The sequence below is a fragment of the Neovison vison genome, chromosome 1, assembly GCF_020171115.1.
Source record: "Neovison vison isolate M4711 chromosome 1, ASM_NN_V1, whole genome shotgun sequence".
NCBI classification, from domain to species: Eukaryota; Metazoa; Chordata; class Mammalia; order Carnivora; family Mustelidae; genus Neogale; species Neogale vison.
In genome coordinates, this window is record NC_058091.1 from 202,997,147 (window position 1) to 203,069,235 (window position 72,089).

Sequence of the window (72,089 nt, forward strand, 5' to 3'; positions counted from 1 at the left end):
CCAGAACTCCAGAGACAAATTTTAAAGCAATTAGAGGAGATTACCTTTAAATACAGTGGTTACAAGGAGAGTTTATTTCTCTAGTGCAACATCAGAAACCAAAAGACAAGAGTTATGTTTACAATGTACTAGAAAAAAAAACACAACAGTTTCAAAACTAGAATTTTATACACAATGATACAAACATCCTTGAAAATAAATGCAAAATGATATTTTGTTACTATCCTGATAGTTACTATCAAGATGTACTAAGGAAACTTCTAAAGGATGTATTTTAAGTAGAAGGAACATAATCCCAGATGAGAAGTCAGAAATGGGAGAAAAAAAGATGCTGAATGTGAAGGTAAATGATGCATATTGCGTGGTTAAAACAACAGGAACAACAACGACAACAACAATTTTTATGGGCTTTAATATATTTCTTGCTTTATATCATTAGTAAAAGCAACAGCTTATAAATTTTGAATTGAATAAATGGATTTAAGATATTCCAAAGTCCTTATGTTGTCCTGGAGAAAAGGAAATGTATTGCAAAATACTAAATTTTGTTAACTTATGAGTACATATTTAAATTTAGAGTATAAGCTATTCTGCAAATGCTATTGCTGCCCTGAGCCATAATTCATTTGCCCACTTAAAGATATCTGTTGGTATAGTAGACTCTCCAGCATCCATGCTGACAACTTAATCCCACAAGGACTTAGAACTCTCTTCTTCCCTTCCTGAAGTTCTTCTATAGCTCTCTGAAACTTATTTCACCACAATAGCCACAGTCTACCTTGCACAGAAAAGCTAACTACTCTGAGGACATCTCACAACCACGGGGGATAAAATTCGGTGAAAAAAGTGCCCTAACTACTCAGTCCACTTGTGCGGTGATCCTGTGGTCTGTTTCGTGGGTTCTTAGAGAATTCACAGTAGGATTGACCCTTATTTGTCCATGGCAATACCTCTCATTCATATGCCCTTTATTGGCTTCTCTCCCTTCTGTGTCTCATATTCTACAAAGTCCCAGTTATTCCTGGGATTTTTTCCAACTTCTGACGTATAAGTCCTTATCTTAGGGTCTGATTTTAGGGAAGACTAAGATGATTGCAACAGGCTTGGTTCTAGAAAACAGTTTTTTAGGATACGATTCTGGCATTGGATCCCTCATCCAGCAGATGACAAAGACTCTATTGTTGGTAATAAATAGGCGGTGGAAAATCTTTTGTGTGTTGTGTTGTCACACCTTCCTAGACTATCACTGCAGTGGACTGACATTGTGGTCAGGTTGGCAGGGAGAAAAGTGCTGACTTACAACAGCTCTACCACCTGAACAATAAAGAGGCATGGCAGTCCTAACTAATGTTGAGGTACCTGGTTTTTCAACTGACTTAGAGGACTTGAAAAAGGATACCATTAGTCTTAGATCAGTTTTGAAATCCAGAAGTCTTCCATGGAAGAGTCTAAAGAAATTCTGACCTCCTGCATCTAGAGGCCTTAATGTACTATAAAATCAGGTCCCCCAATTGTTCCAAGAAGGGCAAAGGTACAAAAGAGTCTGAATGCACTTTTACCGAGGATCTTATGTTAAAGTCAAGATTCTGATGGAGAAGCAGGACTTATGATCTGATAGGAAAGGAGAGAGTGATATATTTGAAAACCTTTAACCCCCAGATGTCGCTGAATCCTTCAGGCCAGCAGAAGCAGTCCTCTGCTTTGCTAGAGGAGAACAGCTTCCCCTTCCACTTTACTATCAAAGGCGAGATGGATATAATTAGTCTAATGATCAGTGAGGCTAGAGTAACTTTGATCTGCAGATCAATGGCTAATAGACCATGGAATTCCTAGAGGCTAAATGGGGAGGCAGCTAGCAAAGGTGTTTTTCCTAACTAATCAAAATGATTATGAGTAGATGAGTAAAAGGCTAATGTTAGCCACCCCAGTAGAAGCCCTCTTAACTGGCCCATTACAATAGCAGCTGCTTCCTATGAAAATGGTCTACCTTGTCACTCTGAATTGCCCTTACCTGGTTCTAATATCTACCCTCACACTTAGAACTTATAATGCTCTAGTTTTTCCTATTTGTTAAGTTTCCTTTTCATTATATACTCCCCCCCCATAATGTATATTTCACAAGGACATTTTTGGGTCTATTTTGTGTATTGATACATCCAAGCACCTAGAACAATGAGTGTCACAAAGTAGGGGCTCATTAACTTTGGTTAATGAATAGCCAGTTTTTCTCACTGCAGAATATATACATCTATATATGTATTTGAATAGTACCATGATTCAGTATGATTGGTCAGTATCAAGGGGTGCTTTAGAAAAAAAAATACTATGAAATCTGTGGCATTGTAAAATGGTGTCCATCTCTTTGTATGAAGTATGAGTATTCTCAGGATGCCTTCCTGGCAGGCTGAGTTAACAAAGAATAGTTAAACTTTTTTTGCTAGGTAATTGGTTTATACTGACTTTGTGGACCCAAGACTTGGATTTTCTTTTCTGGAAGGCTTTTTTTTTTTTTTTCCTTCCCTCTTTACTATTATCCTATTGAATGTGATTAATTCTGTTTTATATGTTATTATGATGTCAAAAGTCCTTTGAGGAAAAAATGGGGTTATTTATAAATATTAATTATCTTTCAAAATGGACAATTCTCAATATACCTCGAGTCTGGAAAGGGTTAATGCACTATCCAACTTGCCTAACGTTATCAGAGGCTGGGGTGTGTGTACTTCAAAAACCTATGGAATGATGCCATTAACCTTTCTTAGCCTAGCTCTGTAAGGTACTTCACCATTGGTTCAAGTGACTCTCTTTCTTTTCATTGCAACTAGCTGGAATTTTTATTAAGTGTCATTAATCAAAAGTGAAAAATTCTCAGAGCAGGAAGATTGTCAGTGAAACTGGCTGTTGTATGTGGGAAAAAAAAACACAAATAAAAGGGTTTGATAATTATGTATTAACTCAAGCATTGATAGTCTTTTCAAATCATCATAGGTTATGGCTCCGCTTTGATTTTAGGGGTTTAATTTTGGGGAAGACCTATTAATCTCTTTTCCATTTCTTTGCTTTCTTATTTAGTAATTGAACTGCTCAGGTGTTATTGATTAATGTAGCTTTCTTAAATGACAGGTGTGGTATGACAGTCAAAGCTATTCCCTATGCTGTTCCTCTGGAACAACTCATTTTGGAAAGTGGGGAAAGAATAAGGATGTTAAGTTTTCTCGTAAAAATAGATAGACTTAGGCACCACTTTTGGAGGCAAAATGAGCTTTTCTTTAGAGCACTGGTGTTGGGGTTAATTAGAATGAACTTTAATCTGTACTGTAAAAATTAATATGGGGAAACCTCACTAAAATCAAGTTGGGAGGTTCAGGAGAGGGAGATGCTCATGCCCTACCACTCATCGTTAATTGCAGATCAGAAAATAAGATCATTAAATCAGATCATTAGTTGCAGAAAGAGATGGGTCTTGCAGGGGATACTACTTTGTTGTCCCAGGAGAAGGAAACAGGGCTTTCGCGCTCCCTTGGCAACAGCTCAGCCAATGATAGAGAGTCACAGCTCAGCCAATGAGAAACCACTATACATGGAGCCCTCCCACCCTCGTTTTGGCCAAAGGCCTTTTTGTTTATAAAGCCTTCCCAACTTCCCCCTTTCCTCTATAATGGAGTGTTCCTTTCTTTTGTATTGTAGACTTGGTTTTAGTTTTGCAGGCATTTGTTCGTCCGGAATTGCAATCCTCTTATTCCCGTATTGACCCATTTCTAATGACAAAAACAACCGGCGGTTTTGTTTTTGAAGTTAACAGTATCAAGAGTTAAGAGCTAGCTTCTTATAAACCTCAGATTCGGACCTCAGAAAGGTTTTTATTAACATGCTCCTGTAAGCCTATAACTGAACTGACTGCTGGAAGAAATTCTACTCCTGATGTGACATATTGAGGCTTTTGCTAGCTGCAACAAGTAGGTGAGTGAAACTCTTCATATTTTTAATGGGCTCACATCACAGAGAAGAGAGAAAACACAATCTTGAGAACAAGGGAAAAAAGATCAGTAGAAAATCGATATTTAGAAAGGTAGACCCTGTAGGATTATATCATAGCCTAAAACTGCCAATATCATTTATTTTGTGGATTAAACATCTGTGCTTTGCAATATAATTGGGGGATACAAGTACAATGTAAGTTCTGTTTAGTTTGCAACTCTGGTTGTTTCTTCCTCCACACTGTTTGTGTTAATTGCCCCTTGTGGATGGGCTGCATAGTCTCTAATCCTCATAGTGTGCAAGTGAATTTGTGCTGTGCTTCTCTCAAACACACCTGCAAGAAATTTTAATAGCTTTAAAAACCTAAGATATTTCCCTAACTCCCTGTTGCATAACAGTCCTGACTATCTGAGGTATCATCACAAAGGATAATTTAATAATAGCTATGATGATGTAGGCACCTGAAATTCCATCTGGCAGCTTACACTGTAGTAAGACACACACACACACACACACGCACACACACTTAAGAGATTTTTTTTTTTAAAGAATTTTATTTATTTGACAGATCACAAGTAGGCAGAGAGGCAGGCAGAGAGAGAGGGGGAAGCAGGCTCCCTGGTGAGCCGAGAGCCTAATGTGGGGCTGGATCCCAGGGCCCTGAGACCATAACCTGAGCAGAAGGAAGAGGTTTAACCTGCCGAGCCACCCAGGAGCCCCGAGAGACATTTTTTTTTTTTTTTTTTATAAACTTGACTAATGTATTTCCACTCTGTATACATGCTGCTTGCTCTTGCTTGGACATCCAAAAGAAGAATTCAGCAAGTTGTAACAGTGAATCCATTACAAGTTGGTGAATGCTTTGACAAATTATATCCTGTTTCCAACCATCCCCTGAATTTTTTTCTTAACATTTAAATTTAGGTTACAATAAAATTGTATAAATATAGTATAGGAAAAGTAATATGCTTCACTAGCTGTGGTCTTTTTGAAGCTGTTGATTCCAAAAAGCAAAAATAAATGGTATTTTACCTAAAATGTGCAACAGAGTTTAAAGGTCTCCTATGCTTGCAAAATTACTTATTTCCTGTATCTCAGAAAAATAGATGACAGTTTTAGAGGAGGGAAATAATTCTAAATGGGGCTTAAGGTAGATTTTCTGGAGAGGACAGTAACTATTGAATGAGTAAGTAGATAATTGTATGTATGGACAAATGAATAAACTAAATATGTAAATTTGTTATGACTAAAAACTAGATTGATTCATTTACAGTTATTTTCAACTTCATGTATCTTGGGCATAGATCTGCTTTGTAAGTGGGCATTTTTTCTTGGCTCTTGGCCATTACTGTATGACCACACATTTGTCATTAAACAGATATTTTGAAATCTGAACATGGGATAGTTAGATGAACAAAGTGTAGCCATAGCTGTGAACCATTTGCTTTTTCTCTGCTCTGTGAGCACCTTTTCACTGCCCCTGGAGGTGCAGTCGAAGACACTTTGGAGTTTCCTATCATTAGAAATTATTTCTAGATTTAACTGGATCTCCTTACAGCTGATAGGATTTCTGGTATGTGTGTGGGAGAAGGGTGAGAGGAACAGGGGCTAAGTCTTGATTACAGAAGAGTCTCGGAGGAGAATTTACTATATTTTGTGGTTAGTTTCCTGATTTGGATGCTTTCAGCTTAATGCTAGCTTATTAGGTTTTGTTTCGTTTTCGTATTTGATACATGTTAAAACCATGTTAACTCGGGACATCTGAGTAGCTCAGTCTATTAAGCCACTGCCTTCGGCTCAGGTCATGATCCCAGGGTCCTGGGATCGAGCCCTGCATCAGGGCCCTTGCTCCTCAGGGAGTCTGCTTCTCCCTCTGCCTGGCGCTCCTGCTGCTTGTACTTGCTCCCTCACTCCCTCTCTCTCCCTCTCTCTGACAAATAAGTAAATAAAATATTAAAAAAACAACAAAAAAAAACTATTTTAACCCTTACTACCACAATGTATTTTTTAATAGAGCACAGTTAGCAAAGGTGGAAAACCACCAGCTATTTTCCATTAAGATGGTTTGGAGGCCACTGAAGCTTCACTGACGTGGTTGTCCTGTCTATATTCTTTCTTGAGAACATGTGTGTAACATTGTGAACTTTGGGCCTGAAACTTTGATCTGGTTGAACTAGGCATTAAAACTAAAGACCAGTGTTTCTTAAATGATCCTTCTGAGGCTGCAGATGTCAAAAGCTATCTTGAGATCTTAAAAAATTTTTCTGGAAAGTGAATTTAAAATGCCAAACCATTACTTCAGAAAACATCTTTAATCTTAATTGATTCAAAAGTGTTGACTATAATTTGGTTGGAATTTTAGATTTACTCAGCTTTTTTTGTTTTTTAACCTAAGCTTTTATCCATTTTATTGAAATACTAGCTTTTTATCAAAGAAAGAATCATATAAAATGTCCTTTCTCTCACATGTGTAGTTTTTCAGCAAATAAAAAATAATCTCTAAAATAGAATAGTTTTTTTAATCAAGACAGAAATTATACAATGCATTCTTTGCAGAATAAAAAATTCTGTATCACATAAGAATGCATTCACCTGTAAATAACAGAAAATATCCCTAACAGTGGCCTAAGCAATGATCTTTAATTATTGTAAATAAGAGGAAGTAGGGACAAAGAAACTTGTGCAGCATTTCCACCATGCCAAAATAAAAGACCTGCTTCTGTTGTCCTTTCACTCTATGTGCTTGTCACTCCATTGCAAAATGACCATTGAAGCTCCAATTGTAGTTAGAAGAAGAGGTAGTGCTACTAGAGTGTGTCAGTTGTTTCCCCCAAAAGAGCACTGCCTTCTCAGATAAGCCCTAGGGGACTTCTCATTAGTTCTTATTGGCTGGAATTGTATTGCATGGACATCTGAAGTTGCAAGAGAAGCTGGAACATTAAGCCTTTACCTTTTGCAGAACAAAAGCAAGTGTTTAGTGTGTCCAATCTCTCTGTTTGAAGTCAGCAAGAAAATAAAGGGTGAAGAATTACGTCAGCAGCAGCTATGATTTCCAAGCTCTATTTTAGGTCTAATTGAATTCTAGCAGTCTGACGACAAAACAAATTTATGGGACAACAAAGAAACTGAGACATCTTTTGCACATTTACTGCAAAGGATAGAACTAAGATAAATGCCATTATCGAGTAGAGCCAATATATATTGTAATTTCACACAAAAGAGGTCACTGACTCTTTTAGAAAAATGAACTTCAGCTGTATCAAGTCTGTGTTTAAAAATGAGGATGAAAAGTGGAGTTTTCTCTTTAAACAACCATTTGAAACAACCCCTCTTCAGTAAAGCCTATCCGCAGACCAGTGTGATGATTAGATATGGATTTTTTTGGGTCAGGATTTAGTTAAATGAGCACTAGTATCACTACTGAAATGAGTATTCTTCACCACTACTTGTTTTATTCTAGAGCAGCAACAAAATGGCAGAGACGACAGCTGCCACATCATATACATACACACACTCCTTCCTACACAAACTATGCTTTGTACATCAGATGCAGCATAAATACCATGGCATGTGGCAGTTGCTATGGTGACAAGTTTTTTTTTTTTTAATGAAGAGCAGATGGACTAAGCATGTAAAACTTGCATAAGTTGTTAGTAATCTGTGACTTACTGTAGACTAGTTGATGAAGGAAACTACAATCTAGCTTTTGTAATTTTTCCACATAACATGTTTAACTACCCTTTTTCTCCTTTTCTTCAGTTCATTTTGTTTTCCAAATGGCAGTGGAAAATTGTTAATTGTTTTTCCTATACCACAGGAATTATATATATGTATATATATATTACACACACACACACACATTATATATATGTATAGCTCTTCTTTGCCAAATAAATTTCTATTGTAAGGCTTTAACTCTTAAGTGGAATACATGCATATTTCCAGTTTCTCATATAAGTACATTTCGTTTAAGTCTAAAGTCACAAAATATACATGATAACTTGGGAATGGTTCTACATGTGAAAGGGTTAGAACCAGCGAGCAGGTGGCTTGCTCTGTATAGCTCAAGTGCTGGATAATGTGTAAGGGCTCTAGGACGTATAATGAGTATTTTGGATTAGTTTTTGTTCTGTGGGTCTAATCATCCAATCTAGGCAGGCCTTGTTCTGAAGTGGCCTAATCATGTGTTGTTCCTAGCTGTTCATGGAACTGGGCAGGGGGAGCACCCTCAAGGAATGATGAAATGTGCTTGTACGATCTTAACCAGTGGTTTTTCTATAGGCCATATTTTCTCTCTTTATGTGCAAAATAGTGAAGGAGATTTTAACCTATTTCAGGAACTACTTATTGTGCACCCCACATAAGGCAAAATTAAGGGGAAGGCACAGAACTGCTTTCAGTGTCAAGAGAATCCTGGGAAAAAGAAGATGAACAAGTGTCTCTAATACCAAATAGACCCTAACTGTCATTAAGGAGGAAACTGCTGAGGATCCAAGCAGGAAGAGATTCTCATTGGTAATGGCTTTCTTGGATATTTCCTGATGATTTGGTACTATTGGTTTTAGGCAAATCTTTTTTAGATCTTCTTTCCAAGCATGTGTGATCGTGCACTGTGCTGTTTTGTTCATCTTTGATGGTGAATTCTCTGTCACCTTGACTATGGAACTATTATGGGGAAGTTGGTTCACCTGGATAGAGAATAAAATGACATTAAACTCATTTTAATTATTCCTTCAGCTCTTCCTTGAGAATTTCCTCAAAGATGAGTCATACTTATTGTTAATCTTTATATTTTCTCTTTTGTGTAAGGCTAAAACAGAGTAGAGAGATTGGTGATTAGCAGTTCCTTTATATTCCCCAGCATGCAAAGATAGCCCTTTGGATTGCCCCCCTGGTTGGCATTTTAGATGCCGTGATGGCTTGTGTTGCTGCTGCGCCCAGTAACCAGCTCTGTGATGCGGCAGTATTTAATAGCCACGTTCTGGTGTGTGTTTCATGAGCGATGCATGCTGCCCTTATTGCCCAGGTGTTCTCAGACGTGTCTCCTGGCAGAAATTGATCCTTGTCTTCACAGAGTGTTCATTACAGGCTCAACTGTTGCCACTTGCCTAGATTGACAGCAGGTTGTGAAAGCTGGGGCCATAAACCCTTAATCGTTAATTTACTGGTATATCTATTTAACATTGCTGTATTAAAATGTATTCTACACCGAGCCCATGTGGGGCACTGGAAGTACAGAAGTTAATGTGACAGACTTCTGTTGCTTATATTCTAGAGAGGGCATCAATAATAATTATGTGGATTCTTTTTTTTTTTTGATCCCCTAATGATGATTGCAAATTTTACCAGTGTTTTTTATCAGCTCTAAAGTGATAGCATGGATTGGCGTGACAGAATTTAGGTAGGGTGGCCAAATTCAGCTTCTCCAGAAAGAAACGTTTGCGGTAAGAGTGTCTAGGTTTGTAGATTGAAGATGGAATTAAAATGGTAACTGTTTACATTTTAGGCCTGGGTTGTTGACATTGTGTGTATTCTGTAGCACTTTCTAAGTAATCAGTGTGAAAAATCTGAGATTTAAAAAAAATCCTTTTCTTCTTGTGTTATGAAGAGAGCACCAATTGTGTTATCAGGCTTGGAACTGATGAAGTACCACATGCATTGAAAGAAGCAGAGTAATCATAGTGGGCTTTTAAAAATTATGATTTCATTTAATTGTACTATAGTAAGCCTAAAAATAATGATATAATTACAGAAAGGGGAAAAATGTCCTTCCTCAGGATTGATATTCTGAACCCAAAGTGTATTTATTATTTCTTAGTGATAAACCTGGTATCCTTAATTTTGCAAAAAGTCCATTAGCTAAAGGTAAGTGTACCCGTAGTATTTCAACACATAAGAGATAAAAATGTGCCTTCTGGAGTTTTAAGAGGATCGCATAGATGTTCTTCCATGCTGGATTTAAAACTCATGAAAGTCTCTTATCAAGAATCAATACAAAATAATTACTGTAATCCTACTGCATTCCTATATAAATTAACCCTTCACTCCGCGGGAAGCTAACGAGAATTAAGTATGGTTTGACTTCCAGAGAGTTGCATGTATTTTTATATTTCCAATTCATTACAAAAATAATTGTGGACTCTAATTTTGTTTAACTAGTGTGCTGCTTATAATTGCAAAATAGCTGTTAAACAATTGCTGCAAAGGCTCAACTATGTAAGGCACTAATGACTATTCAACCTCTAGTAAGACACTTAATGTGGAAAGACGTGAGAGATTTATAATTAAAACAATCTTCTCAATGAACTGTTTGCTCAGAAAACAAACAGCTCGCCTTTACCTTGGCACTAGTAATCGACAATTAATTGACAACATTGTTGACAGTACATTTGACTATGCTTCACCACCTATTAGAAATAGGATTTACTTCCATAGTATTACCACGATACTCGTGAGATTATTAACTATAACTCACTAGCAAAATAAAATATACGATGGACTACTCTATGCTTATGAGTACCATTCATGAGTGTTAATCGGTGCAGTGGAGAAGCCTGTATTGTTTCTAATTTTGGTTATTCTCTCTATATATTTCCACAAATGATGTCAGATGAACAGATGTACAAGAATAGAGTTCACATTAAAAAAAAAAGATTTAACTGTTAAAATCATAGCGTAGCTCTGGGAATTTTTTTCAAGACAATTCTTATCAAATGAAAGAAGTTTAATCACAAATGGAAGTGGTCTAATGTGCTCGTTTAGAACTACAGTGGACTCCAAAGCATCAGACCTTATAGCTTTTTCTTTTCACAAGCACAACTGAAGCTTCAGATTTTCTCATATTGAGGCACGTGAGTGTTTTCAGTGTGCTAGTTATGTAACCAGCCACCACAGGGCAGATCCTTTGCGAACCAAGACGTAAGTGGGTGCCCTCTTCACCATTTCTATGACCTCCTTCCCCTTCAGCCCTCCTCCTCCATGCACCTGTCCCTTTTTGGGGAAACCAGTTCTGTATTTGAAGAGAAGGCAGGAGATGGAGACTTAATACTATTACTCAGCATCATGTCTGGCCAGTGGCAAGTGGGGTATAACTCTCAAAGCCTCCGTTCTCTTAAACAGTAGTATAGGTAAACTAATAATACCTACTCTGACTACCTCACAGCATTGTCCTGAAATCACAGGGAGATTTTTTTTGTGAAGGTGATATATGCATAAGTAGTTGATGCTTCCCAAACTGGTTTTTAGTTCACATTAATGTAAAGAAGACTCGTTTTCCACTAGTGTTTGTATTTTAATTTTGATTGAAGTCTTAATGCAAAGTTTTCATAGGCAATGCAGTATAGTAAAACATCAGTGGTTTGGGGTCTGACAGATTGATTTGATTATTGACTTCTTAATAACCTGAGTGTGTTCAAGTAGGTTACTGAATTCCCTAAGCCTCAGTTTTCTAATCTGCCAAATGGGGAAAAAAATCCCTACCTTGTGGAGATGATAAGATTAAATACAAAAGAATGTGCACAGTTATTGGCCTTCTGTAGGTACTCAGTAACTGCTAGTTATTACTAATGACAATGTTTAAGGAATTATAGAGCTTTTGTATATTCTATTTTCTCTATGAAATTACACCTTGTAGGCATTGTTAACCTCTGCAGCTCTTGCTGTACCATTGCTGAAAAGGAGGAAGTAACTTCCTTTTGCTTTGGTGCATAAAAGACTGTAACCTGTTTGAGTACATGCTTGTATTTTATGGTTTTGCTGTACATTGTATCTTCTACTCCTCACATGGTAATAAAAGCCTAAATTTTAACTATGGTGTATCTATAACATAGGTGTAGTTTTCTACTGCTGCTCGTTATGAAAAAATACAGTGTAGGGGCTTAAACAACGCATATGTGCAGTATCTCACAAATCTGTAGGCTGGAAGTCTGAGCATGATGTAGCTGGGTTCTCTGCTCACCAGCATGACAGGAAGGTATTGGCGAGAACTATGAATATATTTAAGACTTAGAGTCTTTGTTCGAGCTCTCTGGTTGTTGGCGGAATTCAGTTCATTATGGCGTAGGATGCAGGTCACTGATTTCTTGCAGGCTGGAAACCCGTGAGTGGGGTAGGGCAGTCTCAGCTTCTGGAGGCTGCCTACCGTCTTCCCTATGTGTCTCTCCCCACAACATGGCAGTATGTTCCTTCAATATCAGAGGGAGAATTTCTCACTTCAGTCCTTAATCACATCACAAGTCAAGTGAAGTAGAGTGTTATAAACTTTTGGGGTGGGGGGTTGCTGCTGTATGCAATTCTGCTTCGTTCAAGCTACCTTACTCATGGGGCGCTGGATGAAAGGAACAGAGACTAAATGCATTCCAGTGACAGGAAAGCAAAGGTAGTTAAAAATAGTCAGATAATGGGATGTTTGCCTTATGGTATAGACACTATAGTAGGTAGACCTGGGGTAAGAGAAACAAGGGACAACAGCAAGCAATACTAAGAACTCGAAATGGCATACCCTTTTCATTGTCTTTGACTTTGGTCTATAAGAGCCTTATCAAACAAAGAGAAAGATGAAACATTACTGAATTATTCATTTACTCTTTTAATATTCATATAAGTAAACTACTAATAATGAACAATTAATTTTATTTTTTATTAATTAGTAAAGTGTTGTTTTGAAGTATCTTTTTTCTGACATTTTTAGTTTCCTGTAGCAATATTATCAGACAGGACAGGGGAAGCAACATGGAGACACATCAGATTATTTATTCTGCAAATAGACAGTCAGCAGGAGATAAAATAGGTCTGCCATGCCTTGAACACATAAGTATAGTTTCAATCTTTTATACCTAATACTTAATAAATAATACAAATTCTTCCATTTGAGTTCTTAGGCCTTATTGCATAAAACCCTCCCAATGTCTTTTGCTCAAGGTGGATGTAGTTAGCCCACTCATTGTTCTATTCCTAATGCACTGACTTTTTTTTCCTTAAAATTCTATAATTTTTACAGTGTGGAAGCTAATTGCCATGGTGACCATGGCCTGTGCACCATTTAGTGTCACTGTTTTGCCAAACTCCAGCGGTACTCTTTGCTCATCCTATTCTGAAGGTGGCAGAAATCTGTCATTCTGAGGTTTCCTCCTTACTGTTTTTTTTTTTTTCCTGCAAGCCCTGTGACCAGTTTCCATCCCCGTGAATCTAATTATTTAATTTTACTAACTGAACGCGGAGAATTTTCTTCCTCCAACACACGAGTTTCTCTTCTGAGAAATACTGTCAACTAAGCACCTTTTTTTATTTATTTATTTTTTTTTTTTTTTAATTTTTTTTTCCCAATTTATTTATTTTCAGAAAAGCAGTATTCATTATTTTTTCACCACACCCAGTGCTCCATGCCCTCTATAATACCCACCACCTGGTACCCCAACCTCCCACCCCCCCGTCACTTCAAACCCCTCAGATTGTTTTTCAGAGTCCATAGTCTCTCATGGTTCACCTCCCCTTCCAATTTACCCAAATTCCCTACTACTCTCTAACACCCCTTGTCCTCCATGCTATTGGTTATGCTCCACAAATGAGTGAAACCATATGATAATTGACTCTCTCTGCTTGACTTATTTCACTCAGCACTAAGCACCTTTAAAACAAATTCCTTTACTTAATCATCTCAAGAAGATTTTGGAGTTGTTACTGTTATCCTGGTTTTGAGAAAAGAAAACCAAGGGCCAAAGAAAGTGAGGGATGCCCCTGAGGACACAAGCTATAAGCAGTAACTTTTTCATGTTTACGTGTTTTGGTTGCAAGTCTAGTGCTTTCACAAATTATGCCATACTTTTCTTTTATTTTGCCTGAAATAAATATTAAGTATTGGTTCTGTTATTTGGAATTTCCTATTATAGTTGCAGTTTTGTGATGAAATGAAAGTTTTCCAGGTTTATTTTACTGTGTAATTTTAGAATAAGTGATTTTATTTTATTTTATTTTAAAGATTTTATTTATTTATGTTTTATTTTATTATTTATATATTTATTTTATTCTATTTTATTTAGTTGAGAGATACAATGAGAGAGAGTGGGGAGTCTGATGCAAGACTGGATCCTGGGACTTCAGGATCATGACCTGAGCCAAAGGCAGTGGCTTAACCAACCAAGCCACCCAGATGCCCCTAGAATAAGTGATTTAAAACTGAGCATAGAATAACATGTAAACATAACTTACATACGTAGGACCAGATGAAACATGGATATATGTTCATTTCATATTTAAAGTTCTGTGTTAGTTGTATTTTCTAGGCAGACATTTAGTGAATTATTCTAATATATTTAAACATCAGTCCAGGTGGTGATGTTTGGCCTTAAGTATACTGGCTTTTGTCAATGGATATGTGTTCTATTTTCTTTATGACTATACTGAAAAAAATTAATTGTAGAAAATTTGGAATATCCAGGATAAGTTGATTTCTATTTGGTTAAAGGAGCTCCGGATATCTTTGGCTGTTCTCAGTAATACTTATTAGGGATCCAGGGGGATTCTTCCTTCACAGAGAAGTTCATGGGATGTAAAGTAAGGTCCAGCCTTTTTCATAGCAAACACATGTCTCATATGGGCACTCTATAATACCATACTTGTTTGACCTTGTCACCTTTTCTTTTGGAGAAAATGAATTTGAGTGATGATTTTATTTGTAATAATCATTAAGAGAAATGACTAAGAAGGAGAAGAAAAACTCCTTTCCTGGGCCATGTCTCAGGCATTTTTGTCTCTTATGTGAAACCATGCGGTCCTTTTCTCCTCACCATAGTAGTTTCTGTATTTTACATATTAGGTGGGGCCAACTATTCATTCAAAAGTAGTTAACAAATGAGTACTAACTTGTAGATATTATTCTAGGCATGGCTTTTAAACTCAATTTTTTAATCAGCCAACTTGGATCCTGGTTTACAGTGAGAGCTAAGTAGTGATTTGAGTGCTCTACCTGAAGTAAAAGTGGGATAATAGAGTGAAAAAATAGGTTCCTCACCTAAGAAAGTCATGTTCTGATGAGGGGCAGAGACCTTTACATCTTTGAGTGGGAACATATTAGAGAATTCTTTGGAGTTGTACCGATGTCCATTATTACCCTGGTACCTATACAGACCATTTCCCCCCATTTTCTGAGGGTAATCCAGTTTGGAGAAACATATAATGGTCATTTTCAAAAGCAAAAATGTATATATCACTACCCTTTTTTACAGTAAGACATTTTTATGCATTCCTGAGCCCAAGATGATACTGATTTTTGCTAAGACAATACCAAATTCCATTGAGATGGACAAAATTACTCCAGCACTAGTGATCATAACACAGCTTAATAAATCATACTCCCTTCAAGTGTTACTTTATAACAAAACTGCTTATCTGCTAACATTCAGTTCTTTTGTCACCAATGCCACTATATGTTTAAGACTATACTTATAAACATAACATACATATGATACTCAATATTTATGTATTTTAACCTTTAACTCATAAACAACAACAAAACCAGAATGGCGAAGATGAAAATAAATGAAAAACAATGCAAATGATGTCACTGGTGGATCTTCAATCTTGGAAGACTCTAACAGTCTCAATTAGATGATTAGATGTTTTCTTTAGTTCTGCTATTCTCAAAAATAGTACTATAAACACTTTATATGTCAGTCATTTGGTGCATTGCTAACTATGTTCATAGGACGTATTTTTAGACGTTGATTTCATAGAACATTTGCATGTTATAAAGGTCTTAGACATACATTCCAATTTCCTCACAGAAATACCTTCTTAGTTCATACTCTGTGGCAGAATGTGACAAGACCCATCTTACCAAATCTTTGTCCTAACTGAATATTATTTTTCAAATAATTACCAGTTTGCTAAATAAAAGTATGTATGTTTATAATTTTCATGGATTTTTCTACCAAAGAGGTTAAACATTTTCCCCCCATGCCTAGTACTCAGGTGGGTGTATGCTTGTGTGCACACGAATGGATGTTACGTGTTTGTGTAAGGGGTAGAGTGCTTGTGTCGTTTGTTTATTGTTATTATTTGTTTACCTTGTTTCCCTTTTTGTTGGTTGGTTGGGTTTTTTGTTTCTGTTTTTGGTTTATACTTCCCCTATGTTTTTGTTCATAGTGATTTCAGACCTAAGAGTATTATGCTGTCATGAAGTCAAGTTTTTGTCATAAAATGTTGTCTTGGGGGGCTTCCCTAGTACAATGTGAGGTTGATGCAAGGTATTTCTCCCAGCTGGATCATCTAGAGCAATAGATGTGTTCTGGAATGATGTCTGAAGTCCCTTTCCTTGGGATCCCAGCTCTGTGTCTTAAGAGCATGCCAGACTATCCAAAAACCAGGGAAACTTAAGCAGTGTTGTGAGAGAGGGCAGAGTGAGTCTTGAGCAGCAATGTTGTGTCAGCAAGAAGCAGTGAAGGTGGTGAACTAATATATGGCTTTTTCTGGTTGGTATGTGGAAAAAGAACAGAGTAGTTGAAATGTTGGGAGAGGCGCTCCATAGAAAGGTGTTAGACTTCAAATAGAATATTTGAATGCTTAAGCATTTAGTTGAACATAAAAATGGCTCTATATACTGAATTTTTTGGAGTATATTATATCATTTAAGTATACAATAATTTTTTTACTTTAGTCCCTAGAAAATAATGTATGTTTATGAATTAAATTTTTTTAGTTCCATTGCATTCCCTGTGATTGAATTTCTAATTTGCCTTAAATATTGCCATTCTGCTCTATCTTTCAAGCTTTTTTCTGATAATTTTTATTTCTATTTTATGTTCCTGAATTTTTTTTTAATTTTACTCATTTCTCCACAAAGCAGAATCCTAACACAAATTTGTAGTCTTGGAATTTAATAAGTTTAAAATTTACATGTTTATCTTCATGGCTACTACTTTTGATCCTACAGCTGTCATTTCTGTTTTGTCTGTTTTGCTTTCTATTTTTCATATTTGCTGTTTCCTTTTTGTATAAATACTACCCTGCTTTTTAAATTTTATAGCAATTTGGAGGGAAAAACAAGTTTTTTTTTTTAAATAAACATATAATATATTTTTATCCCCAGGGGTACAGGTCTGTGAATCACCAGGTTTACACACTTCACAGCTCACCATAGCACATACCCTCCCCAATGTTTATAACCTCACCCCCCTTCTCTCAACCCCCCACCCCCCAGCAACCCTCAATTTGTTTTTTGAGATTAAGAGTTACTTATGGTTTGTCTACCTCCCAATCCCATCTTTCATTTATTCTTCTCCTACCCCCTTAACCCCCCATGTTGCATCTCCACTTCCTCATATCAGGGAGATCATATGATAGTTGTCTTTCTCCGATTGACTTCTTTCGCTAAGCATGATACCCTCTAGTTCCATCCACGTCGTCGCAAATGGCAAGATTTCATTTCTTTTGGTGGCTGCATAGTATTCCATTGTGTATATGTACCACCTCTTCTTTATCCATTCATCTGTTGATGGACATCTAGGTTCTTTCCATAGTTTGGCTATTGTAGACATTGCTGATATAAACATTCGGGTGCACGTGCCCCTTCGGATCACTACGTTTGTATCTTTAAGGTAAATACCCAGTAGTGCAATTCCTGGGTCATAGGGCAGTTCTATTTTCAACATTTTGAGGAACCTCCATGCTGTTTTCCAGAGTGGTTGCACCAGCTGAAAAAATGACCTTTAATCTGTATTTCTCAAATTCTCACATTCAAGGAAAATTGAGTCCTTTGAATCTTCTGTCTTTTGGGCACAGATTGAGCAAGATTTTATTTTTCCCATTATTCTACTACCCAAATATTACCTCTTGTACTTTGCTAATACATACCTGGTGTTTGACCTGTATTTGTTTTCTTAAATTATTAAACTGTTCGTTGTTTACATAGTTCATTTCCTTTCTCATGTCTTTGTATTTATATTTTATTTTAAAACTACTTAAAATAATTATTTATAGAGCTAAAAACTGGTGTATTTTACTTCTAAATGAGGAATCTGTGCTGATATTATCTCCCAGATTTTGAATTCTTATTTTTGTTCCTTCTCTCAGTAGACTAGATTATTACCTGGTATAAATTACTTTTAATAATGGACTGCTTATAGGACAGTTTTAAATTTAGAGAAAATTGAGACGGTACTACAGAGGAATCCCACATACCCTCACAGCTAATTTTCCCTCTTAACAACATGTCAGGTCAATATGGTACATTTGTTACAATTCATGAACCAATACTGATACATCATTGTTAAGGCCTGTACAGTATTTAGATTGCCTTAGTTTTACCTATTGTCATTTTTTTGTTCCATGATCCTACCCAAGATACCTTTAGTTGTCCTATCTTCTAGGATCCTCTTGGCTGTTAGTTTCTTAGACTTTTTTTTTTTTTTGCAACCTTGACTATTTTGAGGAATATTAACCAAGTATTTTGTAGGATGCCCCTCTACTGGAATTTGCTTCTTTTTCTTCTAATAATGCAAATAGAGTTAGGGGTTTTTGAGAGAAAGTCCACAGAGTTAAAGTGCCAGTTTGTATCACATAATGTCAAGGGTACTGTATCAGAGTTCTTCAAAGAAACAGAACCAACAGGATGCATGTAAAGAGAATTATTGTAAGGAATTGGCTCACATAATTGTGAAATTCGTAGGGCAGGTCTACAGGCTAGAATCTCAAGCGTGGATGCTACAATCTTGAAAGAAATCAGGATTTCTTTTTCTAGGGGAGAACTCCTTTTGGTCTTGAGGTATAACGACTGATGGGATGAGGCCCACCCACATTGTGGTGGGTAATCTGCTTTACTTAAAGCCAGTTGGTTGTAGGTGTTAACAACATCTACAGAATCCCTTCACAGCAATGCCTAGATTAGTGCTTGATTAAATAACTGGTTACTTGAGCTGAACCAAATAGACACATGGAAGTAACCATCACAGCTACCTACTGTGAAAATGATTATCACTATTCTTGTTAACTTAGGTCACCTGGCTGAGGTATTATTTGTCAGGCTTATGAAATGTTTGTAAAGTTGCTTTTTTTTTTTTTTTCCATTGTATGTAGCCCACACTTAAGAGATGGGGATTTATGCTTCTCCCCTTGTCAAGGGCAGAATATTTACATAAATTATTTGAAATTTTGAAAAGGAAGTCTGTCTAATCTCTTTCTCATTTGCTTATTTAGTCAGTCATTTATTTTTATCAGTACAGACTTGCTTCATACTTTGGGTTATAATCCAGTGCTACTTATTTGGTCACTTAAATTGTTCTAGCTTTGGTCACTGGGGGCTCCTTTGGTGGACTCATATTACCCTTTCACGTAATATCAAAAATGCAGATTTTGGTGTTTTGTTTCTGTTTTTAGATAAGTCTTACTTTATGGAACTACAGGATGCTTCTTAGGTGTTTCCAATCTGTCCTCAAATCAGCCATTTCTCCAAGGAACCCTTGTTCCTTTCCTTGCAGGGTGCCTTTAGTAACCAAGGTCCAGGTGCTATTTCACTTATTGCTATTGGAGTGTGATTTTTTTTTCTAGGTCTTCTTAACTGACAGAATGAGGAAATGTATACATACAGACATGTATACGTACATACATACATACATACAGAGTATATGTAAAATGTATGCATACATTTATAAATACTTGTGTATATATAACCATCTGTATCTCTATTAAGTTAAACATGAGTTCATACTGATCTTTCCAACCCTAATCCCTTAACACCTGGATCATTCTAGCCTCCTTTTCTTGCTTATCTATAAAGTTTTAGTCCAGTGAGAAATGTCTTATACTACTTACCAGACATTTTATTACCCAGTTTCAGTTCATATGTGTAGCGCTATCAGAATTGTTAACCAGTATCAATGTGGGAAACAACTTTATCAACCAAAGCAGAGTACAAATTCAGTTTCTTTTGTTTTTAAATGAATGGACTGTGTTTATGTTCAAAATTACTTAAGTCGGACCTTTACACTCAACCTCTATATTGAGGTTATTGCATACATTTGTAACACGGCTAGCTTCTCTTGTCTTAGTTTGCATTCCTTCCAGGGATTTCTTGACCTCCTCAATAATGTGATTCCCATCATTTATTCTGTTACATTATGTGGGTTTTGACAAATGGGTAGTGCCATTTTCTCACCATTGTAGTATCATATAAAACAGTTTCATTGCCCTAGAATCTACCCTGTGCTCTATACTTGTGCTCTACTCTAACTTAACCTTAACCATTTGCAATCTCTGGCAAACACTGATATTTTTACTCTTTCTATTCTGTTGCTTTTTCCAGAAGCTCAGATAGTTGGAATCAGACAGTGTACAGCTGTTTCCAAATGGTTTCTTTCAATTAGCAATATGTGTTTTGGGTTCATCATGTCTTTTCACATAAATTGATATTTCTTCTTTTATTGCTGAATGATATCCTATTGTATAGCTGTAGCATGGTATTTCATAAATGATAATCTTCAAGTAAACTTTTTCATAAAAAAACAGTATGTAGTAAGTACGTTTTGAGTGTTTGCTCATCTGCATGAAATTTCCTGATGCCTTTCAAAAAGAATTAAAACTTGAATGGGTAGAAGATCTTTATGAACATAAACTTTGACTCTCAATGTTCTGTGCTACTACACAGTGACAATATTTACTGAGTATATTTCATTAGTTCTAATGTACTTTTTCTTATGTTTTAACATTTCTGAAATTCTGGTGAAACATAAAATAACCTCATATAGTCACTTTGGGGTGGCAGTCTGGGGTTGTGCTTTGAGATGGAAATGTCAGTTTTGTTACCATACACAAATTTGGTCACAATTCTTTATCATTACTTCAGTTAAGTGTATGCATTGGTGTTGCTGCGCACACTGAGTTTAAATGCCATGTCAAATGTCTTCAAAATAATTGCACACTAATTCAGCAGTTAAAGATTATTGAATGTAAGGAAAGTCATAGATCAGAAGAGAGGCATAAATTTGATATTAATGCAGAAGTTTTAATTGATGGAGGAATGACTAGACTATAGTTTCTTTTTTCTCTTTTCTTTTTTCTTCTTCTTTTTTTTTTTTTTTTTGCAAAAACTAATGAAGTGTTTTATGTTATCAAAGAAAGGACAAAACCCTAAAGTAGAGGACTGAAGTGTATTAATTATTTATTTATTACAGATTTTTGTGCACAAATATTGTCTGTCACACTCAAAGGAATGCAAATGAAAGTATGAGAAACTGCCATAAAAATCTCCATGTAGCTGAAGTTAATTTCAAAGCAAATAAGAAGCTGGTGTGATTGATTGTCACTTAGGATTATCATTAAGGCATTATGTCACAGTTTAATTGACAGTCTTTTGCTCCCTTACTTAATATTCAATAAAATAATGGTGTATTTTACAATCCTTGAAATCTTATATTTAATAACATATGTATTTATGATTTACTGTGCTCTGTGGTTTATGTACTCAGTATCATTTCAGCTTTTCTATCACCCTATAAGGGTAGTATTATTGCCCTTGTTCAGCGATAATGTTATTAGGAAAAATATGTAACTTGCCTGGGGTCATGAATCTAAAAATTGGTAGAGCCTGGATTTGAGTCTTTGCTGTTACATTCCACTATAGTGCTCCAGTCCTTTCTTTCTTCCACTGTTACTGAGAACTTTGAAGTCAGCTGGTATTTTGGAGTTTTTTTTTTAAATGTTTCTAACCAATGTGTGGATTATTTCTTAATCCTGTCTGTCCCCTTTTCCACACTTTTTCTCATAAAGTTATCCATTAAAATGATGACCACAGTTTTAAAATGAGGGGAATGGGGAAGAATCCATAATACCACAAGAAATTTAGGGCATTAAAGGAGAATTTGAGGGTTTTTTTTTTTTTCAAGCAGGTGTATGGTAGAGAGGACCATACCAGAGATATCATTGAGAGCCAATTCAAAATTCACTCCTGAGAAGTATATAATAAAATGTACTGTACTCCATTATCCACTGGCAGCAGTATTTTAAAACTGGTAAATTCTTGACTTGTGTGTCAAGTTTTTTAACCTAACAAAGTGATTCAACTAATCTATAGTAGGAACATTAATCCTATATCCTATGTGATTGAACAGTATAATGCTTTAGGATATTGCAGAAAATTTCATCAAAGATATCGGGAATATTTAGAAACTCTCAATATGAAGAGGCAAGGAAGAACATTCTAGAAATAAAAAAGAACTAAGGAGGGGCTCTCAGGTGGGCTCGGTCAGTTAAGCATCTGCCTTTGGCTCAGGACATGATCCCAGGGTCCTAAGATTGAGTCCCACATCTGACTCTCCGCTAAGTGGGGAGTCTGCCTCTCCCCCTCCTCACCGCTTGTGCTCTCTGCTCTCTCACACATTCTTGCTCTCTCTCTCTCTAAAATAAATAAATGAAATCTTAAAAAAAAAAAAACAACTGAGGAGGGTGTGGAAGACAGAGAATATAATGTCCAATATATTTTTATGAAAACAAGTCTTTTCCTTGGAGAATAGGCCGTTGTTATGGAAAACATTGTTGGCTTATTTCAAATTACTCTTCCTCCCCTCCTGCCAGAGCCATGAAGAAACAAATATATATATATATGTGTGTGTGTGTGTGTGTGTGTGTGTGTAAATATACACATATATATATATTTGGAGATTGATAATTATGACCTTTAAAATCAGGAAGGATAGAGTTCAATTATTTGTGATGGGGTGTTTATTTGCACAATAATAGGCTCGAAAGAGATGCACACTTTCCAAAACAAATCAAAATAAATTCCAGGTGGAAACATTAAATGTAGAAAGTAAAATCTTCAAATAGCAATAAATATTAGTATATTTATCTGCTTTCCGAAGCAAGGAATACTATATATATATATATATATATATATATATGAAATCAAAGAGAGAAGTCACAATGAAAAATGATTCATGGCCAATATAAAGGTTTAAAACTTTATTAAATTTATTAGAAAACAAAGGTATTCAATGAACTAAGAAATTTGTGAGACATAATAGATAAATGATTACAACTTTGAAAAAGACAAGCTTCCTCTCATTCTCTCATCAACTTAACACTTCATAAAAAATGAAAAAAGAATATGAATAAATAATTCATACCCCTCAAAAGGAAATAGAAATGTCCAACCAGTATACTAAAATTTTTCAACCTGTCTCAATAATTCTTTTTTTTTTTAAGGCTTATTTTTTTTTTTTTTAATTCATTAGAGAGAGGGAGACAGCATAAGCAGGGGGAGCAGCAGGCGGGGGGAGAAGCAGACTCCTTGCTTAGCAGGGAGCCCAATGCGGGACTGAATCCCAGGACCCTGGGATCGTGATCTGAGCTGAAGGCAGATGCTTAATGGTCTGGACCACCCAGGTACCCCTGTTCCAATAATTCTTAACCTGGGAACTTAGCTCTAAGGAAATAGCAGAATTGTTTATAATGAGACAAGGATTTTTTACCATGGATTCCAGTGGTCCTAACTTTTTCTCAGCCACAAGAAATGAGGTTAATATATTCTTTAAAGATTTTGCTTATTTATTTGACAGAGAGAACACAAGCAAGGGGACAGCATGGAGAGGGAAAGGGAAAAGCAGGGAGCCCAGTGTGGATGATCCCAGAAGCCTGGGATCATGACCTGAGCAGAAGACAGATGCTTAACCAACTGAGCCACCAGGTGTTTTGAGATGAGGTTAATATTAATATATGGAAGAACTCCACAGGATAATGTTTAATGAAGTTGTTGTATGGATAAAATAGCAAGTTTTACATATTTTTTGGGAGAAAAGAATAGCAATGATATTTTTCTTTAAATCATTGCATCATGATAACAGTGGTTGAAAACTGCAAAGTAGCTATCTAGATAGAAACTTGGTTAAAGAAGTCAACCAAACTTGGTAGTCATTTAATTATTTTTAGTAATAGTGCTGATAAACAAAGTGTGTTGGGGTGACACATAACAAAGATAAACAGAATTACCTCAGTTCTAAGAAGCAGAATTCACTCACAAATCTGTTTCCAGTAAGTGAGCCATAAATTTGTACATAATTCTCTCATGGAGGTGCTATGATTATGTATGATTACTCCATGCTTTCTCTCTCCCTCCTTTCCTTCTTTCTTTGTCCTGTTCGTCCCTCACTGCATGTGTATCTTTTTCTTTCTCACACACTCTCTCTCTGTCCCTCTTGTTCTCTCTCTCTTTCCAAAAATTTCCCACTATATATGTATTACTTGAGTTAGAAGAAAATAATTAAATGTTATAAAAATTGCCAGCAGTTGCCCAGGCTCTGCTGGCACCTCAGAAAAGTTTGTTTTGCTACTCAATATATCTTGGTTGTTTCTCTCCAGTTCTGTTTTCTTTCTCAGAGTTCCCATGCTTTTAAGTAGGATCTCTACCTTCTTCTCTTTGATTTTATCTTTTTTGCCCTTCCCTCTGTTTTTAGGAGAGCTTTGCCTTTTCCCTCTGTATTACTGATTTGATTTCAACAATATCTACTTTAAAAACTTTCTGATTCCAGTGTAATGAACATAGTATTATATTAATTTCAGATGTACAGTATAGTGATTCAGCAAGTTTATACACTGCTCAGTGCTCATAATGATCAGTGTACTCTTAATCCTCTTTACCGCACCTGCCTCCCCTCTGATAACCACTTCTTATTACAGTTAAGAATCTGTTCCTTGGTTTCTCTCCCTCTCTTCATTTGCTATTTGTTTTATTTCTTAAATTCCACATATAAATGAAATCATATCTTTCTCTGACTTAACTCACTTAACATTAAACCCTCTAGATTCATTCATGTTGCAAATGGCAAGATGCCATTCTTTTTTGTGGCTGAGTAATATTCCATATCTATCTATCTATCTATGTATCTATATAAAATCATTTTTGTCCATTCATCTGTCAGTGAACACTTGGGTTGCTTCCATATCTTAACTATTGTAAATAGTGCTGCAATAAACATAGGGGTGCATATATCTTTTCAAATTAATGTTTTCATCTTCTTTGGGTAAATACTCAGTAGTGGAATTCTTGGAACATATAATAATTCTGTTAATTTTCAGGAGCCTCTATTTTGTTTTCCACAGTGGTAGCACCAATTTGCATTACCACCAACAGTACATGAGGGTTCTTTTTTCCTCTGTCCTTATCAGCACTTGTTGTTTCTTGTGTTTTTGATTTTAGCCATTCTGACAGGTGTGCGATGATAGCTCATTGTGGTTTTGTTTTGCATTTTCTTGATGATTAGTGATGTTGAGTGTCTTCTGCCCATTTTTAATTGGATTATTTTGGTAGGTCTTTTTTACAGGGGGGGTTATGTCCCTACTACCCAAAACTATCAGCAGATTTAATGGAATATCTCTCAAAAGACCTACATTTTTCACATTACTAAAAAATAAATAAATAAATCCCAAAATTTATGTGGAACCACAAAAGACTCTGAATAGCCAAAGCAGTCTTACAGAAGAAGAACAGAACTAGAGTATCATAACCCCAGATTTCAAGATCGACTACAAAGCTGCAAATCAAAGCAGTGTGGTACTGGCACAAAAATAGACACACAGATCAATGAAACAGATCGGAGAGCCCAGAAATAAACCCATGATGTTATGGTCAGTTGATCTATGACAAAGAAGGCAAGAATGTGCACTGGGGAAAGGAATAGTCTCTTCAACAAATGATCTTGGGAAAACTGAACCACTTTTTTACACCATATGTAAAAACAAACTTAGAATGGATGAAGGACCTAAACGTGAGACCTGACATCATAAAAATCCTGGAAGACAACATTGGCAATAATTTTGTTAACATTAATCATAGAAACATTTTTCTACACATTTCTCCTCAGGCAAGGTAAACAAAAGCAAAATTAAACTATTGGGTCTACACAAAAATGAAAGTGTTGGACAATAAAGGAAACTATGAATGAAACAAAAAGGACAACCCACTAAATGGAAAAGATACTTGCAAATGGTAAATCTGATAAGGCGTTAATATCTAAAATATATAAAGAACTTACACAACTCAGTAACAAGAAGAACCAAATAATCTAATTAAAAAATGGCAGAAGACTTGAACAGACATTTCTCTAAAGATATTCAGGTGGCCAAAAGATGCATGAAAAGATACTCAGCATCACTTATTAGGAAAATGAAAGTCAAAACCTTCAAAAGCAATATCTACTTTTCTATTAATAGCCTCTAAAAGGATTTTTAAAGAAATGCTATTCTATGCTTAACTTTCCCTTTCAGTCCTTCAATGTTCCATATAATATACAAAGCAAAATTAATACAAAAATGAACTCTAGTTCACTGTTCTTTTTTGTTTGTTTTCCCTGAAGAATCTTTTTTTTCTAAATTTCACTGTATGTTTTCCTTGTAGTGGTATCCTCTTACATTTTACCATGGATACCAAGGTTTTTCAACAATTGCCTGGTTTTTCAGAAGTATATCTTAAGATATGGTTGCCAGGGTGAGGTTCCTTTTATTAAGGCTTTGTAATGGTCCTTTTAAATCCATTATTGCTTTTTTATTCATTTATCATTATAGTCTAAAATAGATCTTTTCATTTATAATATTTTCAAATATTTTGTTCTTGATTTGAGCTGCCATCCACTCAGGTACTCACTGAGTGCCTTCCCCAGCTATGCAGTTGTAAGGAGGGAGTATAACAGGTGCCATCCAAATGGATCGGAAGCTCTCCTGGGATATGGGTATGTTGAACTGAATTGAGAGTCTTTTACTTGGTTGATTCTTGGACATCCCTGGTCCACTCAATATAAGATAGGCAAAAATTTCCGCAGAAATTTCTATTCCAGGTCTCAACACGTTTATCCTTCTCTGTGAGTCCGAATCCACTTTCAAAGACACTTCCTTTATGCACAGTTGTGTTATCAGAGTCAAGCCACTAAATAGAAAAATATGAAAAGTACTTAGAGAGGGATATTAAGTTTCTGAGGAAAAACACCTTTTAGTAGAGAAATAGATGCCTAATTTTCAGGTTATAATTCCTCTTGCACTTCAGAGTTAAGAGTTAAAATTTGTCAGATAACACGGAGGACATTAGGAGAAGAAAAGGAAAGTGAATTGGGGGGAAATTAGAGGGGAAGATGAACCATGAGACAATGTGGACTCTGAGAAACAAACTGAGGGTTTTGGAGAGGAGAGGGGTGGGGAGATGTGTGAGTCTGGTGGGGGGAAGGAATGAGGGCATGTATTGCATGGAGCACTGGGTGTGGTGCATAAACAATGGATCTTGGAACACTGAAAAGATAAAATAAATATAAATAAAATATATCAGCGTAGGGGAGAGAAGGGTTTTTTAATCTTATTTCTATTGAACAGCTTTCCTCTGTTTTCAGCAGCTAAACATATATAGCTCATTAAATTTGTTTGTAAACTCTCTCTATCCATTCTGGTTTTAATGGGAATTTCTTCAAGAATCCGCTAATGAATTTACTGCATGGCTTTATGTTGTGATTGTAATCTTTTAAAAAAAAAACTCTTCATATATTCATAGGTATTTTTTAATTCCTTTAGAGGGCTTGGAGAAGCTGCGTCATGGGGTGTTAAACCCTTTGAACAGATATTCTAAGGTCATGAATTTAAATGACTTTTTAACTCTTAAATTGTCACCAAAATGAAGGGATTAGAGGAAGAATTTTCTTTGAAAGAAATGAACTTGTCATTTTTCTTTCCTCTTTCTTTTGCCAAGTATGATATCACTTCCAAGTTAGATCTGTTTTCCTTGTCTTCTTGAATTTTTGAACTTTGATATTTCTGTATTTATAACCCTCTAACCTCCCCTTCCCCCTTTGCTTTTATCTCTTCTGATGGGTCTTTTAGAAGTCCAGACTTCTCTTGTTAATTTTTAACACTAATACTATTAATTGTCAGTAAGCTCAGTAACTGTAAAAATTCTTCTATGTGCCTCAATAATTTTAGACAAAGTTTAGGTTTTTTTTCCTCTTCTCTTGGCCTTCCCTTAAAAATCCTTTGCTTCCCTCTGCTGTCCCCCCACCCCCCCACATCACTCTTTCTCTATCTGTGTACTAGCCTCTATGGGTTAGCCTGGTGTTTCTAAGCATCCCATTTTGGAATCAGAGTATTTTCCCATTTCAATTTTAGTAGGCCTTTCCTTGGGTGGCTCAGTCAGCTAAGTGTCTGCCTTCAGCTCAGGTCCTGATCCTGGGATCCTGGGATAGAACTCAGTCAGGCTTCCTGCTCAGCAGGAAGTCTGCTTCTCCCTCTGCACTAACCCCCTCCTGTGTGCCTGCACTCTTTTATCTCTCAAATACGTAAGATCTTAAAAAAGTAAATAGACCTTTCCTAAACAGTGCATCCTTAGTTGAAAAGTACTAGATATTATTCAATTGCAGGTTGGACCCAAAATAAGTGGAAATCAGAACACTTTGAAAATCCGATAATCCCTTCTTCCTTTCACATACATGCAGGACTTTATAACTCTATAGTGACTTGAGAGAAAAGAGACCTGAAGTTAGTGCTGGTTCAGCCAACAGGAAGTGGCCTCACTGGCTCTGTTTATTTTCTGCTCTCATGTCCTACAGGCCCTAACTTAGCCTTAAGGAATTCTATCAATCACCACTTGCCCAACTGGCAGAGTGTGTAACAATAGGGCCATGTGCCATGCTCATTATAATCCTGTGGGGGTTGAAATAAGTGCAGATAAGAGAATGTATTCAGGAAACTGTAGTATTTTCTTATCTTTCCATGAGTCAGTGGACAAGCAAGTGAAAGAAACATGATCAGCATTTGCTTCCTTTAATATCTATCCTGTCATCCTTTTCTTTTTTTTTTTTTTAAGATTTTATTTATTTATTTGATAGACAGAGATGACAAGTAGGCAGAGAGGCAGGCAGAGAGACAGGCAGAGAGACAGGAGGAAGCAGGCTCTCCACGGAGCAGAGAGCCTGATGCGGGGCTGGATCCCAGGACTCCGGGATCATGACCTGAGCCGAAGGCAGAGGCTTTAACCCACTGAGCCACCCAGGCGCCCCATCCTGTCATCCTTTTGTTATTAACCTGAGGGAGAAGGGTTGATCAATACAGGGATCATTGCATAATTTAACAATGAAAGGATCATAGATCTTTGAAAATGTCAACAATATCAAACTCCTTGAGAATTATAACTATGCAGATTAAGACTATATCTGTTTCTAATGGGCAGAGGACATAAACAGATATTTCTGCAAAGAAGACATCCAGATGGCCAACAGAAACGTGAAAAAGTGCTCCACATACTTGGCATCAGGGAAGTACAAATCAAAACCACAATGAGGTACCACCTCATACCAGTCAGAATGGCTAAAATTAACAAGTCAGGAAATGACAGATGCTGGCGAGGATGCGGAGAAAGGGGAACCCTCCTACACCATTGGTGGGAATGCAGGCTGGTTCAGCCACTCTGGAAAACAGCATGGAGGTCCCTCAAAAAGTTGAAAATAGAGCTACCCTATGACCCAGCAATCACACTACTGGGTATTTACCCTAAATATACAAATGTAGTGATCCGAAGGCGCATGTGTACTCGAATGTTTATAGCAGCAATGTCCACAATAGCCAAACTATGGAAAGAACCTTGATGTCCATCAACAGATGAATGTATAAAGAACAAGTGGTATATATATACAATGGAATACTATGCAGCCATCGAAAGAAATGAAATCTTGCCAATTTTGATGATGTGGATGGAACTAGAGGGTATTATGCTTAGTGAAATAAGTCGATCAGAGAAAGACAATTATCATATGATCTCCCTGATATGAGGAAGTTGAGAGGAAACATGGGGGGTTTGGAGGGTAGGAAAAGAATAAATTAAACAAGATGGGATTGGGAGGGAGACAAATGATATGAGACTCTTAATCTCACAAAACAAACCGAAGGTTGCCGGGTGGAGGTGGGTAGGGAGAGAGGGTGGGGTTATGGACATTGGGGAGGGTATGTGCTGTAGTGAGTGCTGTGAGGTGTGTAAACCTGGCAATTCACAGACCTGTACCCCTGGGGCAAATAATAACATTATATGTTAATAAAAAAAATTTTAAAAATTGTCAAAAAAAAAAGACTATTTCTAACAGTTCAGCAGATAATGCAGTAAAAGAGGAGAGGCCTATTTAATTCTTAAAATTTTTTTTTAATAACATTGTTTTTTTTAATTTTTAGGTAGCTTCTTTTTTTTTTATCAATTTATTTATTTTCAGAAAAACATTATTCATTATTTTTTCACCACACCCAGTGCTCCATGCAAGCTGTGCCCTCTATAATACCCACCACCTGGTACCCCAACCTCCCACCCCCCCGTCACTTCAAACCCCTCAGATTGTTTTTCAGAGTCCATAGTCTCTCATGGTTCACCTCCCCTTCCAATTTACCCAAATTCCCTTCTCCTCTCTAACGCCCCTTGTCCTCCATGCTATTTGTTATGCTCCACAAATAAGTGAAACCATATGATAATTGACTCCCTCTGCTTGACTTATTTCACTCAGCATAATTCTTAAAATTTATTGTAAATTCTTTAGCTGTATAGATAATTGACTTGAGGCCTATAAATTACTGTGAATATGTTGTAATTCCTGGGCCCATATTCATTCAGGTGTATTTGTTGAGTAACAAAGACATAATTTATTCTATCCAACTTGCAAAATTCTTACATCCATTAAGAATAGCAGTCATAGAAAATTAACTCTTTGAAAGGAGTTTGAAATAATACTGATAAACTTTGAGTCCATTTTCTCCTGAATTCTTACTTTCAAATGTGTTGATTTCAGTCAGCTGACCACATAGCAAAATGCCATGTGCATGTGTGTGTGTGTGAGAATGACAGTTGTGATTCAGAAATTATACTTTATAAATACAGACACACAGATACAGTTTATCTCTCTCTCACACACACGCACATACTCATAAACACATATTTAGACTTCCATTCATACAAGTGTTCCAGCAGTGTGGAAAGACTGTTTTATTCCTATTGAAATAATAATGATAGGAGAAAAATGATCCACTACTTTCATAGGGACTAACAATTATATTTAAATGGTGTTTCTTCTAACTTAAATCCCAGATTTATTTCCTCTTGATTGATTTTGAGGATTGACTTCTGATTTTAGCTATGCCAGGTGAAAGGGCAGCTTCTTGATGAAGTAGCTGTCAAATGTTGGGGTCCGTTTTCCAGAGAATAGGGCATTCAGAAATCATTAATAGCCAGTACTCACAGCAGCTGGGGGTGGGAATATCTGCCAGTGGATCTGGTAGGGTTCTGACAGTATTCACTAAAGTGGTATACGTTCTCCAGTGAAATAATCTGACAAATTTTGGTATGATTAAAACTTTCCTGTCATCACCCATTCTTATTTGGCTTAATATTAATATTTTTATTAAAAACATGCTTTTTATTAAAATTTTATTATTCCCTAAAATATTTGCCTTATGCTTTGTTTCCACAGATTTCTAAAGGGTAATACTGATGCTGATGCAATGTGACAATAACCAGATAGTTCCACCTATTCCATGACTGCTCTAGATTTCTCTTGTCATTCTATACTCTTCACTGCAGCATTAAATTCATAACTCAGAATGTGGCTATATGGTTATCATATTGATAATATGTAGTATACTATTATGTTAACTGAAATTATGTCACTGAGGATTCACTAAAATTTTTTTAGTGGAGGGTGTCTATAGTAATAACTTTTAGGATGGAATTAATTTTCTTAGAAAATCCTAAAGACATTTTGATCCAAGATTAGGTGAGTTTCTGAACACTTTTGTGATTCACTTGTTTTTAATTCTAAACATTAGAAGACCCTTTTCCTTTGGAAGAGTTCAAGGGCTGATACTATTATTTCAGTGGATTTTGGATCTGGATTCATGAATGTATTTTGGATACTATAATGGAGTAAATCACAATTTCTTAGAATAACTCCTTAAAAATTATATGCTGTGATAAAGCTTCTGGGAACTATATAGGAACTTAACTGTTGTGGGTAGGATAGATGATGTAAAGTTAAGGAGTACACAAGATAAGTGAAATGTGTTTTTTCCCTTGTACCAAATTCTTATTAAGCAACAAAAATCATCACATAGGTAATAAGAGTAAAAAGAACAATACCAAATATCTACATAGAACATATGCCAAACAATGATCCGAATGTTCTCAACATATGAACATATTTAATCCTCCTAACCATCCTGTGAAATATGCCTGATTAGTATCCTTATTTTACACAGGAGAAAACATATGATTTCATGGTGATTAAGTGACTTGCTTGAGCTCACATAGCAAATTTGGGAGAGCCACCACTCAAACACACAATCTGACTTCAGAGCTTCGCCACCTTATTAATGAAAGCATCTCACCAGGAATCTTAATCTTCCTTCCCAAGAGACCATCTACATATACACAAGGAGATAATATTGCTCTTGGTCACACTACTATGCTTTAGAAGTTACCAGCAAAGAGCTGTTCCTTTAAACAAACTATGGCTTTTACCTTCAGCCTGCTGTGATGCTCTGATGAGGATATCATGCAGATGCTCTTCCTCTTGCCCTCCCTCTCTGCTGTCCCCCTCCTCTGTCCTTTCTCCTACTCCCTCCCTCCATCCCTGCTTCCCTTTCACTCTCTTTCTCTATCCCAAGTGCAGTTTGCTATTGGAAAAAGCTGGTCAAGGACTTGAAACAGCTGTAAAATTCTGCAGATCAGAAAATGGGAAAAGAAATTTGAAAATATGCTTACAAAAATAGTCTGGCATTAACTATCTTATAAACACCGACTTAAGTATTACATGCTTCGAGTATAAATGCCTTCTATATACCTTATAACTTTGCTTCCTAGAACTTGGGTGATGCTAAAGGTGACTGAGGACTTATAATAAAGTCCTTATCTTACCAATGGCTGGACTAAAATCTTGCAACTTAATTTCTTAATGTTCCTATTTTTGATGTTGAAGGTAGTACTCATAATTGGTATGTTTGGAGAAATCTCAACTTTTCATTTTATTGAGCTAAGTTTTTGGAGGGGAATCTTTTTAGATACTCTTGCTAGAAGGAGGGGAAAATGTGTATTTGTAATTTTCAGAATTAAAATGGTTGGAATTGTTTTCTCTACTTGTGTGTATTTTTTTATTCTGAGGTTTTTGCTGCTTTTAGAAAGTGAAGAACACCATTTTTGGAAAGTGAAGAATCTTTTGGTGTTGAGCTCTCTTTGGAAAGGGAAATTAACAGCTGTAGAGTATTATTCAGACTCAGTCTGATTGTGTATCTAGAAATGAAGTCCTACCTTAACTGTTTAATTAAAGATTGGGAGAAAATATTTAAGCAGGTGTTAATCAAGTCTTTAAAAAAATATTGCATACCCCTGCCTTCCCAGGTGCAGTTCAAGTTTTCATACTTACCAAGTATAGTAGATACTAGATAGAGAAATAAAGTCTATTTTGAGGACTAGCAGTTTATTTCTTGAGGCTGAATAATCTTATGATTATCACCCAACACATAGTGCTTGATTCCTTTTAAAGAAATAATATATCTTAAGCTCTTATTTCTCTACAGGTTTCGTTATTTATTTATTTATTCTTTTTTTTTTAAAGATTTTATTTATTTGACAGAGAGAGATCACAAGTAGGCAGAGAAGCAGGCAGGGAGAGAGGAGGAAGCGGCTGTGCAGAGAGCCCATGCAGGGCTCTATCCCAGGACCCCAGGGCCATGACTGGAGCTGCAAGCAGAGGCTTTAACCCACTGAGCCACCCAGGTGTCCCTATTTACAGATTTTAAACTCACATTATATTATTTGTAATTGACAAGCATTAAGTTTCCTAAAAGTGTATAACTTGGTGAGTTTTGCATATATATATACCAATATATACCATATGGAAATAGATCCATCTATCTCCATGAAACCATCACTACAATCGAGATAAAAATACAACCTTTTTGTTGTAAAACATATAAACATGTGGAAAGTTATACAAAACAAAGCTGTATAACTCAATGATTGATCATAAAGCTAACATTCATAGCCACCCCTCTGGTCAAAAAATAGAATATTGCCATTTCCCAATAGCTCCCGTACCCCATGAATCACTAGCTTTTATCTCCCTCACAAAAGTAAATCCTAACTCAACTTTTTGGTAATTGATGCCAGACTTAAGAATAAAAACAATCATTAAGAAAAACAAAAACAAAACAAAAAGAAAAAAAACCCACAACCAAACCTGAGGAGCCTTCGTTGTGGTGCACCCCTGGGAGGCCCACTCCAGAGAGCTGTTCCAGGCAAGTCATTGAACAACAAATAAACAGCTTCTGGGAGTGGGAATGAGAATCTAGGACTGTGGGTTTGTTTCTCCTTAGCTTACTCCAGGTAAGATGCTCTTGGAGGAGATGGCCGGCGAATCACCTCAAGTTGGAAAACTATTATTTTTCCCCTCCCCTCTTCACTGAATATATCAGATACCCTTCTTTTTTTCTCCCTGAACTTAGAGTAGTACTCCTGTAAGTTGAGGCTTCATGGTGTGATTTCACACTATTTATATTTGTGTAATTGTCTGGAACTCTCGTATCTGTTTGGAAGACATATATTTGGTGTAAATACCAAAACGTGTACATAATTACATGTTCACAATGGTTATCACTACCTAGACGGTGAGTATTGCTGTTGTCATGTGTTTCTTCCCTTCAGTTCTTCTGTACTTTCATTTTTTAATAACCATTCATCACTATTCAGTATTTATCACATAACTGTACTCTTAATCTCCTTCACCTATTTCGCCCATCCTCCCCCACCCACTTCCCCTCTGGCAACCATCAATTGCCAGTTGGTTCTGTGTTTTAAGTCTGTTTTTTGGCCTTTTTCTTTTTTCTTTGTTCCTTTGTTTCTCAAATTCCACATATAAGTGAAATCATATGGTATTAGTCTTTCTTTGACTGACTTATTTCATTTAGCATTATGCCCTCTGATCCATTCATGTTGTTGCACGTGGCAAGATGTCATTCTTTTTTATGACTGAGTAATAATGCATTGTGTATCTGTCTACATCTTTATCAGTTCATCTGTAGATGGACATTGGGTTGCTTCTATATCTTGGTGATTGTAAATAATGCAACAAATATAGGATGCACATATCTTTTTGAATTAGTGTTTTTGTTTTCTTTGGATAAATACCAGTATTGGAATTACTAGATCAGATGATTGCATTTTTTTTTTTTGACAAAACTCTCCTGTTTTCCACAATGGTTGTACCAATTTCCATTCCCACCAGCTATGCATGAAGTTTCCTTTTTCTCCACATCCTCATCAATACTTGTTTCCTCTGCTTTTGATTTTAACCATTCTGATAGGTATGAGGTGATACCTTATTGTTGTTTTGAATGCCGTTTTTCTGGTGACTAGTGACACTGAGCATCTTTTCACGTGTCTCTTGGCCATATGGATGTCTTCTTTAGGGAAATTGTCTATTCAGGTCCCCTGTCCATTTTAAAAAATTATTTTTTTGTTGTTGATGTTGAGTTGTATGAATTCTTTATATATTTTGGATATTAACTCCTTATTTGATACACCATTTATAATATCTTCTCCCATTTGGTGGGTTGTCTTTGTGTTTCTTTGATGGTTTCCTTTGCTGCCCAGCACCTTTTTATTTTGGTGTAGTCCCAAGAGTTTAATTTTACTTTCGTTTACCTTGCCTGAGAACTATCTGGAAGAATATTTGTATGGCCCCTGTCAACAAAATTACTGCCTATGTTGTCTTCTAGGTCTTTTTATGTTTTCAGGTCTCACATTTAGATCTTTAATCCATTTTGAGCTCGTTTTTGTGTATGGTATACGGAAGTGGTCCAGTTTCATTCCTTTGCATGTAGCTGTCCAGTTTTCCCAACACCATTTATTAAGGGGACTATCTTTTTCCCCATTGTATATTCTTGCCTCCTTATTCGACCATCTTAGAATATTTGACCATGTATTTGTGGGTTTATTTCTGGGATGTCTGTTCTGTTCCATTAATCTGTGTGTTTATTTTTGTATACATATCATACTGTTTTGATGACTGGAAATTTATAGTATATCTTGAAATCTGGGATTGAGATACCTCTATCTTTGTTCTTCTTTTTTTAAGTTTGCTTTGGCTACTTGGGTTCTTTTGTGGTTCCATACAGATTTTAGGATACTTTGTTCTGGTTCCCTGAAAAATATTGTAGGTCTTCTGATAGTAATTGCATTAAGTAGTCTGTGATTGCTTTGGGTAGTTTGGACATTTTAGCAATACTGGCTCTTCCAGGAGTGAGCATAGAATATCTCAAATGAATTCAGTGAAGTCAGAGGATACAAATTAATATACCAAAATCTGTTGCATTTGTTTACACTAATAAGGAAGTTGCAGAAAGTGAAATTAAGAAAGCAGTCCCTTTTACAATTGCACCAAAAACAATGAAACAGCTAGAATTAAACAACCAAGGAGGTAAAAGTCCTGCATCCCCAAAACAATACAAAGTCTATGAGAGAAACTCAAGTGACTCTTCTGTGCTTATTACAATTTCCTACATTAAATAGATAGGCATTCCTGGGTCCCTGGGTGATTCAGTTGAACATCTGCCTTCCACTCAGGTCATGATCCCAGGGGCGCGGGATCTAGCCCCAAATCCAGCTCCCTGCTCAGTAGAGTCTGCTACTCCTTTTCTCTCTCCTGCTGTGCACACCCCGCTTATGCTCACGCATTCTCTCTTTCTAAATAAACATAAAATCTTTAAAAAATATGTAGACACTCCTGTAAATCTTTTGGGGGAAGATCAAAATGCTATTTATTAGGTGAATAATGTAGCTATAGTAATTACATTTAAGGTAAAACTGTATTGCGTTGATTTTAAAATATAGCAATTTAAAGATACAAGAGTGGGACACGTGGGTGGCTAAGTCAGTTAAGTGTCTGCTTTTGGGTCAGGTCATGATCAGGGGGACCTGGGATTGAGCCCTGCACCTGGCTCCTTGCTGGACTTGGAGGGGAGGAGCCTGCTTCTCCCTCTCTCTGCCGCTCCCCCTGCTGTCCTCTCTATCAGATAAGTAAAATCTTAAATAAATAAATAAATAAAGATGCTTTGAAATATTGAATACAAAAATATGCTTATAGAAGTTAAATTTTGAGATTGTTCTTGAGACTTAAAAAAAATTGGAAAAGAATTCTCTCAACTTTGGGACAGACCGAGACACATTTTGTAATATTGAACACTGCAGAATCAGTGTTTTTTCAGACATTTTTGATGAACTCAAACTGGGCTGTATTATACCAAAAACATATTGCATTAACTTTTAATATCATTGTCATCCAGTGAAAGCTAACCCATATGTTTATGACTCTTTTAAATGAAATTCTCAAAATAATGATTTTTAGAGCCGTTTGGTGTTTAAAGAGAAATTTTAGAGTTTTAAAATGGGTTATTTTATTCCATTAATGGTGAGGAAAATCAAAATGTTATGGAAGAGTCAGAAATATTGTTAATATTGAGCAAATGAATTTTTTAGGTCATTAACAGAAAGTATTTACTCCTACCTAAAAAAGGACAAATGTGTTTCTCTGCATGAGTAAAATCAGAGTCTATAATAATAAAATATGAGTAGAATTCCATCATATATCTGCTTTTAAACAATTATACACAGTATGTATGATATTTTTGTGAAAATGACTTTTTTCAAAATATTTTACTGTTTTTCAATTTTTCACAAAACTGAATAGCTCTTTAATTCCCGAATAAATTTTGAAAATCTACAAATACTATGATCTAAATTCAAGCTTTGTTTTGTTTGTTTTTAATGTTTCTGGTGGTTTTAATTCTCCCCTTCTCTCTCTCTGTTTTTAACTTACTGTAGAGGTCAAGCTATAGTAATAAGATTGTTCTCCCTGCCCCCAGAGAACTTGATTCTGAATACAAAGTTACTTTAACACTTACATAAACACATGTCTACAAACACATTCATGTACTTTATGAGTTTGAAAACATGCAGATCACATGGGAAAGTATTTGTCACAACACTTTCAATCAATATATACCTTTTCACATCTGTAAGAGTTGAAGTCTTTAAGCCTAATTCCTGTGGAAACAAACTTTGTCAAAATTATGCTAAAAATTTTTGGAAAACAACATTGATTTTGGAAATGCCAGCCACCTTAGTTATGTTTCCTACCAGCTCATATCACATCAAATAATGTGTTTTGGCATTTGATATTATTAATATATTAAACAATATTATATAAGCATTATTTAAATTACAATATATCTTAGCATTTAAAATATGTCAGACATTGTGCTAAGAGCTATATATATTTAGCATCCTGGAAGTGAAGAAATGCTTACTCTTTCATGCTTCTCTTGCATTTTCTTTATTTTAATTTTTTAAAGATTTTTTTAAAAATTTAATTCTATTTATTTGACAGAGAGACAGAGATCACAGGTCAGCAGGCAGAGAAAGAGGGGGAAGCAGGCTACCCGCCAAGCAGAGAGTCCAACATGGGGCTCGACCCCAGGACCCTGAGATCATGACCAGAGTTGAAGGCAGAGACTTTAACCCACTGAGCCACCCAGACACCCTTCTCTTCCATTTTCTAAGTACCAAAAATGTCACCTTTCCAGAAAATTTCCAAAAGTATTTTACTTTTTCTGTGAAGATTCCCTGAAAGTCTTGTATTTCTCTTATCATTAAAGAATGGCTAAAGGTTACTTAACATACTTACTTATGTATTCTTCATATATACATATTATAATAAATAGCTGTCTTAGATTGCATCATAGTCTACAATATTTTCTCCGCATACTGTGTATGGGAATCATCTCTGGAGTTCAGCAGTACTGTGTTCCTTTCTTCATCACATACTAGATGCGCTCTGCCTTGTATAAATTACAAAACTTCTTTACACACTACTTTCTTCACAGGAATAATGTCTAACTGGCAGGGTTACTTTGAATATTAAAGGAGGTAACTGCGTAGCAGCGTTTGAGTCATGGAGTAAGTATTCGGTAAATATAGATATCTTAGATTGCCTGAGTTTACATTATACCCCTTGTGCATTCTTGATTTGGAGGCTTTTAAAATGTTGAGTCTTAATTTGGATAGTGTTAATACCTCCCTGGAGGGGGATATCCCAGTGATCCTAGGACTTAGGCAAACTGCCCTTCTTTTTCCACTTGTCCTTATCCAGCTCTAGATTCATTCCCTGAGAGACAATTTTCCAAAGGTCAATTTATAAAAATCTAATCATCTTCATTTATTTGTTTTTTTTTAACTGTTTTGAACAAATTTACAGTAAGTTTTGCTACATAGGGTAGCTTTGCTGACCACTGGATTTCCTGCAAGTTTTGACAGTTGCCATTTTTATTTTCTCACAATGTTTTTTGTAATTTTGATTTGTCTGTCTTTGACAACTTGTTGCTCCATCTGGAAGGAAATGAGATAAAGGGTAGAGATTGCCTGATGAGCGCTAGGACTGCTATCACACAACAAATTCCTAACTGGAGATGACACAAGGATTTGAGAGAGAAACCATATATTGTTCAACCAGGATTCACTTGAGATGTAAAGGAGACACAAAGGTTTTAAACAACTATTATTTTACTGACTCAAGTGAAAAACCAGGAATGTTCTGGGAAAGGATGTCTGGTCACCCTACCTAAGGACAGATTGGAAGGGGACTTAGGAATAAGTCATGGATGGGGAGATTGATGTGTATTGAAAAAGGAGATTGGAATAGTAAGATGAAATTAAGGAATTAGAGCAGAGAGAGGGGAAATCTGAGGGTCACAAGAAGATATTGATGAGACTGTATTTAAAATATATATTTAAGAACATATTCAAGCCCAAGTGTCCAAGAACTGATGAATGGGTGAAGATGTGCTGTGTGTATGTGTGTATGTATATATGTGTGTGTATGTATGATGCAATATTTCTCAACCATCAAAAGAAGGACATATCACCATTGGCAATGATGTGGATGGAGCTAGAGTGTATGACACTAAGCAAAGTAAGTCATAGAAAGACCAATACCATGTGATTTCTGTCATATGTGGAATTTAACAAAACAGAGGAACATAGATGAAGGGAAAGAAAAATAAAACAAGATAAAAGCAGAGATACAAATCACAAGAGAGACTGAACTATGGAGAACAAACTGAGGGTTGCCAGAGGACAGATGAGTGAGGGATAGATAGGCTAAACGGGTGATCGGTATTAAGGAGGGCATTTTATTTTATTTTATTTTATTTTCTCAGTGTTCCAAGATTCATTGGTTATGCACCACACCCAGTGCCCCATGCAAGGAGGGCACTTGTGACGAGCACTGGTTGTTATATGTAAGTGATGAGTCACCAAAGTCCACTTCTGAAACCAACATCATACTATGTGTTGACTAACTTAAATTTAAATAAGAACTTGAAAAAATATATTTAAAGAACTATTCAAAACTGTATTTTTAAATATATAGATGTATTCTTCATGAAAATAATTTTTCATGAAAACATTCTGATATATTTTTATGGATATGTTTTTCTCTTGGGGCAGAGGGAAACTGAGCATCCCTTACGATGCTGTTACTAAGACAGATTGAAAAGTCGTCAACTAAAACTTTACAAAAATCTTGAATAGATGACACAACTGTCTTATCCAATAGTGACTCTTGTCATTTATTTTTTAAAGTTTAGCAGATAAAAGTACATTAGCCTTCAATAAATTAACTTTCAGTGAATCTTCTTGTACTGAATAAACTTTCAGAGATTGACCTGACACAATTTGAGTCCAGACAAACATGCTGAACATAATTATTAGTAGGAATGAAAACTCCTCTAAGATTAAAGTTGGGATTACTTTTATTATTTGGTTATTTTGCATAATAGGAAAGGGAAGACATTTCTATATGAAATACTTGGATTTCTTTACCGCTTTTTCCATTGGATAAGCCAGTGGAAATATTGGGCAAGGGATTAGCCAAAACGGAGGTAGGGGAGAGGGTAGTAAGAAGATGTAGGGAAAAGAGGATAGAAAGAAGCTAAAATTGGATTGGAATTCTCTACAAAGGTAGAATAATTAGGGCCTTAACACAGAGTTAGAGTTGTTTTCTGTGTTTTGAATTTAAGCAGTTTAAATATTCCTAGGGACAGAAATATTTTCTTAGCATAACACACAGGTGCAGGTACTGTGCAGCCAAGGAAAAGCATTGGTAAACATTGGAACATTCTTCCAAAGGCATGGTCCAGAGCCAAACTTTCAGACTGCCTCAGTGGCTTAAGTTCTTCATCATACTCAAAAAGAGATGGCCTGTTCTCAATGTAATGAAAGAATGATCTCAAAGTAACATGAGGAATCTTTGTGCAAAGGCAATGAGGGCTAAAATAATCTTCAAGGGAGTTAGCTATGTTTGTACAGCAGCAAGACGTTTTTAAATGGAAAGTGTTCCCTGGCTGTTTGTACTGGACAGTGCGTGTTACATTCCCGTCATCTCTCTTAGTCTCATTGGATTGGATTCTCCCGTTTTACGTTAAGAGGTGGTTGGCAGAATATCTCCTCTGGCATAGAATAGAAAAGAAACTTTTTCTTTCTGTATTTTCAGACTTTTCAAAGCCCCCGTGCTCATGCCAGGTTATGACAATAAAACCTAGAAACCATACATCACTTTAGGTTTTTGGTAGATCAAAGAATTTCGCTTTTGCTAGGAGGTCAGGACCCTTTTGGCTTTATTGCCTTGATAATGCATTGTCTCACTTTTCACATTCTTACGTCCTCTCCCTGGAAAGAACTGCATGTTCTCAGACATAGGCAATGTTTTCCCCTTCTTCTCCATGTGTAGTAGCCATGAGAGCATCTGTGTGCACCCTCTCCTTCTCAAAGCAGGGAAGCACTTGTTCCCTATTCTGATCCCATTTTACTTTTTCTCATCCTGAATCTTTATTTCTGTCCATTAAAATGTACATTCTCAGGTGCCTGGGTGGCTCAGGGGGTTAAAGCCTCTGCCTTCGGCTCAGGTCATGATCCCAAGGTCCTGGGATCGAGCCTCGCATCGGGCTCTCTGCTTAGCAGGGAGCCTGCTTCCTCCTCCTCTCTCTCTCTGCCTGCCTCTCCACCTACTTGAGATCTCTGTCTGTCAAATAAATAAATAAAATCTTTTAAAAAAATGTACATTCCCCAGAGCTGTGTTGTCATAGGCATCACCACCAACATCCTTTCCTTTATGAGATTACATTCTGGCATCTGAAACATCTGGATGGGGCTGAATATACTCGTATTCCAATTCTGACATTTTTTCTGTTAACAAATATTTTGAGGCTTTCTTTTAAAATTACCTTGACTCACATTTTTTCCTTGGTTCCTCATTCCTTTTGAATAATTTTCTCCTTTGGGGATATAGTCCTGTTTATATTGGGGCTGTAGTTTATCTAGTATTTGGATGGGGAGGTAAGAAGGAAAAGAAATCCAAGAGTGCCATGAGAATCAAATAACACAGAAGTACCTTTCCTAATTCTTTCAGAAAGCATACAGTTCTGATTCGATGAAATATATATGATAGTACTTAAAACACTGGTATGAAAAGAATAACGATTTGACAATGAGAATGACAAATTTCAGTTAAACACAGTTACTTTCTGGGTCAGACTGATTCACCTTTAATAGCAAGGTGCCTTTATGTCAATTCTGATTCACAGTTGCAATGGACTCAGCAAGATCCTATGTGACCAGTCATGTTACCAGATACTAATCCAAATCGGAGCTTAAAGAATTTGTGAAATGCAGGGATGCCTGGGTAACAGTGTAACAACTATCTTTGGCTCAGGTCATGATCTCAGGGTCCTGGGATTGAGTCCTGCATCGGGCTCCTTGTTCAGCAAGAAGGCTGCTTTTCCCTCTGCCTGCTGCTTCCCTAGCTTGCACTCTTTCTCTTTGATAAATAAACAAAATCTTAAAAAAAATTTTTTTAAAATCTTGTAAAATTTAAAGAAGGGATAAGGTTGTTCTCAAGAGAAAATTCAGTTCCTTAAACTAACATTTTGCCAATGACACATTTGTAAAAAGTGGAAATTTACTATTTGAAAATATTTAATCCAGTTAGTTTTCCATGTAGTGGTATAATTCAGACAGAACAAGTGAAGTACTCAGTGTGCGCAATGTAAGGCAAACAATAGTAACACTGGCTTGGATTGGCCTGGATCTCTTCATTAATGGTGGCATGGTGCAAGGTTCAAAGATAAGTATCCATTCTTGTCAGGACTTATACTCGAGGATGAGCGGTGATGGAGGTCCACAGGAACCCCTTTTTTGAGACTGTTCTTCTGGACATGTGGTAAGGCAAAGGAATTGGGATTTGGCAGGCTCAACTGCATTAATTGTGCTCTGGGTGTAAAATATGTTAATTTGCCACTGTCGGAAAGAAATCATGATGAGTCATTCACCGAACTACTTAGAATCTACTTTTAACACTTCGAAGTATTTATTGCTCTGGTCATTCCTTTTTTTCTCTTCACAGATGTACTTTTTAATAACTTACTTTAAAGAGTCAAGAATCATTTTACTTCATTTCATCTGAAATTTCTAACAAATTTTTCGGGTGAAAAAATACCTGGTTTTATTTAATTTCCATTCTGAAATTATTTTCCACTTGCTCTGGGAGCATTTTATGAAAAGGGGCAAGATCATTTTTATTCCTTCTGATAATGTAAGCCATTAACTTGTGAAATCAGAACCAACTGTATCCATAAAACGAGCTCAGTACCAAAAGATTTTACCTGCACTTTCCAAGGATTCAGAATAATCTTAGGTATTCAGCTGTTTGTTGAAGCAGAAGAGGATTGTACTGAAAGCAAAAAATATGAATCCAGCAGGTTAAAAAAAGAGTTTGTTTTATGATCTCAAAATGTTTTCATAATTTGAAACATAACACGCCTACTACATGCATAACCCAGCTTCAACAGATAACTCAAACCTTGTAACAAGAAGTTCCTCTGCTTGGCCTTCAAGATTACAGTATCCATGCTCCTCTTTTCCCAACCATACTTCATATAATTAATGCCATTCTTAAATTAAGCAGTTTGGAAATATAAAAGTCTACATGGGTTTATAATCAACCATTAAACAACTGACATTGAGCCATTGAATTAAACAGACATGATGCTTTACTGCTGTAAGAGAAATAAAAAAATAACAGAATAAAATCCGTATTTGGGAAAATTGTTAAGCTTTTTCTCTCTCAGAGAGAAAACACAGGTTCTCAAAATGCTGCCATTTTCCTACCTGTTTTCAACTAGCAATGAACATAGAATTACAAAAATTTGCACACTTAAAGTTTGACTCTTAAAATAGTGCTAAACGTATGTGAAGTCTGCAAATTAAAGCTTCCCCCCACCCACACCCCCACTACAGGACACTGTAACCACGAATGCCTTGAGATATTGGCTGAATCATCCCCCTTTCCAAAACTGTCCATCTGTCTTTGAGAGTAGTTGTGATCTGGAGGTTCAAGTTGACTTACTCACTGAGCTGCCTGCCAGTTGAGTTGCACTTTGTAGGTGGAAAATTGTTGGTCTTTGTCCCTCCCAGCTTGTAAGTAAAATGAGGCTGCCAAGAGATAAACACATTCTAAGTTTATCATGCTATTCTTGGCCTCAAACTACAAGCCATAAGGCAACTATTGCTCAAGGTACCGTGTTTACAAGTGTTCAGTCCTCCGCTGTTTCAGAGACCCAACAAGATGGAATTTCTTCCTGCCAGCCTCTCTCTTTTTTTTTTTTTCTCTAAGCTTTCACATTTCTCATTTCCTTTTTAAAAGTGAGGACAGGGAGTAGTTCTTTGACAACATTTCGAAGGTTTGAAGTCTCATTAAAATTTTGATTTTGATGTTTTAGGGTTTTCTCCCCCAAAGGCACTATAAGTTCCTAAGAAAGATTAGAAGCTTCTTTCTATTATCATTATCATGATGATTAATTTTTTGTTTTAAAGATTTTATTTATTTATTTGACAGACAGAGACCACAAGGAGGCAGAGAGGCAGGCAGAGAGAGAGGAGGAAGCAGGCTCCCTGCTGAGCAGAAAGCCTGATGCAGGGCTCGATCCCAGGACCCTGAGATCATGACCTGAGCCGAAGGCAGAGGCTTTAACCCACTGAGCCACTCAGGCACCCCATCATGATTATTATTTTACTTAAAAGTAAACTAAGAGGTATACAATGGATCTTCATATGGGCCTTTTCACACATTTATTGTAAAATCCGTGTTTCTCTTAATTGATACTGATGGGATTTTTTTCTACTAAGTAGCTGTATTGAAAATAATCAGTTTGGTAATTCTCTCAAACCAACCCCCCCCCCAATATTTTTCTTTACTTTGGTTCTTTTTCTTCTTATTATTCTCTCCCTCTCTTTCTCTCTCTTTTTGGTGAGAGAAAGTACTGAGTTAACTTTTCTTCACAAATGTCTTCCTGGCTGCATTGGATAACAGGATGTATTGAGTTCATACATCTTAAATATAAAAGAGGAGTATAGCTATATCACATCCTATATTGGCACTGTATATTGACATGTATTATGTATGATGTTACACTGTTTAAATTATTAGAAATCACATTAAAAGAAATTATAATAAGATAGGGCTTTTTACCAAATCTAGAATATTTGGCAAAGATAGGATAATCAAGTTCAATCCTTGATTTACAAATAAGACTTAGAGCTCTCAGAATCTTATAACTATATTCTATATCATGATTTTTTTTGCATTTCATTAAAACTAACATTCCCTTCAGATTTCAGCATAGTACTTACATAATTTACCTATAGAATCAGGCCTTAATTGTTTTCTTGGACGTGATAGCTACTGGTCTATATCCTGGAAAAAAATTTTTGAACACACTCTGACTAATGTCTGCTCTTACAGTGGTTTAATGTTGTTGTAAATTAAATTCACTGACTATAAGACAAATGAAAAGGATATGACAAGAAATTTTACTTGTTCTAGTGTAAGTACTAAAGGTAGAGATGAAAGATTTACAACACTCTCCTCTAGGAGATTGCAGGGAAAAAATGTGTTAATTTGAAGCACTACTTGAGATCATCCTGTGGATCGAAGTCATGTCCTCACTAAAATGGGCAGAAGGACTGTCATGTATCAGGGTCAGAATATATTTCACAACCACCCAGTGCCTTCTGAAGAGGTACAGATCAGTTGATGAGGAGCAGTGGGTGAATATGCTATTTGCAAATTATCTCTGTTATTGCTTGAACCTACCTGCGACACTCCATTAACAACAAAAATAGTTACATTATCATCAGTGCCTATAAAAATCCTAACTGCTTTTTCCCTATACAACTAAAAGTAGGTGTTAAGACTTGTGTATATTCTGAAGAACACATCACCAGAGACATTTGATAGCTTTGCTTTACGGATCTCTTTTTCTTCATTTATTATTCTAATAGTGTTTTTAAATGTACTTATATGACACAGAGTGGCTCAATAGATTATAAAATTTGCTACAATATTTCAAAACTCACATTGCTAAATATATAAAAGGCTTCAACTTTGAAGACAGAGTCTAGATTCTGAGGAATTAAAGGACTGGTTGGTCATTAGTACCTAGTAGTGCCAGCAGACGCTATTCTTTGATTAGACTAATAGGCTCTTTCTATAGCTGGCAGAGGAGACTCTGTTAGTGTTATTTTGGCATTGCCTAAAGTGTGAGACAAGTCACTAGAATATTTCTGATATGTCAGGAGTCATCATGGAGAAATGCTTCCTAAATACAGTATTTTAGTTCTCTGCACTATGCACATTTATTTGATTTTTTATTTGTTTTTAAGTCTGATTCTTGATTTAAGCTAAATGTAAATAGTCCCAGAAATTAAAATTATAAAGTAGATAGCTTTCAGCATTCAGTGTCATTAGTAAGAAATTAAAATTTCAAGTACCAGGATTTCACAAATAAAACAACTAAACACACACACTTTTTTTTTTTCCCTGAAAGATTAGGAATTATTGCTAAAAGTAGATAGTTTTCCTTCCTCTGAAATATCTTTGCTTTAACTATTAAACCAGGGTTTTCTTTGAGTTTACAATTTGATCTTCCATTGAAATCTTTGTTTTTTGATACAATTTCCTTCCATTTTGTTTGTGGCTGTTCTTAAGGGGGTATGTATGAGGTCATGCTGTGTGTATTGGTGGTCCAAATGATGCTTTGGTAACAGTTCACAATTCTGAAAATCTTGATGGTTTAAGCAAAACAGAAGATTATTTCTCACTCACACTGTGTGTTTAACATGGTAAAGTAACAGCCTTCCAGTTAGTTGGAGAATCTGTTTATCATAGTTACTCTAAGACCCAGTGGTTTGAGGCTTTATCTCAAAACATATTCTGATGACTGTTGAGGCAAGAAAATGGAATAAGGTGAATTACTCTATGGCTCTTAAAGCTTCTGTCTGAAAGCAGTATGCATCACTTCCCTTCACATTTCCTTAGCCAAAGAAAACCACACGATATTGCCTAGCACCAAACATGGTAAAGAAATGCTCCTACCTTGTGTTTTGAAGAAATGGAAAATTCTTGGGCAGACTTTATGACTTGACTATCGCAGGGATAAGGTTAATAACTATTAAGAGAAGTCATTCTTTCTTAGGCCACCAGGAGTAGAAGACATTGGATACAGAATTCTGTTTTCACACCTAGTGTTAACTTAATATTTGGGTACCATTCAGAAAGATTTTGAGGTCTTGCTTCCCCCTAAGTCTTACTTTGATGTGCCTGCAATTGTTAGGCCATGACAAATGCTTTGGGAGAAATATCAGGGTTTCCACACTGTAGCTTAGGAAGTGGGCATGGAAGTATCCATTTGTGTCTATAAACTGTAGTGAATTAGCAGAAGCTGGTTCAATGTGTTTGGAAACAAATTGTGAAATGGATAAAATAAGACCTAGCATACACTAATGTGAAAACATACAAAGTCATCAAGAGATAGGCAGCAGACATGATCCTTGTTATGAAGCATGCAGTTTCAGTGCTTTTAGATCAAATTGAAATGGGTAATAAGTTCATTCATGTGAAATATATAACATTAGAGTGTGGTGCTTTAATCTTAACTATTTTTCTGTAAATACTGTATTATCCATAATTTAAAGGAACCAATACATTTTAAAAATATAACATTTCTGTCAACTTAAACATCCCATTGAAGACTTGAAGGAAATCTTGATACACCTTACGTGTTATGGTACCTTATTTGGTCTACAACTTTCCTAACCATAGTGACATGATGATCATCTAAATCTTAAATTTTACATTTTCCCCCAACTAAGTGAGACACTACAAATTCGGGAAATGGAGACTAGAAGATACCCCCTGAGGATAATACAGATTTATGTGTGCTTTTGTGAGTTATTTTTGCATACTATCTTAACATTTTTTTCTGTATACAACCCTTAAAACTTAGAAGAGTGGTGTGGAAGAAGAACTAGGTCGTTGTTCTTAGAAAAGGTCATAAGAGCATGCTCAATTAAAATAAGTAGCAACGGACCAGAGAGATCTTTGTAAATGGGGAGGACAATAAAGAATTTTTAGTGAAAGAACCTAAGAAACTATGAGAATACATGGGAAATGGTGGGGGCAGTGGCAGGGGGCCTGGCTAGGGCCAGGGCAGGGTAGGGCAGGGCCTGGCCTGGGCGGGCCAGCAAAGAGGAGCAGGTTTCTGATCTGTCCTGTGCCTGATGGCTTTCTGCTTCCACTTTCTTGTTTCTTAGAGTGGCCAGATAAGATTTCTTTTCTTCACAGTCAAAATACTTATTTGGAAAAGTGGAGGCTTCTTAATTGTATCTGGTGGAATCTAACATCTTGCTCTAAGAAAAATCCTTAAATTGTAATTATTCCACATGTTTTTAGTTGTTTGTGATCAGTAGGTCAAGAAGTAGTCTGTGAGTTTCTACCTAGTTGTCTAAATCTTCCTATGAGGATTAACTATATATAGTTATATGTAATTATAATAAATTTATGAATATAAATGAGGACTAACTTTTACAAGTAAATTTTTTAGCTATTTCAGAAATTACACAGAATTTAAGCTTTCTTTATTACTGGTGAAAACCTGGATGTTGTTTGCGAATGACCATTTATTTTTTGTATGTTGACTGGTTAAAAGATGATTGAAAAGTTCCCAGAGTAAGAATTCTAATTGTGTGGTCACACAATGTAAAATATAAATTCTCAAGTTCTAAGCATACGCTGCTTTTCCTGAAGCATATGCCATACCACAGTGAAACATCTGATGCATTTTTCTTTTTTTTATTAACCTGTATTATATGAACATCTATACCTTTGTGACAAAAAAACAAAAAACAAAAAACAAACAACAACAAAAAAAAACCCAAACAACTGTGGAGCATATGGGTGCATTTTGTTGACCGTTTCAATGTTTGGGGATTGAAGACAGCATGTAATTATGCTTGAGAAGTCAATTCCCTGTGATACCAATTAAGAAGGATAGTGTTGCTAATATATCCCAGTTGTCATTAACTGCCATAAGTCACCTAAAAGGCTTAGTCTGTTGTCTTTATTTAAATAGACATAGGTAGCTTGATGATTTTTTTTTTAAACTGAGGCAAAAAAAAAAAAATTACATTGAATTTCAAAGTATTTTCCTAAGTTGAGACAATACATAACTTTGATTAAATTTTATGTGTTGGACATCTCAATAGGCATAATGAAATAACTTCTATTAGTGAAATTGCATCAGGTCAAGATGAATACTATAAGTAGTTAATTCATATTGTTATTTCTTTAATTTCAAAAACTTAGCTGACAAGTGGTGCCAAAAATTAGGCTGTATCTACTGGACATGCAATGACCTGAAGGTTTGACATTAGCAGCCTTCAACATGTGATCCAAGTGGTTTATCTAAATGCACTGGTCATCATAACAAATGTAGGCGAATAGAACTGTGAACTAGGAGTTGGAAGACCTGTTCAAGGTCTCTGTTCTGCCTCTTAAAGGTCATTGCTGTTTCAGGAGTAGGGAGGGTCTGCTGATGTCTTCTGGAACTCACATCTTTATTCTGTGTAAAAGGAATCAAATACCTGGATGTTGTAACCTACAGCGATGTTATGAGGCTTGAACCAGGTAATGCACATGAAGTACATTGTGATTACAATATATTGAATAAACAGAATTATCAATCAGAGGTACCCACTTAAATATCTGTTTGAAAATATTTATTAATAAAAGATAGGTTAAACCAGACACTGAATCTGAATTTGGTAGATATGAATGTTAATATAATCTTTAAACAGGCTCCTAAGACCTAAAAGTAGGTATGTTCTGACTGACCTCAGTACCTTCTCATTTTCCTCAGGAAGAGGTTTTAGCATCACCTCTATTCATAGGGCTATGTCACACCTTTACCTTTTAGAGAAACTTATCTTTTAAATATGTCTGAATAGTAACTTTAAAGGTAATATAGCCCTTGGCTGTGATAAAATTGTGAAATTAACTTAGTCGTGCTCCATATGACTGTAAAAACAAACGAAATGCATAAAAATGTGGGAATTGGACAAAAATCAGTACAGGAGAGTGATCTCAGAGAATGGAAATCATAGAGATGAGCTTTACTATTGTCCCAGTTTGCATATGATCATCTTACTTATCATCAAGCTCTGTGCAAGGAGTGTGAAAACCAAGAGCCTAGTAGTCTCTGAACTGAAGAGGTGGGAAAGCCAAAATGGTTAGAATTTGCAGAGCAGGGTGACAGAAAAGAGAGCTGTGTTAATTGAGAGCTACAAAGATTGTTGTGGAAATCTGGTCAGATTTCTCCCCAAGTCTTTAGTTGTATACAGAGTAAGTACGTGTATATGAGAAAACTACTCAAGGCCAGAGAAGGAGTCTCTGGAAAGGAATTGCCAGAGCAATCCCAGTGATTATATGAGAGAAAAGTCTGTGTTCCCACAAAGCAGATAGAGAAAGCTCTCCCAGCACACAGGGCATATGGTAGATTACTCAAAATTGGCCTTGCCTTATTAGGGAGTCACAATTAGCCCTAGACTAAAGAATGCCCTGGAACTGCCTAACAATGCTTAAAAGCAAACTTGGGAAGGATCAAATGACTTCCAAGTAACTTATATCTTAAGCCAAAGCTCAAGAGTATTTAAAGGAGTAAAAAAATATATCAACACCCTATAAGATTTAAAAAAAAAATCTGACATCAAATGAAAAATTACCAGGCATGCAAAAAATGTAAACTATGATGAGGAAAAAAAAATCAATCAATGGAAAAATAATGATGCAGAGGACAGAATTACCAGAAAAGGATATTAAAATAGTTATATAATATTTATATGCTTAAGAAGATAGGTAATGACATGAGCATGTCCTAATATTCTAATTTGTGAATTTGTACCATAGATTTCATGTAGAAATAATACCAAATGTTTTACAAGAAATTGAAGGGGGCTAGATACTTCCCAGCTCATTCTACAAGTAATCCATAAAAGTAGTATTATCCTGGTACTCAAAATAGAAAAACCTTATTGTAATAAAGCTGTGAGCCAACATCATTCATGAACAAATTCATCAACAAAAGGTGCAAAAATTCTTGACTAAGTTTAGCAAATCAAATCCAGCAATATAAAAAAATATAAGACATTACAATTAAGAGGAGTTTATCATAGGAAGGCAAGATGTATTTGATCCAAATCTCAATGTAACCTGTCATATGGCAGCTACAGAAAATGGAGATAATGGATTATTTCGATAGAGGCAGAGAAAACATTTGTCAAAAATCCAGTATGGATATCCGGATAAAAACTCTAAACAAATTAGAAATAGAAGAGAACCTTCTCAATTTGATTAAGGCCACCTATAGTTATAGTTAAATTTGTAGTTAACAGTATATGTAATTGTAAAACATTGAATGCTTTCCCCTTAGGATCAGGAATAAGACAAAGATATCTACTTTTTTTTTTTTAAGGTTTTGTTTATTTATTTGACACAGAGAAAAAGAGATCACAAGTAGGCAGAGAGGCAGGCAGAGAGAGAGGCAGAAGCAAGCTCCCTGCTGAGCAGAGAGCCTGACACAGGGCTTGATCCTAGGACCCTGAGATCATGACTTGGGCCTGGGCTGAAGGCAGAGGCTTAACCCACTGAGTCTCCCGGGTGCCCCAAAGATATCTACTCTTAATATTTCTGTTCAGCCTGTCCTGGATATTGTAGTCAGTATATAAAGATGAGAAAAAAATAAAATCTTACAAGTTTGAAAGGAAGAATGAAAACTGTCTTTATTTGCAGATGATATGATAATCTGTGTAGAAAATACATATGATCTATAAAAAAACTACTAGATCTTCAAAAATATTTATCAATATTTCCAAATACAGAGCTTAAATGCAAACATCAACTGTATTTCTATGACATATCAATGAATAATTTTTAAAAATGCATTATGGTAGCATAAAAATAATGAAACACTTGGGATAAACTTGACAAAATACTTGTTGATGTTACCTCTACACAGAAAACTACAAAATATTGCTGAGAGAAATTATATAAGACCTAAATAAATGGGCACATATACCATGTTCATGAATTAGAATGTGAATTTAACAAAACGTTAATTTTTTCCAAAATAGATCTATACATTCAATGCAATTCCAATTAAATCAATAATAACGGGGGTTTTTTGTTGTTGTTTTCATTGTATTATTTTAAAGAGGTTGACAGACTAGTTCTAAATTCATTTGGTAATATGGGAGGTAGAATTGCAAAATGACTTTGGCTTTTCTAACTTTGAAAAAACTGGAGTGCTTACTCTAGTTGATAAAAATATTTTATGTAAACCTCCAGTAATCAAGACAGTATGGTATTAACAGAACACGAGAGAGAATCCAGAAATAGCCCCACACTTTATAGTCAATTGATTTTTGATGAAGATGCCAAAGAAATTAAATGGAGAAATAATCATTTTTTTCAACAAATAGTATTGCAAAACTCGAATAACCATAATAAAAAAAAAAGGAAGGAAGAAATTTGAACTTTCCTTCATTTTGTGTACAAAAATTTAATTGAAATGTACACCTAAATGAAGGAGTTAAAACTATAAAAGTGCTAAAGAGAACAGGAGAAATACTCTGTGTCTTGGGTTAAGCAGTTATTTCTGACATGATAAAAGCACAATCCATAAGATAAAAAACTTGAAAGTTAGACTTCATCAAAATTAAAATCTTCAGCTTTTAAAAGACACTGAAGAAAATGTAAAAAGATAAGCCACGGACTTAGAAAAATATCTGCAAAACTCATATTTGGGAAAGGTCTTCTGTTCAGAATACATAGTGAACCCACAAAACTCCCTTATATGTAAGTAAACTGTCTTAATTAGAAAATAGGCAGAAGATTTTCAAGGACAATTCACCAAAAAGATACCCAGCATTATTAGTCATAGGAAATGCAAATTAAGCTGCAGTTACATATACTAACACACCCACCAGGATGGTTGAAATAAAAAGTTTAACCACGCTGATTGTGAAGCTGTGGAATGACTTGATTCATACGTGGATATGAGGAGTAAAAGACAGAATAATAGCTTTAGAAAACACTCGGGAACCTAAAAAGTTAAGTGTATTTCCCCCATATAATACATTCATTCCCATTTGTAGATATTTACTCAAGAGAAATATTAATATATTTCTATATATTACTTGCACAGAAATGTTCATAACAGATTTGTTTTACGTAAAGACAGAAAATAATCTGAATGACCGTAGCAGGTAAATATAGAAACAAATTATGGTATATTCATAAAGTTGACTATTCATTAGTAAAAAGGAATATATCAAAATGGATAAATCTCAAATAGTTATGTTGAGTGAAAGAAACCACACAAAAAGGAGTACTTACTCTATGGTTCTGTTTATGTAAAATTGTAGAAAATGCAATCTATACTGGCAGAAAACAAATAAGTGTTTCACTAGAGATGGCCAGTGGAGGAGAGGGAATGAGATCTGGGTTACACAAGAGCAAAAAAAATTGGGGGGTAAGGTAATGTGTATGTTCATTACCTCTATTGTAATGGCAGTTTCATGTATATATACATGTCAGAACTCATAAAATTTTACATTAATATGTGCAATTTCTTATACATCAGTCATGCCTCAATAAAGCTCTACAATGGAGAGTAGTAGATCTATACTAAAGTGATGAGAACTACAGATATTTTCATTTCCATATAATCAGTAATAATGGCAATTTATACATAGATGAAATGTGACCATTTATGTGTGTGTGTGTGTGTGTGTGTATGTCCTGTGTGCATTTTAATGAAATGCTCGTGGGCTTTGGCCTTCAGACCTTTTTAATATATCTCCTAGTGAGATGTAAAACTAAAGCTGTATCTAAGAAATATGGATTCGATATGATGCTTAAATGCCTTACTATTCATATCTATGAAATAATCAATTTATCTTTGATAATCAATTCTCAGTTTAAAGGCAGCTGAAATGCACAAATTAATGATGTGCATGGGTTAGTCCTCTCTGACCCGTTGGACCCGTTGTGGTCTTAATATCATTATTAGAAGAAAAATGTCATTATCCAATGTGATCTTATAAGCTACCACAATTTATAGCCACCCCTGCTTATTTTCTATTCTAAAGAACAACTTTGTGGCTATGCTTAAAGAAAGTGAAGTCTTTTGTTTCTCCCTGAGGTTGTCATACCAACAACAATTATTTTGCTCTAATTGGTCTGTAGGAGGTCAGGATCAGCAGCCTAAAAATGCACTCTAAGGATTTCACATTTCAGCTCAGTGGTTAAATTGTAGCAATCTCTGTCTTTATAGTAATATTCTGAAAATGCCTATTTCAGACCTCTTATTTGCACCCCTCCTTTTTTTCTTCTAGAGGAAGTTTCAGTCCATTAATACGGAATAAACCCAGGGTGCTCATGGCTTTTAAAATGTGATTGGTTTTTTTTTTCTTATATTTGTCCCACTCCACTTCTTTGAAACTGGAGGTGAAACTATGCTTCTATATTTTCAAAAATATGTCATTCAGTTTGCATTGTGGTTTGTTTTTGTTTTTGTTTTTGTTTTGGTCTCTGAAAAATGAGAACACTTAAAAAGTTGAAGACAACCTAAATCTGATTATTTTACAGCCACCTTTACTCCCATCTTCCTCTCTTTTTCTTCCTTGTTTTTAAACAAAAGTTGTGTTTAATCTGCTCTGTGTCTGCATATCTGCATCATTAGGCTTATGTGTGATAGGTCTGTCACAGCTGAGGGCCATGTTTAGTAAGGGTAATAAATTAGAAATTAGACAAAATATGATTTGATACTAAAGTTATCAATACTAGTTTGTTGGTTTGAACTTAATATTTCTTTGTAATCTTTAATGCTAGCCTTATTTTCAAAGTTATAATAAGATTTACCAACTGTAACATTTTTAGAAAAAGACGGTCAACGTTTTCATCTGTTGATACTTTTCATAAGGCATAGAGCCTTTCTTCCAAAAGCTATTTGATACCTTCCCTTGCAAAAGAAAGATAAACAGATTTTTCATGTATAATTACACTAACTGTTCTTCACTGCAGAGGACTAGAGTATCTGTTGTCCATCTTTAAATTACATGTATTCGTGTATATGTATATCCACGTCCTCAAGCTTTGGCTTGATCTCCTTTCTTGAATTTCACTCTGTCCCTTAGCCATTGCGATGTACTATTGGGGTAATTTTTGTCCCTAATTATAATTTAATAACATCACCCATTTCTTCTGGAGTATTTAAGTCATAATCAGCAGTCTAGATGTCCTTATTCCCCTAAATATAGCTTCTAATTATCTAAAAATATTGGCAAAAATGTTGAATGATAACAAATAAATAAAATGAGACACTTCCACCCAGCTTTTGAAATACTTGAATTGACTATTATTTATTCTAGAAGAAGAAATATTAACTTTACTCAGAAGTTTGGGGAAAGCAGCTTTACAGAGGCATACGAGACAACCCTGAAAAATTTAGTTAAAAAAGCATTGATGAGATTTCATGTGATAGAGCTTACCATTGCTAATAACTATATAATGTGGTTAAGACTGTAACATAATGGGCAACATTATGTTCCAAACTTAATATCAAATGAACATTTTCAAAGATTCCTTACCTATACAATGGCAATGATAATTTTTGTTTCAGCCTATGAGTATAAATGGTTAAATGGGATTATGTGCATTAGGTTCTAAACACCAAGTGGTAGTCAATAAATAAATGATAGCAATTAGAATTAAGGGGAAAAAAACCAATTGGACTGATCTGAAAAGAGAAGAACTGAATAATATAATCAAGGGAATGATTAGACCAAAATAAAAGATTAATAGTTTGAGGCTATATCAACTTTTTTTTTTAGAACAGACTTTTTATTTTTTAGAGGCTAAAGTTTTAGGTTCATATCAAAATTTGGGAGAACGTATAGAGATTTATCATATGCTTCATACCTCCACACATTCATACTCTCCCCCATTAAACATCTTACAACCAGAGTGGTACATTAGTTATAATTGATGTACCTTTACTGACATCCCACAGTCACCCAGAGACCATAGTTTACATTAGGATTTTCTTCTGGGACTTTAAATTTGTGGGTTTGCAAAAATGTGTGCTGAATTGTATCCACCATTGTAGTATCATACAAAGTCATTTTACTGCTTTAGATATCTATCTAGAACTGGCTGAAATTGGGTATTTCCTTTTCCTTTGGGTCAGTTAGCCTGTGATAAACCCCAGCAGGTTATATTCTGGTTAAACAGTTTCTATGGAGGGCAGAACTCTTTAAGAACAGAATGTTGTGGTGTATTTCAAGATGGTTCCTTTTTTTATTCCCCCTGCTGGAGGCATGAGGGAATTTTATGAAAGAGCCAGGTTGAACTCCCAGAGCTAAAATTCACAGAGGTGTGGGGCCACTCCTGTGATTGGGTCTCCTTGGAGTTAACTCTGACTTGTTATTCGTCACAGTTCGTGTTTGTGTTTTTCTTCACTTCTTTCAGCCTACTTCTGCCCCCAACTTTCCTGTAGATGTCTCTGCTCAGAATTTTCTGCTCCAATAAGTTTTGAGTCTCTGTTTCGCCTAGTTTGTCTCTCCACCTTTCAGGGCAGTGGTTTTCCCAGTGACCTCACTTCTTTAATAGCTCTGAGAAGAGTTCTCCATTTTTCAGTCTCTTCAGCTTTTTACTTGTGTGGCCAGAGTGGCAACTTCTAAGGTTCTTACATGCCGATTTGGAAACTGGAAGCCCTTCCTGTTTCAACTTTTGCTAAGTACTTGAGATATTTTTCACAGATACTTAAAAATAATTTTTAAATGGCTTTGAGATTTAGTCCTCAAAACATTTATTTTTGAAACCAAAATGCCATTTAAGCAAATCACTTCGTCAGTGATTTATTTAGCTTTCAATATTAGAGTATTAGAAGTGTGGATAAGGTGCCAAAATAAATTATATATTTTTAAAATATACATTTATGTTTGATAATGTGTATTTTATTTTGCTATGCAAAAAACCCCCCATATTTTAGGGATAAATCTTCCAATGTGCTTCCAGATATGTCTATGGGTGTGGTGTGTGTGTCTGTGTGTGAGTGCGTGTTCATACTCCTTGTCTCCTCTATTTTGCTTTTATTTATTTGTCTGTCTTGAGTTTAGTTCAGTTTCGTAAAAGCATTGATTTTTATGCACTGGGTAATGTGATCTTGGTAAAAAGGATCTAATAGCGCTCCTACTGTAGCTTAAGGGTAAACACAGTTTTGCCTGAAGAATCTCATAAACACCTAATATGGTCTGTGTTGCCATATCACTGAGGTGTATGAGGAAAATATTAATGTGAATTATATAACCCTAAAATAATTTAATATTTGAAATGTAGAAAAAGTATTGGTGGTTGGAGCTTATACACTGGAAAATGGAAGCAAGCCAAAACACTGGCACTAACACTCTGCTCTTGTTAAGAAAATGCCAAGGGATCTTTTCACAAGAGTAACACACAGATTGCAACACAGTTACCTTAGCTGGCTCCTGATGTGCAGTATCACACCACATTTAAATTTCCATCTGTGGTGTCTGGAACTATTGTTCTCACTATGAACAACCTCCCCCCCTGAAGTAAATCTACAGAATCTGAAAGACCACAGGATACACTTCCTTTAGTGGGACAACCAACTAAACTTAAAGAAGTTATAAATGAAGTTTGTGGTCTTTCTAACCACCATGGAATCATTTCATATTTCAAAACAAGGTTTAAAATTATATAGAGAAAATGCTAAATTTTGATATATCTGGAATCATCCTTTTTTTTTTTTTTTGGAATGTCTTCAGTGCTCTATTGCTGCAGCGTGTGTCTTGGAGGAGAAAAAATAAGGATGCTGTGTTCTTTGTCCTTTCTCTGTGGAGTTTAGTCATCAATACCCTTAAACCCAAGTAACTGATGGTTATAAAATAACCAAATTGACAAAGGTGACTGTTTAGCAAATTGATTTTAATACAGTTCTATTTACCTATGCAATGTTACCTTGTGTACCAGTTGAGTTGTGATGATGAAATTTCACATGCACACTCACACATGGTATCTGTTTTGTAAGTATAATTGAAGGGAATATTAACTACAGCTCATGAGTTAGTTATAGGGCTAATCTTTCTGCTTTAAGAAGAGTCATTTAAGAAATGCCTTTATGATAAACTTTATTTTTTTACTCTTTTTATACAAGGAAACACATATTTGTAACTATTCAACTCTCAAAGAACCTGGGAAAGAAAGTAAAATTGATTTTGAACATCATTGAAAGGAAAACTTAAATAAATAAAGGATTCATATATCTATTTTTAAAAAAAGAGGAATACATTTGTTGATGTCTTACTCTTTGCCTTATGGATTAGCCTAATAATCATTTTTTATCTTTTTAATACATATTTTTTCTTATGTATACTCCATCTCTTCTCAAATATATATATGTATACTCATTGTATTTACACTATCTCATTTTCATCTTTTTTCCATTTTCTACATTAGAAGTTAACGTAATCAAAGCATTTAAAATAGTATCTAACATAGTCATACACCAATAAATATTAATAATTATCTTGTTATTGGAATGACTTTACATTATGTATTTGGCTATCAACATTATCCTTGTTCTAAGTTAGTATTTATGGAGAGTTGCTGGTTTTAGAGGTTGCATGATCTGCAAGGACCTTTGAATGATCAGTCCAAGAAGCAACATTAATGCAAATTCTACCTCTTTGCTCAGCAGTCCTGTTGCTAAGCAACTAAGTTTGTTTATCCTCTCTAGTTTGGGTCAGGACTAGGGGTAATGAGCTGATGTTGCATGTCAGAGAAAGGAGTTAGTGGCTGACAGTGAACTTTAAACCTCTTGGCTTTGCATTGTTTTCACACTTAGGAATCTAATGCGTAATTTTGAGCACATTATTCTACTTCCATAGGGTTGTTTCTTTTAGATCATTAAAGTAACGGTTATATGTAGGGGCCTTTTGCAGGGTGCTGCCTACATGCTGATATAAAGATAGTCCAAATAAGATGAACAAGAACTTGGACTTCAAGACAAATATTTTGAAACTTTTAAATAAAAATAGCCGAGAAATTTCTTGTTTGCTGAAGTGAAACATCATCATTATTATTACTGACTTGTTTTCTAGTTCCTCCCAGAAATGAATGGCAGAAGTGATTGACAAGGCACCATGTACATTTCCAAAGCCAATTCTTATGACATAATATAGTCTACAAATAAAAATGTCTATAAAGATGCATAAGTTATTTCTGTAGGAATAGAAGGGATGAGTTACATGCCATTCCATTTTGATGAACTTGAATCCAGTTTCTAATCAACAAGATTGCCCTATACAATAAACTACTGATTGTGACTGCTGGCGTTAACAGTAATAGGACAAGAAGATGTGTGGCACAATTTTCTCCATTCAGCTATTCATTTTCCTACTGCTTTGAAGGAGTCTTTATATCCTTATGATCCTTCTCAAAGTTAGTCTGATCAATTGTGCTAAATGTGCCCAGTAGAGCCATTGAATACACGGACAACTCTTGTTGATTGCAAAGTAGTGTCAGTTTGGCCTCAGTTCCTCATTTTTGTCAGAGTTCTCAAAATATGAATTTAGTTTCGGGGTGTTTTTGCACCCTTTAAAGATAATGTTCTCTACTCAAAGCCCACTTAGTTTTATGAATACTGCTAAATATAAGAAATAGATGTATAGAAGCTGATATCCTCAGGCCACATTATCTCTGTCTATTTAGTCTTTCTGAAGTCTGCAGATTCATTTTTTTTCTCTGCCAGAGCTAACTAGAGATAATATGATGTGTTGTATGTAGCTGGAACAAAAATCTTCTTTTGTAAGAACAGCAATAGAATAGAAAACATCAGCAGAATGTCTAACTTTTATCAGTCTTCATAGTCTTTAGCTCTGGCATTTGGACTTGAAGTTTGGATAGAATCTGTGAAACTGCTGTGAGAATTATTAACTCCAGAAGGCTTTCATTTGGAAGAATCCAAGTTTGTATTTTCCTAGCAAATTTATAACTGAACATGAATTTCAAGGTGTTCAAAAAACAACGAAACACAGCATGGATATGTATTTTTTAAAAAATTACTTGATAAATTTCAGAATGCACTGTTTTGTTTATTTTTAAAGAACCTGTCAAACTTTATTGTTGGATTAACTAAATAATACAGTTTGCCTGTCATAGACTGCTATGTTCACCACAGTTAAAATGTGCCTTTCTTCCCACTTCTCATTTGGTATATGTAGTAGCTGATATTTGTGTGGCTACTGTTTGTTCAAAATAATTCTTACAGTGTATTGTTCAGAATACAGTGATGCCTTTATAACGAGTGTCCTCATACCTAATTTATTATCCATTATCCATTCTTGACAGCTTAGCTCTGTCTCACTGAATCTTCTCCATGAGTTCAAACATGCTCCTTTCCATAGTACCAACCAGAGTGTTGGCCAGATGCTACCTGTATTTCTAACCACTGATGATGCCAACTGTAGATATATAAACCATTTGATGCAAATTTAAAAATCAGTTTTTCCTTAAAAATTCTGTTAAAAATAAGATTTGAACATTATTTTCCTCCTTCATTATTTTCTTTCTTTCTTCATTAGAGTAGTAGTAGTACTGCAAACATTGTTGGGTTCTTGATCTGTGTAAATGCAAAAAACTTTACATGTCAAATTTTTTTGATCCTCCAAACAGTCCTACAAAGTAAAGGAGATGCTATTTTATGCCTGCATTACTGATATAAGAAATCGAAGGCACAGAGAAGTTAAGTAATTCAGGTCATGTAGCCAGATACAGTAGAGTGGGGATTCTCCCCCAGGCAGGTTCATTCCACATCTTGTGCTGATAGGCTACCCAGCTTTAGACCAACAGGAAGCATCAACACTGCATGAAATTATTCATTTGTAGGTCTTTCTTTGAGATGTTCTACTTACTTGGTGTTGATCATAGCCAGTATTAATTAAAATTTTTCCAAGTAATGTAACTTTAGATTTTTAATAGTAGAGAGCCAAACGACTAACCCTTATAACTCATAGACCATTAGGATTTAGGGGGGCTTTGCAAACACTTGGTCTTACCCACACATATTATATGACTTGGGAATCTGAGGTTTATGAAGTAAAGTTACTTTTTTCAACTTCTCCACCTAGTTAGATTCAGAGCCAAGGTGAGGATTTGGGTCTTCTGACTCTCAGTGTGCTGATTAATTGTATTTCTCTCTAGTCATAAAAGAAGATAATAATCTTGTGGGAATTCACTTTCTTTTGGCAGGTGGTGGGATGAGGAGTGGGTGTGGGGTGGGGGTTGGGGGTGGTTATATTCTACCCGAACACATTGTGTTCAGCTGATGTTCACTGAACAGACACAGGAGAGCTTGGACCAAATGAACACATGCATATGTATATGGGTCTTTAATTAAATTCCAACTACTTCCAAAAATGTTTTGAGGCCGCTAGATCCAGTTGTGCATATGAGAGAAAGATTTATGGGTAGCAAAAATCTAAATAACTGGCTCATATCTAAAAGATAATATTGATGGGCAGTGATGTTTTTGTTAGATGGAGATACTAGGCGTTCCCTGATTCCATAGGAAAGTACCAATGAGAGGATTTTAATAAGGCCTTTTGAAGATACTATTTGGGAAAATAGTGTGTGTATGAATTTGATGCATTTCATTTCCTGGGGAAGAATTTTGAACACTCGAATGCTTCACATTTTTATACACCAGGCCAAATCTGCTTTCAGTAGTTTAGGCCAGATATGATTAAGGAAAAAGTATCCTGAGATATTCACCACTGTAGAAAGGAGAGACATAGATATTTTCAACAAAAGAGTTCAGTTTCTTTGAGCTCTGTGTAAGAGAGAAGAGAGCAATATCAGATGTCCTCACAAGATTTTCTAACAATCTTCTATGCCAGAGAATTATAAAATACTTTTAATTGCTCCATTTACTCCTTTTATTCACAAGGAATCACACTATATAACAACAAAAAAGGCCTCTAATCTAGACTTTTATGAATTAATTTTTCTTATGATCTAGGAGAATTCACATCCTATTTGTCCATTATTTTGAGGATTTATGAGAAACATTTTTATGTTTCTGTTAGTACATTTTTAGTTTTCTTAAGGTAAGTGAATGCCACCCTGATCCCATAAATATGTGTGCTTTTCCTAAAGAACTGGCATCATGGGGATTTTGCAGAAATGTTCATCTCTTAGAATACTTTCCTTTGGTTTCATAGTTTAAGTGGTTTTCATTTTTGTTGTGTTACAGAGCAACATCTGCCCCATATGAAATACCCTCTAAATACTTGAGAAATCAATGAGTTTTGTTGGATTCTTCCCATCTTGTTAACACTTGGCTTCATTTTGAGTGAAAATCCAGTCACTTTGACCACACTTATGACTTAAGTACCACCCACTGTGCAGTTAGTCCTTGCATGTATTGCCCTATGAATATTAATAGGAAATGCCTTTCATTTTAATATGGTTTTCATATTCTTTTTAAAAAAAAAATTATTCACTTATTTGACAGACAGAGATCACAAGCAGGCAGAGAGGCCAGCAGAGGGGGGGTGGGGGAAGCAGGCTCCCCAGTGAGCAGAGAACCCAACGTGGGACTTGATCCGAGGACCTTGAGATCATGACCTGAGCTGAAGACAGAGGCTTAACCCACTGAGCCACCCAGGCTCCCCCAGTTTTCATATTCTTGACTGTCATTATCATTATCATAGGAGGAGTCACAAAAGCATTCTTTAGAGATGTACACTAGAGGGTGGTGTTTTACCTGGACACTAGACCTATCAATGCACTGGCTTTGAGGAAGAGTAAAAAATAATTCCAGGAAATGTTCCCCATGTTTAATGTTACATAATTCTCAGCACATATGCCCCATTAACAAAGTTGATAAACCCCAGGGAATGGAAGCAGAGACTGAGTCACTTGGCGGCCTTGCTATCCGGTTTCTTCAACACATTCCTGTAGGTGTTTGGTTTTTCTGAGCTCCACATGCGGAGTGTCACTTGAAAACCAACACTGATCACTGGGTGAGAATATATTTGACTCTTTAGAGCTACAGGGAATTGGAAAGCAAGGGAGGCAAATAGTGAACATGGATAAAGCTATTAAACTCACCACTCCAGTCTTTAAATCCTCTGAATTGTATTATGTGTACTCCCATGATCTGAGAACAGAAACTATCAGTAGTGGTGGGAAAGGTGATTTCTGAAAGAGCTCATATTTCTGTGCCCTACTTTTCTGGTTTTTGCTTGGTTGGGGGGAAAATAAAGTTTTGTAATTCTGAAGAAACCCATCTTTTATAATATCTTAGAAGGGATGATCAAATGTTGCTATACGTTTCCTGCCCCTCAGTAAACCTATAAATGTTAATGGTAGACTGAGGCTTTGGTTTAAGTCATTTTGCTTGTAGCTAGCTGTTGCTTTCATCTTTGTTTTTCTCAGTTCATTCTATTGATATTGGTACAGTCTTTCCTCAAATCATGAATTCTTCCATGGTTTCTCGTGACAAATGTCCAAATTTTCATCGACTTTTACTTAGACATGTGAATAAATACATGAAAGGGGGAAAATGTCAAATTTATTGCTCTGAAATTTCCCTTCAAGAGAAAATTATTTTCCCTGCTCTGGCCAGTGGAAATTTGCTTCTAATACAAGCAAGTCTTCATGTGATGTTTCATGTTTTCAGACGTATATTCTTTATTATTCTTTACCACTATCTGATTCAGAAAGACTGCTGGAACCAAGATCTCCTGGAAAAAATTTAAAAAACACAATTTCATGTGATTGAATTAAAGTTGAATTGACTGGTTCCTATTAAAGTTAAGCCCTGACCAATACTGCCAAACTCTACTGAAGCTAGGTGCACACCTCCCTTCAAATGTTCCTTAGCATTTGGCTCTCACTGTTTCCATGCCCCCCCTTTCTTCAGTGATACGATAACATTGCAATAATACTTAAATGCTGACACAACAGAAAACCTTGCCAGTTTGGCTCTCAACCTTGGCAAGCTTTTTGTTATAGTTGCAACCCAGCTTACTCCTTGAGTTGCACAAAACTTCCAGAGCTTCTCCCCAGCATGTCTTATAAAGGGGACTAAAAGGGAAAGTAAGAGAGATGCTAATTTTGGACAGAGAATAGTAAATAGGACAATAAATAAAAGCCCTGTTTTGGCACATTGGAACTTTCTTTTTTTCCCTTTTAAATGTGTGATTCCTTTTCCCAAATGTTGCACTAGATTTATTTTTAAAGGTGTCATCTATTTCCATTCCAGTGCTATGTCATCTATAATTTAAATTTATGAGATAAATCTTGAGGTTCACCAGTGGAGCAGCTGGAGAATTCTAGCCACTTTGCCATTGAAAATGCAGATTTGCTGAAGGTTTTTGTGTCTGACAAGCCCCATTGAAAGCATCTCACTCCCTTGCCTGACAAGCATCCATCAACATGTAATATTTATTCTTCTGTTTTAGTTTCACTACAAATAATTGGTGGTCCCTCAGCAAGAGGACGGTTTCCTGCTGAGGCAGCACCACCTGTATAGCTTTACCGAGCTGAGAACAAATGCTCTGAGAAAGAAGCTTTCCTAGAACTGATGGAGAAAATGAACGAGGGATGTTTAATAAAAGTAGGAAAAGTGGAATTTGTTCCTCTAGTTGCATCATAATTGTTAGTTCTCCACTCTTCCTCTGTCACCATCAGAAATAGCAGTGGAATGTTTATACATATATTTTATGACTGATAAGAAAAATATTCTCCTTGACCTTCCACTCCACTTGTCTTTAGATAGATACAAATAGGTGTACATATGAGCCTTTAGCTTCACAGTTATCTTCTCTGGACTCAATCTGTAGGCTTGGATTGGTTTCTTGTTTTAATATGCAGCAAACATGGAAATTTTACACCCAACTATAGCTGTTGTAATGGCCATTGTTAGAAGGCCATGACTCTCATATAATTATCATGACCTCCAGTTTTCTTGTAATGCCTGGACCTAGATTCCCCTTGTTAAGAAAGGACGTACTCTTAAAGAATTATGTTTCTGTAAAATTCGCGTGGGTTCCACTCTTAAAAATATGAGAGGTAGATGAAACGAACAAATTGACATACTGATTTTTTAAAAATTATTTTTAGATAAAGGACAAACTAGAGGGACAATTTAGGTTTACCTTAATTTCTAGTGCAGGGATTTACAAACTTTGAGGATCAAGATTGGTTTACTCTGGGCTGCACGTTGTGCTTCATTAGCAAAATCGGGCAAGGTTGTTTTCTCCCAATTTCCAGGAAAATTGTCAAATTGTCATTTAGTATGCCCCCTGTTTGCAGCATTAATCTCATGATTGTGTTTTATAGAGACTTGGTGTCTAGCATTGCTCATTCTCTGGTGAGCAAAATAAGTGAACAGGTAATAGAGGAACTTCAGTACGAACACCAACACCTGCATAAATCCCAGCTCTTCGTGAATGGATACCAGTGCTCTTGGTTGTTACTCTGCATTCCAGGCGTTTAATTTAAACATCAACCTAACAAGCAAAGTGAGACATCAAAAGACAAACACCAACTTGTATGCTGAATTACTGAGAAGGAGTTAGAACTGATCATTATTCTGTGGGGTTTCACAAAGGGTGCCCTAATTTCTGAGGTTTGTGCTATCAGAGGAAGTCTGAGGACTATGCAGTGCACTTCATTTATAATTTTAATAATTTTTTCAACCTATGGAAAATAACCCGATTAAATGGAGTAGTTTTCGTGAAAACCCAAAAGTCTACGTGTTTTACTGGCAGTTACTTTTTTTTTTCTTTAAAGATTTTATTTATTTGACAGAGATCACAAGTAGCTGGAAAAGCAGGCAGAGAGGAGGAAGCAAGCTCCCTGCTGAGCAGAGAACACGATGCGGGGCTCGATACCAGGACCCTGGGATCATGACCTGAGCCGAAGGCAGAGGCTTCAACCCACTGAGCCCCCCAGGCACCCCTGGCAGTTACTTTTTAAGATCTTTCCAGATAACGTGTTCGTAATCAATATTTGCTTCTTATCTTAGTGGTCATATGAGAAATGAGTAGTCAAACTGAGATTACAGTTCTAATTGACGTGAACTGTTATAATACTCATTGAGTATTCAGAGAGTTAGAAAGTAGTTAAACAAGGGGTTTAGGGACAACCTAAAAATCCTGTTGTAAGACCTTTCCTCGAGGAAATTAAATAGAAGATGTGTAACGTGAAAACCAGGTGCAGACCAATGCAAAGGGAAAAATGACAGCCCAGGGATTATGTTAGAGCGGCTGAATCAGCACATTCACCATCATGGATGAATTCTTCCCCTGGACTGGTCTTGGAATCAAGAGTCCTGAGACTCCTGTTGACTTACATTCTAGCTGAATTCTCTTGTTTAATTTGTTAACCTTTCCTGAATCTTATCTTCTTCCTCCATCAGAGACAGCTAATGCTACGTACCTCTAAGTGGGGTTTTGTTTTGTTTTGTTTGAGAATTAGACCGTTGACCAACTGCTGGGTAAACTATAAATTGTTAGAACATGTAAGATACCTATATGATCTTTTCTTGGTGCAGGACAGTGAAGGGGAAAGATCTAACAAGGGAAAATCAAGATATCATAATGATAAAATAATTATACTAATATTTATGGAGAATTCTTTATGTGCCCAGCATGGTTCTCAGTTCAGTGTGTTTGAGCTCATTTAATTCTTATAATACTCTTAACTCACATGTATACATGGCCTAAACAGTTAACGGTGCAAATAGCTATATTATTAAAAGAAATTGATGCCATATGCCATTAATCAATTACTAGATAGGTGTTCAGAAGTTGAAATCTTGTGGATTCTGAGTAAAAAGAGATCAGTTTGAACTGTGGAGGTCCGGAATGGCTTTATGGGAGTACTTGGATCTGTAGTCAAGTTACCTGCTTTAGTATATGTGCTGCCGAAGTGAGCACAAGTTACCTGCTTTAAATAAGAGAGACAGGCAGAGACTCTGTAATTCCACACCAGCTACTGACCAGCCACGTCCTCTCAGGCTTGACTCGACTCCTCTCAGGCCTTTTTGAGATCCCTGCAGCAGAAACCTTCTGAATGAAATGTATCTTACCGTCGATAGTCTGCTTCAAATCTCCTTGATGCCTCAAGCAGCACAGTGTCTAGAAATACTAGTCTCTGCTACTAGAGCAGAAATCTTAAAGAGCCATGCAAATTGGATCCACCCGGTCTTTAACTTGGGCCAATTCTTCCACAGTATGTGCAGACACATTCTTAGGTGACTTGACTGCATAATAGAGATCATTATAAGCACTTACTTAATCTCACAGGGGTCTACTGAAGATTAATTAGTTAATGTTGGCAGACCAAAGGTGCAATGTATGTGCTAAGTATTATTATTATTACTGTGCCACTTATCTTTAAAGAATGTTGTTTCTGAAGTCATAGTGCCTATGTGCCATCTGCTCACAGCAGCCTTTACCATCTCTCTACTCAGAGACTGAATCCGGTATCTGAATAAATAGATGTGCTCAAAAAAAAAATTCTATCACACCTCCATCTGTGCTTATGGTATATGAATTCAGACATAGGCAGAAATGCAAATCAATCACAAGTGGAGAGGCTTCTCCAGTGCCCAGAGTCACATTTTGAGATGTTGCTCTAATATACTAGCTTTTCATTTTAGAATCCGCTAACTCACGATGTGATGCTTCTGTGAAATTTTCTCTCTTCTGCATCTGAAATAGGGTGTCACGTTAGAGCCCTGAACTGCCTTCTCTTTTGTTCCCAGAAAGTTGAAAGAGAAAACTTCCCCAGAACATGTTCACTGCTGATCTTTTGCAGAAATTAGCTCCATGGTTTTGGTGCTTTAGATATTAGTATAATTATCAGAAGCTAATGAGTTTTTAAAGGTTCCTATATGAAATCATGATTTTGAAACTTCCCTCCTGCCAGAATTATAACTAGGTTACAGACAACATGACATGATCTATGACCCATTTTTACTAATGACTAAAGAATGAAGATACAGCTTCTTATGAATAAGCACTCCTTCCCGAACATGATAGGGCACTGCAAGTACGAAAGCTCTGAAAATCAGGAAGATTAAAACCTTGAGCTAAAATTATCCAAGTGTTTCATGGATGCCACTGTAGTAATATAAATAGCATTCTTTGCCTCTGAAATAGTTATCGGTATCACAATTATCATAGATATTTAATATTCTTCCACAGTAGGTGGCTCAATCGAATTATTTCTTCCCCCAGCATCCTACTAGCTCTTTTCTCGAATCAGCTGCAGAAAGCAAATTTATCTTCTATCTGAAACTCACCTCACTTGATCTATACACCCCTGATAATTCCAGTCATATTTTTGCTTAGTTTTGTTTCCTTGTGTCCAATTTGTTGGGAGATTTTTTGTCTAATCCAGGAGTATGCTAAGATGTCTTATTTATGGTGGCCATAGAATTAATCAAGTAAGAAATAAACTCTGGCTCCTTAAAGCTTCTCTGACCTATTATATGTATAATCTGATCTCATGGAGGATGCAAGTCATATTTGAGTTCATTTCATCTAATCTAAATTATGCATCCACCTTATGAATTGGTGAGGTTTTGGGGATATAAAGAGGAATAAAATACCATACCTGGCCTCAACTCAAGAAGATAAATCTGTAACTAACTATATTAAAATGATAAGCCCCACACTAGGCAATTTGAGCAAGTCTTGAGAGAGCTCAGAGGAAGGATTGATTCATTTTGTTGAGAGTCGGGAAAGAGTTTCAGGAGGCTTTAGATGGATGATATTTGAATTAGGCCATGGAGACTGAAAATGGTGTCAGTAGGTGGAAAAAGAAGAGAAGATAAACTCAGCTGTCCTGAGTCGACTTGCCAGCAGACTTATGCCTCCTTGAACTGTGCTGTCCTCTTGGGTTAAAAATGAAACTTGGACACATTTTTATGGACACATTCCTTACCGTTTTGAAAATTTTCATCTCAGACCCTTGGATTCCACCCCCTTCTCAAATCCTGGCCTCCTTGGTGGTGTTTTCTGTTGCTTGATCCTACCCATCTTTCCCACTTCAGAACCTCCACTTGGTACAGCTTTCACCCTGCTTATCCCTGAAGCACAGTGTCCCAGACATCACCCACCTGATGTCCCTACAGAGTTCACTGTGGCCACCTAGAAGAAACTTGAATATTTTTCAGGTGGAGGAAACTATGAGGAAGACATAGATGGCATAGATCACGGCATGTGTGACAAAAGGCAAACTATCTGGTTGGGCCAGAGCTCTCTGTTCCCTCACACATCAGGACATTTGACAGAATGATGTAAGCAGCCCCACAATAGCAGTAGTACTGCGAAATAGCAAAAGTAATCCTACGCTGGCCATGCTTTAGTCTGTCTCTCAGAAAATTCTAATTATAGATGGGGTGTGCGCACAAATAGGCTTAACTCCCTAAGCGACCATGACATCGTTGCTTCTTAGAGAAGATGGTATAATCTGTCATTTCTTGAGGCTAGGTTCTGTACATTTAGGAGTCCAGATTTCTCAGGGAATAGCTCATCAAAACATCTTGGAAAATTAAATATTTTCTCAACGTGCTGCTTACCGATTTGTAAGCATAGAGTGAATGCAGAGACCTTCAGTGGCTTGGATCTTGGGTGTTTTAGACCTTGGCTGCATTTGCCAGCCCACTGTGTTAGTGATAGGATAATGTCCCATCATTTGGGGAGTTGAGGTTACAGCTAGATTTGCTGATCTTTAATGGTACTTTTATTATTGGATAGACTAAGAGTCTGAAACCCTTGTGTCCCCTCAGGAATAAGGATGTGATGGAGTGAGGCTAGCTCAGAAGGCTTGCAGCATGACAACTTATGCAATGCCTTCTCTCTAGACTAAAAAAGGGAGTCTGGACTCTGGGGCTGTAAATTTGGCACCGTTCAGGAGTTCTAAATTGACTTTAAAATGAATGAGGTAATGGAATACTCAGACAGAAGGCTCATCCATTATAGAAATACACCTCAAATTGGTCCTTCTTTTGGTAAAGGCTAAGGAGTACTTCTAGTTAAAACTTGGCAAGTTATTTGCTTACCAGGTCTTGCTGGGATTTGAATTAACTGTCACAGTGACAAAATTTTCCTAGAAACTAAATGAAAAAGCCAACATAAACAAATGTTACGGAAAGCCTTCAAAATTTTCAGAATTAACTGTTTGATCTAGTTAGCACCTCTAGATCTGTTGGTATAGTCCATTTAAAACAGATTTCTGTAAGAGGATAAAGAGTGAAATTGAAGCAAATTACACATATGGCGTGGGTCTATCTATTTATGTAATGGAAGAAGAGGCAGAAAACAGAGAGAGAAGAAAATTGGAGGAAAAGAGATAGTGTTAAGGAACAAATAAAATGCTCCTTTAGTAGACCCTAAAAATTCTCAATCAGGTCATTAAAGACAACAACAAATTAAAGAGTATTTAAAATGCATCCTGCTGACTATAACCCACATGCCTCTGTGAGCTTTTCACATTGGTCAGGAGTTGCTTAGTGAATTGAGACTCTATTAAGTTGCATGTGGTTTCCATTCTCTTGTTTTTATAGCTTTTTGGAATTTACTTTGGAACTGTTGGGACCACTAGCCATTTTCTGGCCTGAAGATGCTATTGTAGACAACATCACAAAGGTACTCTCTTTTGTGTAGTTGGCCAGTCACACTCGAAGTCCTGGGATCTTTATTCAACATTAATATGTTATAATTCAGTCCTCACAACTATGCTATAAGGTTGTTACCCATATCTCCATTTTGTCATTCAGTTCAGACTTTGAAAGATGGAATAATTTGTCCAAGTAAGAGGTAGAGCCAGTTTGAAACCCAGATGATCTGGATTCAGTTCCTGTATTCTTCCCTCTAAATCACATACATGCTATTAAGTTCTTATAGCTTCATATATATGTATGAACCTTTTTTTGTAGTTATGTTACTAGGATTTAAAGAGATGACATTGATTATTGAACATTTCTTTGCCTTCCATGCCCCCAGGATTATTTTTGCATGGAGGGGAAAAACATTAAGGTGAGAAATGATGACATAAAACTGTATTAGTAAACTTTAATACTTTTGTAAAATTTATTGGCCCTTGTCAAAACATAAAAATAAAAAGTTTATAAGGAGTATAAGTAATGCTTGCTTTAACCTCGAGATTTTTCATTTGATCCTCCCTTATTTTTTTTATTTTAAAAGTAACATATGTATGTGTAAAAAATTCCAAACAGTAAAGAAGTTGTAACATGAAAAGCAACTCTTTGTCCCATCTTTATTCTCCAGTCTCAATTTCCAGGTTAAAGTCTTATGTATGTTTCCAAAAGACTTTTATACATGCAGACAAAAAAATATATCTCTTTTTTTATATATTCTATTTGGGTGATATTTTTGTTGTCAGTTCTATAATTTCCCTGGCTTTTCACAGCTGCAGAGTATTTCATTTATGGGTGGCCTGATATTGGCTTAACCCATTTATTGCTGTTCAACATTTAAAGATTCTCCAGAATTTTGTTAT